The sequence below is a fragment of the Nicotiana tomentosiformis genome, chromosome 6 (assembly GCF_000390325.3).
Source record: "Nicotiana tomentosiformis chromosome 6, ASM39032v3, whole genome shotgun sequence".
Taxonomy (NCBI): domain Eukaryota; kingdom Viridiplantae; phylum Streptophyta; class Magnoliopsida; order Solanales; family Solanaceae; genus Nicotiana; species Nicotiana tomentosiformis.
In genome coordinates this window covers 59989958-60062046 of record NC_090817.1, presented here as the reverse complement: position 1 = coordinate 60062046, position 72089 = coordinate 59989958, and the positions used below count along the sequence as shown (strand labels likewise).

Here is a 72089-nt window from a genome sequence, read left to right as displayed (position 1 = left end):
CGACCTTGATTTGAGACAGTCTCGAGGTTAGTTAATAAGAACAGCCGAGGATGGAACAAGCAGTGATGAACAGTAAGTAAGACAAAGAAAGTAGCATATATGTATATTTTTATCAGTGAATCATGTGTCTTTACAAGCGAATGAGATCTCTCTTTATATAATAGAAGAATCCTAAATAAGGTACAACTCTAATAACGGAAGTAGATCCCATGATTGGCGTTAATAACCGCTTTGATTTGATCTGTTCTGGGATTTCCGCCCTGACTTTCGACCGGCCACTAATATCTCGTCATTCCGTTGTTACGCTTTACTCGAAGTCAATCATACTCGATCTCGATTACTGCTGGTTTCGATCTCAATGGACACTTCGATCTCTAGGTGTGATGTTCTATCTTTGAGTTCGAGCCCGATCTGTTATAAGATTACCCTCGAGGCAACTCCCCTGCCAACGAAATTGGGTATGCCCGATTTTTACCGTATACACTTACAATAATAATGCGCCTATATTAATTTGCATTCACTTAAACTATTTCATCGAATATTTATTGCCTTTCATCACATAGGTACTCAATAACTATATCACTACTAGAAATCCGGTAAAAACCGATCAAAAAAACGGACCAATGTTGGTCGGTAATGGCCAAAAACCGACCAAAACGTGACCATTTACGTGTGGACGGTATTTTTGTGCTCGGAAAGGAATACCGACCAAAGTTGGTCGGAAATTACCGACCAACTTTGGTCGGTCAATTAAATTCAAAAAAAAATATTGCAAAAAAAAAAAACCGACCAAAGTTGGTCGGTATTTTAATTATGTAAAAAAAAGATTCACCATCTGGGAATCGAACCGGGGTCTGTACTGTGGCAGGATACTATTCTACCACTAGACCATTGGTACATTTTGTTTTAAGACTGTCTTTTATTTGATTTATACTCTTTAATTGTATTTTCGCACGAAAATAACCGGCCAAAGTTGGTCGGTTTTATTAAAAAGTAAAATTACCGACCAAAGTTGGTCGGTTTTTTTAAATGATCCGCCGAATTAACCGACCAATTTTGGTCGGTTTTTTTAATATTAATTTTTATTTATATTAATTGAAAAACCGACCAAAGTTGGTCGGTTTCTTGAAACATAAATTTCGCGGGACTCAAAAATAGTTTCTCGCACTTTTGCGCCAAAGAAAACCGACCAAAGTTGGTCGGTTTTTGCCGAATTTCTAGTAGTGTATCTATCAAAACTTAGACCGATTAAAAAAATTAAACTATCTAATATATTTTTTTCGTGTGTACTGAAATGTGAATATTGATTTCTCATTATTTTTACTCACTTCATATTGATTAGTATGCCACACTCTTCCTTTATCTGAATTTTTTTTCACTATCATTATTATGCCCTACTTCACCATACACACTTCATGATTTGCATGTATTTTGTTGTTGGATCTATTAATCGAACGTAGTTATTAATGAAAAAAGTTACACAAAATTCATCAATTGAGTTCATAAAAAGCAAAAAGCTACTTTTACTATTCAGCCGATAGTCTTGGGTATTGTACAAGGATGATCCTATTATGAGTTATTAAACGATAAGTACTACTATAAATGTTTCCAAATTAAAGGATTCAACGAATTCCAACTGTGTGCGCGCTCAAGCACAAACGTGTCCAAACTTTGAAAAAATGATCACATCCCAAAGTATTGATTAACTGTGGCAAATATCTCAACTTAAGTTGAGGATAACTGAAGTACTATTTGATATCTGAAAAAAAAGCTTAGTAGGTATCAATAATAATAACTGAAGTATAATGCATGTTATCACTAAATTTATTAAAGTGGACCTGAGTCTTCATATCTAATTGTCCGTCCCAGCTGACCTCTTGGATGACGCAAAACTGTGCATTTTATGGGAAAATCAAAGTAAAACCACATGATATTATTCTTGTAATTCTGTTTAAACAGAACACTTAATCAATCTTAAGTGTCAATTTGAGTTTACTAAGTGATTACCTGAGATACTTGCATCTTAATTTGGGTTCAGATCAACCTGAGAGGGGCGACATCTGATGTGGTTAATAGCTATAACTAGTAATAATAGATTCGTTTCATTAATGCAACTGAGCTTAGTGATAATCGTACGTGTACCAATACTCTTAAAGTGGTCCTGGTTCTTCATACTAATTGTTTCATTCAAAATCATGTAATTAATATCCTCTCTTGCTCACATCTTTGATGACACAAAATTACTGACACGGAAAAGCAAATTAAATAAGGGGTGTGTTTGCTATAACGGAAAATGTGTTCCGTGAAAAATATTTTTCAAGAAAATATTTTTTTGGAAAACAATTAGTAATCTTACTCATTTTTCAGTATTTGATACGCAATTTAAGGAACATAACTTCTCAAGAGTATTCATAAATTATAATTTAGATACAATAAACATGAAACCATAAACTTTCGAACCAACAACCTTCCGAACCCACAAATTTCATAAACTCCTGAACCGCTAAACTTTCGAACCCATAAACTCTAAAATTTCTAAACTCGCAAACTTCCAAACACATAAACCTATGAACTCATAACTTTGGAACTATGTAAAATTTCGAACCTGTAAACTGAAAAATAAAAAAAGCAGAACTAAAAATATAAAAAATAAATATTATAATTTGCGGGTGGGGGGATTGGGGGTGGATGAGTGGTGCAAAAAAACGAAAAAAACAGAAAACAGAAAATTAAAAATACAAAAAAAATACTTTTTTTGTGGGGGAGTGGGGGTGGGTGGGTGGTGCAGAAAAACGGAAAAACAAAAAAATAAAAATACAAAAAAAAAAGTAAATATAATATGGGGGTTGGGGTGCGTGGACCAGAAAAACGAAAATACAAAAAATTGAAAATACAAAAAAAAAAAAAAAACTGTGTGTGGGGGTTGGGGGTGGTGTAGAAAAACGAAAAAAAAAATAAAAAATTAAAGTTTGGGGTTAGATGTGAGGGTAGTTGGAGTTTTTGAAAAATATTTTTATTTTTTTCAGAGAAGTCATTTTCTTCTAATTTCAGAAAAATGTGATATCTAGAAAAATATTTTCCAAACTATTTTGTTCAACCAAACAGTGAAAAATAGGAAAATATTTGTCATACCAAACACACCCAAGGTATGTTGCATTTTGTTAGAAAATGAAAGTAAAACCATGTGGTATCTTTCTGGTATCAAGTTCTAGCAATTCCGCAGAAACCGTCTGAACAGTTAAACTAATCATTCTTAAGTGCCAATTTGAGTTTACCAAATATTTGAATATTGGTTTGGGAAGAATTAATGAGGGGTCAGATCAAACTGCAGTGAACGATCTCTGAGGCGTTGATTAATGGCTATAACTACTAATAGTAAGATGGATTTAACTACACTATTATCAGTGTGTTTTACTGCCTTATTTCCTGATACTCCTCTTTTTATGGATGATTGCATGCATGTAGTTAAGTACTCCGTCCGTTCTAATTTATGTGAATCTGTTTGATTGGGCACAGAGTTTAAGAAAAAATGAAGACTTTTGGAATTTGTGGTCCTAAACATATCAAAAAGGAGCCCAGGATATTTGTGTGGTTATAAAAACTTCTCATTAAGGGTAAAATTGTAAGTTTAAGCAAAATTGTTTCCAAATTTAAAAAGAGTTTATACTTTTTTAAACGGACTAAAAAGAAAATATATTCACATAAACTGAAAAGGAGAGAATATTTTCTTAGATGACATGATAGTGCAAAAAAGATTTACCGTATAGAAGATAATGCCAATTGAGCTTAAGGATAATATCATGTACCACTGAACTGATTAGAGAGGTCCTCCTGGTTCTTCATTGTTGGTTCATGCAGATCGAAGACGATTACAGTTAATTAAATAATTAATCTTTCTTTAAGGGTCAATAATTGAGTCCAACAAGAGATTAATACTTGCGATTTGACTTGGAGATGAGGGATCAACTTGCACTGACCCCTCAGTTATTGAATACAGCTATAATTAGCAATAGTATATTTGTGTCATTAATGCTACTGCTACTAATCTTTCTATATTTGTCAATAATGGTAGTAGCAAATACTCTCTCCGTTCACTTTTACTTGGCATGTATACTAAAAATAGATTTTCATTTTTAGTTGTTACTTTACGCATATCAAGAAAAGATAAATTTATTTTTCCTGTTTTACCCACAGTATTTATTACTCATTTCAAATCATTTTCTCAAATCCAATAAAATATGCATCAATTAATATGGGTATCATGGTAAATTATGCACTTCATTTATTATTTCTTAAGTGGCGTAAAAAGTTAAAACGTGTGAAGTAAATGTGAACGGTGGGAGTATATGGTATGATATTACATAGAAAAGAAGACCAACTGTTGAATAGCTATAATCGTTGTTGTTAATGGTAAAAAAACAATCAAAGACGGGAACTCATATGCACCAACTTAAATATTGACGTTGACAAATAATTTATTTTTCTATTTGCATTTTCCTTGTCTAATATGCTAATCTTTCTATAATTATCATTGCGAATGGTATAATAAGAATAAATAAAAAGCTAAAAAGCAATCAAATGCTGGTTCCTCATATATGAACTAACTTAAAAAATTTACATTGACACCAAAAAAGGTTTCCTTTGGTTCCTCTGTTATTTTTCCTTCATTTGCATTTTCCTTCTCTAATCCTGCCATGCTATAGTTCCCCTCTCCTAAACTCTCATTTTTCCTTTTTGCTGATTGTTGATGTCTCTTTCCTACATTTTGTAGGTATTTAGCTCACATGATTACGTTTGATGAACTAAGCCCGAATCAATTTATTAGGAAATGACTTTTTGGACCAGAACAGGAAACAATTAGGCCAAGGGGCAAATATGCTGCTAGGTTACAGTCCAATAACGACTCTTTCTTGATCTTAATGCTATTTAGCAACGGGCTTTTTTCACTTTTAGCTAGCTCCAGAAACTACTTACATTTGATAGTCGAAATAATATATAAAATTTTATATATTTTTGTATATATACATACACACACATTGTTTTGGCTATTATTTTGAGAGCGGTGATAAATGATAAAAAATACATATTTTTGAGTATATTTGCATATTAATTCTTGTGTGAGTCGCGGGAGATTACGTGATTTTTGAAGTGAAATATGCTCATAATGTGTTTCTTATGTGTGGAACGAGTTTGGATGATAAATGATCAAAAAATGACAATTTGACACAAAAAGGAAGAGATGGAAAGAATTGGGAGCTCGTCCAATCTGTTACGCGGCGCCTTCCTGAAGTTCCTTGGAAGGGCGACGTAAGGCTAAGCAACCGATATCAGTGCGGTTGCTATGCGCCAACTGAGGTCCCCTCCGTACGCTAGACTAGATTGTCATTGCCGTATGGGAAAATCAATGTCGTGAGCAATTGAGCAGCGGAAAATGAGCAATTGATGATGAAAGCTGATGATTGTATTGATGATGATTAAAGCTATTACAAGATGCAATGCGGTGTCGGGGGGAGAGACACCAGTACAGAGAATTGTTTGAATGCTTGAATGTTTGAATGCTTTGGTCCCCTTAATAATGCTTAAAAATAATAAACCAAAGTTACATGAATTGACCTAAGAAAGCTATAGAGGCACACTGAAAATGAATGAAGTAAAACTACTCTATAATTACAATGAAAAGGACTTAGTCCTCTACAAGGTGGAAGCAAGTCCGATGGCAGCAACTTTGTCTTGAGCATCAGGGTCTGCGCGCGCATTGCTGTTAGCGCGCGCGACACTATTTGGATCTGCCAGCGGCTGGGCGCTGGTGCTTGGCATTGGATCTGCGCGCGGGGCACTGTCTGTGCGTGCGACGCTGTTGGCAACATGATGGTTTGTGCGCGTGGCATTTGTCGGTGCGCACGGCACTGATGGCATTCGCCAGCCGCTGGGCGCTGGCACTGATTATCGGTGTAGCGACAAAGGCGCATGCGCGCTTGTCACTTGGCGCTGCCGAGACCACGGGGCCGACCGTGGCACTAGGCATTGGGAGGCTTGCCGAGACGCCACGGGGAACGTCCAAGGGGTCATGGGTCGATGATGGAAAGTAGCCCATGACATCCCCCCCCCCTCCCACCTGAGTTGGCGACGTCCTCGGAGCCTTACCTGCCGGATGATGATGATTGGTCAGGCTCTTGTTGGCTGGGAGGTCTGTTCCCCTCGGTGTTGTGAGATGGCTTTCTGAATGATCTTCTATGTATTTCTGAAATGCTCGGAGGCGGCTGACATGGAAGACTGGATGGAATTTCCACCAGGCTGGTGTGTTCAGCTGGTATGTGGATTTTCCGATGCGCCTTTCAATGGAAAAGGGTCCGATGTATTTTTGCAATAGGCGAGGATCTTGGGTCCTCTTTGCAAACAAGTTCCGCTTCGGGGTTCTCACCATCACTTTGTCCCCTGCTTGATGTTGGGCAAAGTGAAGGTTTTGTTCGGCATACCTCATTCTCTTGGGCTTTGACAAGATAGCTCCGCACTATCTTCAAAGTTTGCTCCTATTCTGTCGAGAAACTGGCAGCTCGAGGAGATGTTGGCATGTTTGGTGCATTCACATTATGTGGGAGTAGCGGTTGCTGTCCGATAACAATTTCAAAAGCGCTTTTTTTGTATGGGCGCACTTTTGTAAATTGAAACACAGCTGAGCAGCATCCAGAAGCTTCACCCAATGTGTTTGTGACCCGGTTGCAAATTGCCAGAGATATTCCTCCAGCATGTCATTGAACCGGTCTGGCTGGCCATCTGCTTGTTGATGGAAGTTTGAGTTATGACTCAATTTGGATCCGCGGCAACTGAAGAGTTGGGTCCAAAATTCGCTAGTGAAGCGTGGGTCGCAGTCACTAATGATGTTGTTGGGCATGCCCCAATATTTGACAATGTGAGAGAAGAAGAGTCGAGATGTATCTTCTGCCGATATGTTCTGTGGGGTTGCGATGAAGGTAGCATACTTGGAAAATTGGTCTGCTACCACCATGATGGTTGCATGATTTCCGACCTTGGGTAATCCTGTGATGAAATTAAGAGAAATGCTTTCCCAAGGTCTCTGTGGGACAGGTAGCGGCTCCAAGAGTCCCGCTTGTGCTGAGTGATCCGACTTGTCCTTTTGGAATGCTTGACAAGTCTTCACATAATTAGGGGCGCCATGAGCTGTTGGACGCCGATGATGTGATGTTTGTTCGATGATGTTGTGGGCAGCCGGAACCGTAGGTTCAGGTCTGTTGGTTCCCTCCTTTAACTGCATGGCCATGATGTTTCCAGCAGCCATCTTCATGGGTATGCACGGTATGGTGCGGTGTTTGGCCCTGTTGTCTCCCATCATTAGAAGCATGTTGGCATATGGTACCGGGATGGTGTTGGTCTGTCTGAGGAATTCCAATCCCACTATCAGTTCGAAGTCATCGATGATAGCTATGCATAGGTCGAATATTCCCTTATATGGGCCAAGCTTCATTGGCACTTCTTTGTCTATTCCACTCATTGGCTGAGATGGAGAGTTGATAGCCTTGACACGACCCTTGCATTTTTGCACTGCTAGACCGAGGCATTGCACCTGAGTTGAGGCCAGGTAGTTGTGTCTAGCACCCGTGCCTATCAATGCCTGAATACGTCCGCCGTTTACTTTTATGTCAATGAACATTAAGGTCCTCTTTTGTGTTGTGGGAGGCCTCTTGTCCATCTTTCATTTCCCTTTCTTGACGATTGGGCATGCGTTCTTCTTGGGATTACCAGCACCGGTTCCTGCCAAGGTATCATGAATGGAGCCAACAAATGCGTTGAAGGCACCTACTTGTTCGGGGCCGTCTGAGTCGTCGGTATCTGACTCATTTTCAATAATCTGTTGAGCATTAATCTGTGTATTGGGACATTGATTGTTCCAATGTTTCCCGCCGCAATGACGACATTCTGAAGGAGGCTTTCTCCCCTGATTGTTGTTGACTGATGCAGCACTGGTACTGCTTGAGAAAGTAGCCTTGGATTTGGATGCACCTCGATCTCCTCCGTTTCTGTCAGGACCACCATTGCTAGGTTGGCTCTCGTTGTATCCCCCTCGGACAGGCGGCTTGGGCCTATCCTTCTGAGTTTCCAACTGATAATCCCCAAGGCACTCTGCAGCTTGAATGGCCTTGGGCAGGGTATCTACCCGTTGTCTTTGCATCTCCATACGAGCATGAGGTTTCAAACCTTCTATGAATGCGAATAGTTTGTCTTTGTCCCCCATATCCTGTATGTTTAGCATAAGTGGGAGAATTCTTGCACGTAGTCCCGCACCGACCTGGTGTGGCGGAGCTCACGCAACTTTCTCTGTGCCTTGTATTCCACGTTTTCGGGGAAAAACTGCAGGCGTATGGCTGCCTTCAGTTCTGCCCATGTGTTGAGAGTATCTTCACCGGCCCTGATGGCTTCGTATTTGACTCGCCACCACAGTTTTGCATTGCCTTGAAGATACATGGCAGCAGTTGCTACCTTTTTGGATTCTTCCAATTGTCCTACGACATCGAAGTATTGTTCGATATCGAAGATGAAGTTTTCAACTTTTTTAGCATCCCGGGCTCCGTTGTATGGCTTTGACTCCGTAATTTTCAGCTTTTGTGGCATGGGGGAAATGTTTATGGCACCCCTGATTTGGTTTTCGCCTCCTTTGAGCAGGCTTTGAAGGGCAACATTGACAACATTCAGTTGGCCTGTCAAGTTGTCTATGGTTTGCTGCATGATGGTCAGTCAGTCTGCCTCTAGTTCCCGATGGGCTAAATCCTCGACACGCTCCTGTTAGAGGTCCTCGAATTTGCCATGAATTTCGGTTGCCTCGACGGCTGCCATTTGCCGGTCTTCCTCAGAGTCGCGACTGATGTTTGCTGTGTCAACTTTGGCCTGTAGCATTCTGCGGTCCAGGTCGTCCAACCTTTGCACTAGGCTGGTTTTTAGATCAGGCAACGTATCCACGATGGGCCGTAATTCGTCAACCGTCTCTTGAAGGGTCGTGATGCGATCCCCATAATTCACCATGGTCAGAAATGGTGATGATGATGGCAATGAGTTCCCTCGTCCGATGTCGAGCCAAGGCTCTGATACCAACTGTTATACGGCACCTTCCTAAAGTTCCTTGGACGGGCAACGTAAGGCTAAGCAATCGATGTCAGTGCAGTTGCTATGCGCCAACTGAGGTCCCCTCCGTATGCTAGACTAGATTGTCAGTGCCGTACGGGAAAACCAATGTCGTGAGCAATTGAGCAGCGAAAAATGAGTAATTGATGATGAAAGCTGATGATTGTATTGATGATGATGAAAGCTATTATAAGATACAATGCGGTGTCGGGGGAGATACCAGTACAGAGAATTGTTTGAATGCTTGAATGTTTGAATGCTTTGGTCCCCCTTAATAATGCTTAAAAAAAATAAACCAAAGTTACATGAGTTGATCTAAGAAAGTTGTAAAGGCACACTGAAAATGAATGAAGTAAAACTACTCTATAATTACAATGAAAAGGACTTAGTCTTCTACAAGGTGGAAGCAAGTCTGATAGAAGCAACTTTGTCTTGAGCATCAGGGTCTGCGCGCCCATTGCTGTTGGCGCGCACGCCACTATTTGGATTTGTCAGCGGCTGGGCGCTGGTGCTTGGCATTGGATCTATGCGTGGGGCACTATCTGTGCATGCGGCGCTGTTGGCAACATGATGGTTTGTACATTGCATTGTCAGTGCGTGCGATATTGTCGGTGCGCGCGACACTGATGGCATTCACTCGCTGGGCACTGGCACTGATTATCGGTGGGGCGACAGAGGCACATGCGCGCTTGTCACTTGGCGCTGTCGAGACCATGGGACCGACCGTGGCGCTAGGCGTTGGGAGTCTTGCCGGGATGCCACAGGGCGCGTCCAAGGGGTCATGGGTCGATGATGGAAAGCAGCCCATGAAATTCTCGTGCGTGGCACGAAAACAGGCGCGAAAAAGGAGAAAATTGAAGGCACAAAACAACGAAGTGAAGCGAAGGCACGAATCGCTTCGCGAACTGGAAAATTGCAAAAGTTGAGTCCGCGTCCATGGGCGCGTGATGCGCGAAGCCAGACGCAGATTCCAACTCTCCTATCCGAGATTGGATTGTATTGGACGGTCCTCCACCCTACCTAGGTCATGTAAATATACACTAAACATGATTTTTACAGAATATTGGAGGAGGAGACAGTACTTTAGGGTTACACAATGCCTTTGGAGGCAAGAATACACTAGGAGCAAGGAGGAAGATTCAACCACGAGTTTTTCCTTTCTTCTTCCTGTTTTCTATTGTTGGTTATAAATTTTTGTATTGTATTTTTCCATACTACTATGAGTAGCTAATTTATTATTTAGGGTTTTGATGGAACCTTTTGGAGGATGAATTCTTGTTAAGTTTGAATATAATTTAGCCTTTAAATTTCTTTACTTGTTCAACTACGTGCTTATTCCTGTTGCTTGAATGGCCATCACTTGACTGTACCTATTTATTATGTATTTATTGGGAAATGGTACATATTTAGGTAGTTGTTGAACAACGTCACTCCTAACGTATATGAGAAATCAATATGACAGGTTTAAAGGTGGGTTTAGGAATAACAAAGCCTTGACGTGGTCATAGTGAGCGGTAAGATTGTGCCAGCTAGAGTAGTTTGGGAGAATATGTCTAGTAAATTATTGTAATTTCTTGGGAGAGAATTATGACTCCTGAAGTGCTCACGATCAGTAGATAATAATCAGGCGAAATTATAGGAGACGTAGCGGGAAGGATTCCGACAATTGGGAAAATCATAACTCTAGACCTCCTTAATCTTATCTCCAACCCTTAGTACCTTTAGTTGTTAATTTACTATTTTAATTTGTTAGTTAATTAGTTAGACATAAGAATCTTAATATTTATAACTTAGAAATTGTTTAAGCTTGTCTTCTTGGTGATAATGAACAATTGTAGCTAAACCTTAGTTTTCTGTGGGATTCGATTCCGAACTCTTAGACCGGATTATATTTGTAGCGATCGCTTATCCGTTTTAGGAATAGAGTTGGGCATGATCAAATTTTGGCACCGTTGCCGGGGAACTAACGGTGTAGCTATAGCTGTAAAGATTTCTTGGTGTCAAGTTTGAACTTTTATTTTGTTTGATTTTTATTTTGATTTTGTTTTTGTTTTTGATTTGTGAGACATGGCATCTTGGAATTATGAGAGTTTTGATGTTGGTAATTCTACTTCTGATCCTCCTTATGCATATTGTGGAGAAAATCGCCCATGACAAAATTATCAAAATATTTTCGAGAGAGAGTTATGTGCACCAACTCAATCTTATGTGTGGAATGTGTGTGATATGTGTGGTGGTCAAGATGGTCACTTTCATGGTTATGCTTATATTTCTTATCTTCCCCCCAACCACTTACTTTGACGGTTCTTTTTTTTCTTGTGAAAGAGATCAAGGATATGCTAAGGTGCCTTGTAGAATAAAATAATGAGAAACAACAACACATACAAAGGCAAGAGGCTACTATTCGCAACTTGGAGGTTCAAGTGAGTCAACTAGTTAAAGCATTTAATGCTCAACAAGCTAATATTATGGATAGTAGCCAAAAAGAGCGTGAATTAGATGCTTAAATTGAGGTGCAAATGGAGGAGGTTAGAGTAGAAGACCAATAATCTATCCAACTAGAATTTGAGAATGTTGATGTTGTAGAAGATACTAGAGTCCACCAAGGATATTGATGATACATATCTAGTAGACTCTAGTGTTATTGGTGTTGAAGATGTTGATAGTCCTAAAGTTTATATATTTGAGTGCACTGGTCCACAATCCAAGCATTTTTACACATTGTATTTGGATGATGATATGGAAATAGAGTCATCCGAGCCAATTGAGGAGTCAAGGAATGAGGAACAAGGTACCTACATTCTGAAATTTTCTTGCCAGAAAGTCAGGATTACATACCTCATGCAAATGCTAAGAAGAGCAGAATGCTACATTATTTGCTTGGGGCAGTTAGATTTGTTCGACCACCCTTGGAGCATAACCGAAAACTTAAAGCAAAACTTGGGGTTCAATTCATAAGCTCGAGTTGGAGGCAAAAAGTAATTCGCGTCGTACCGCAACGTTAAATCAAGCGCTTGTTGGGAGGCAACACAGCTTTACTATTTTTTTTATATTTTTAATTCTTTTTTAAATTTTTTTTGTAATGTCATTTTTTATTTCCTAGGAGCATAGAAAGCAAAGCCATTGGAAGAAAGCAAAAGCAAGTGAGATAGTTAGAACTAAGTGTGGGGTTTCTGCATAAAGAACCAAGTCTGGGAGAAGTCTGAGTACCCCAGAGCTGCTAATGCTTCGGCCTTTGGCCTACCAGAAAGTTTCTTTTACCCTCTTATATTTATGGGTGTGCATTTGGGACAATGCACAATTTTAAGTGTAGGGTGAAGAGACTATTTGGGTGATTTTCTATGCTATTTTAGTTGTGTTATTTTATGTGTATTGAAAAAAATCAAAAAAAAAGATAATTAGGTAGAAATAATTCCTCTTGGTTTTTCTTATGGCCACAGTTCTTTTTTAAGGGTTGAATTTTGAACCAGGTAGTAATTTTGTTTTTAGGTAGAATTTTTAAAAAGTTTTGGACTTTTCCCGACGATGGACTTCCTAGACAGTTTTCTTGAGGGTTTAAAGTCCAAAGAAAAAAAATTATTTTTTTTCTTTTTGAATTGATTATGGAATGGAGAGAACTTGAGTATCTATGCTTTTTGACATATTTTATATTGGGGATTAGGTTTGGAGCATTTTGAACTAAGTACTTTCTTCATGGTCTTTGTAATTACATGCCTTGAAAATATGTGTGGCTTTCTTTTGACACCGAGGCTCATCTTTGACTCTTGTTATTAATTTTCATGGCTTAAATTTTATGATGACTGTGCTAGTTATTTTAACTTCTTGAGAATCGGGTCTGAGCCATCATGTGCATGGTGTGAGGTGAGATTTTAGTGTACTTTGTGTCATCCTTTCTAGTCTAGAACTTGCCCCGTGTATGAGTTGAAGCGAAATGATTAAGTCTTGTAAGTTTGAGAAGTGATATAGGTGTTCTTTGGTTGACCATTTAGCCTATTTGCCTACCATTGCTATTATTATCCGTAGTTAACCCTTTTGAGTAAGTAGACCTTTTATTTGGCAATCACATTACAAGCCGAATTCCCTTTGTTCTTAATCATATCTTGTTGGACCTTTACCTCCGAAAGCACTTAAGTAGCTAGAAGAGTAAAGAAAGATATTGGGTAGCTTTTGAGTGGAACCATAGAAAGGCCGACAAGGTGCACGTGTGTTTAAAGAAAACAAAAGGGTACTAGCCGAAAATACTAAATTAAGGAGAGTGAAAAAAAAATGAATAACACCTCACGGATCTTTGTTTGGGTTTATATATTGATGTGCTTAACGAAGAAGTGCTTAAATGTGTATGGTTTCATAGGAAAATATTGAATTGGTCATAACAAGAAGGTGTTTGGAAGTGAAGTGTAGTGTATTAAAGTGCTTAGGAGGATTAGTCACTATTGTCTGAAATATATCCTACCCGTCCCTTAGCCTACATTATAACCTATAAAGTCCTACTTGATCCTAGACTTTGCAAGCTTAGATTAGTCAAGTCTTACATTACGGGCAAGCCTATGGTACGAGCTTAGGGGGCACGTGAGTTTCTTTGCGAGAGAGAGTGAATTCTTTCATTATTTGAGTCCTTAAATTATACTTGAACTCATATTTAAGTGTGCGGACTGATTACTCTCTTTGTTTTATTGGTGAGGGCACGTGTTTTAGAACAGATTGGTAAGGAACTCGTATCTTTAGTTGGCACAAGAAGGGAGTCACAAAGAGGAATATACTGGAGTCATCTTTTGAGGCTAGGATGTTAGAAAGAGTCAAACAAATATTTTAAATAGTCTTGGCATCATTTTAAACCTTGAGGAAAAGTATAAATAGTGCTTATGCTAGGTTCTGAGCATTGATATATATCATTATCATTGGTAGGATGCTTGGGTATGTTTTAAAATGTGTTACTTGCCGACATGCTTAATTTTAAGATGCTCGAGAACGAACAAGAGTTTAAGTATACAGTGTCACTTTCCCATTTAGCAACAGGGGCGGATGTAGCGTGAAAATTACGGGTTCAATTGAATCCATAACTTTACGAGTAAAATTTTACATGTAAAAATTTGTTAAAATTACAAAAATAATATATATTAACCCATAATTTTAAAAATATAATGGGATCAATACTAAAACCTTAAAAGTTAAACCCATAGAATTTAAATTCTGGATCCGTCTCTATTTAACAATCTCATTGCCATTTGCTCCAACAAGCATGAGAGTATGCTTGTGTATTAGTTTATATGGCCAAATCGAATATATATTTATTGAAAAATTGTTGAAATATATTAACACAAGATATTCTAAATCATCTTAGATGCATGAAGCAGCGACACTTATCATGTAAAGACTCGCTTTCGTTATGACTTCACCTTAGCCTACGGCCTGTCCTTCCATAAAGATTGTCAAATTTATTATATAAAGTTTAACTCTTCCATATAAACTTGAATGATTAAGTTGAGCCACCCACCATGGGTGCGTTAGCTTTAAATTAAATAAAAATAAATAAAAATTAATTAGGTTAGAAGTATATTTATTTACGAGTCAATTTGAATACAACTGCAAAATTAACAGGAGATTGACACAAAGGGACCTTTTGGGGATGGACTTTGAATTTTTGACTCCGGAATTGATAATATTGCCGGAATGGCCTCAATATGTATAGACACGCATTTAATAAATCAATCCGAACTAAAATACCCTACCGTTGAACGACAGAGATGGTGGCAAGAGTAAACAAAATCGGTGAACATTGCCATGCACAAGTTATGATACATTAGTAGAACTTCGTGTTATATTCAACCTAGTTATCCTGTTGCATAACAATAACACTATTAGGTTGTTATTGTCGTGCCCCGTTTTTTCAAGAAAGTATTCTCTTAAAAGAGAAGAGTTACCACCTAATAATTTTTAAGGTGTATTAGGGCACCTATTTACAAATAACTCTTATTTGATTGTCACTAAAGATCGGGTAAGAGTTTAAATTACCTTAAAAAGATGGTATTAGGCACTCTTCGAGATTCACAAATGTGAGCCTCTGTCGAGTTTTAAACTATGTGGGATAATGTGTTATTAATACTTTACATGGTAGGTCTCTTATTTAAGATTATTTATATAAATAACATCACTTGTGGTTTATTTCAATAATGAAAGATTTTTTTACTATTTTGGCAGGTTAAAAAAATAAATAGATCCCACTAAATCAGGAATTTATTTTATTCCCTTCTTTCTTATTAAATGTTTCTCTCTCATCTATATGGTAATGAAAATATGAAAAATTCAACTTTTTTGGAGTTTAATTTTTTTTTAATTGTTTGAACATTTAGATCTATAAGCATGTATGAAGTAATGTAACTTAAATTCAGTAAATATTTATAAAATGTACATTGTATAAACATATTTTTTTTTATTTAATAATTTTATATTGTATTACATTTGAATGTAACAGTTACAGATTCATCATATATTTCTATAATAAATTTAAAGATTTATGTTATTTGTTTAGTATAGATTTGTCATAATAAATTTAAGAATCCTTTATGCCATGATTTTCTCTTCCTTTTCACTATTTTCTCTCCCTTCCAGAAAATTCAATCACTAAATAAAATGAAAGGCTTTAAACGTGAAGCATTCATGAATCATTTTTATACTTTATATATAATAGAAATATTATATAATATTTAAATAACTACAATGTGCTCTAAATATATAATATTTATACAATAAATATGTGGTATATTTTATATTATAAAATTTAATATTCTGAATATACGTCGTATATATTTAGCATATTGAGAAAATGAATTATATACTATGTATATCCAAACAAAATAATACTTTATATTAATAATATCTAATTTGTACTTCATAATATACTTATTAAATAAATATTAATGTATTCTACAAATTATATAATATGTATAATATCTAAATATTATAAATATCAGTTATTCATCCAAGTATGCACTATTATACAAGCATTCATATTTATCAATAAAATATAGTTATACCACCATTTAAAACATTACCATAATTGAAATAGAGAGAAAGTACCAATAAAATCATAATTAATGACAATTTCATTATTAGATGGGAAACTGAAACCCTTTGATTTTTATTTAAGGAAATGAACACTTCATATGCGTGATTGTAGGTAAGGATTTAAAGCTTTTTGTTAGGAATATAATTATTTAGTTGCCTTGTATGTAAAATACCTATTGCTGCTACGTTTATAAAAAATTTTCTTAAATTTTGTTTATTTATGGTTTTTGCCCTTAATACTAAGTTCCAAATTGATTAATTAATTATAGGTGGTCAAGTATGCCAATCAATTAAAGATAAACCAAGTAGTCACTTAAGTTTAATCAAAGAGATAATCCAAGCATATAAAGAGTTATTCATAACAAATGATTATCACATAAAGGGAACTGTTTAATTACATTAAAGGGGACCTAAGTTTTTAAACCTAATGGATCAACTCCTGTGCAAAGTTTGGTATAACATTTATAGCCAAAACTGCAATGGCTATTCAAGACAATTTGTGTTTTATCTCCGCTACCCTCATTACTATCTTTAAGTTGTTACCTAAAGCGCACTAATTGATTTTGAATCGTATCTTAATTGATCTAGTCGTCCATTCCTATAGTCCAGGAGGTGTTGGACACTATCTAAAAGGGAGTCCGTCGCATTTTGCACCCCTAATGTGTATCTTGTTTTGTGATTTACATCCTGTCCTATTTTCTTTTACGATTTTAACCCTAACCTCTTTATTCCCTTGCAAAACAATAAAACCACTATTTATATAAATTTTTTATGAGGGCAAAATAGGAAGACGATACTTAGAACCAGATTTCTTTGTTCATGGTCACCTGTTACTTTTAGCGAAAAATGTTAATCCAAAATACTTCTCGCTCTAAATAATTAAGGAGATATTAATTTCTTTTTTACTTTCACCCTTACTGCTTAAATAAGGCATATAGTCATTGATTACCATTTTAAAAAGAGATAAAAGTAATGATTTAGTTAAAAACTTCTTATAATTGATGTTATTAAATAATTTTTTAATAAGTATGCCAAAACTTTAAGCGACAAATAAGAGAACGAGAAACACTAAGAATTGGTCTTAGTAGAAAAATAAAAGAGAAATATTCTCTTAACTTCATAATAAGTCGAGTTAATAAATTAAGTGGCAATCTTCGTATTCTTTTAAAAACCAAATAAACCAAAAATAAATTTAAGTTTTTTATTCGAAATTGATTACATATTTACTTTTTTCTCTATAAATACGTTCTCTCTTATATTAAATTATTGTTTATTTTTCACCCGTGTTTGATTCTTATATTGAACCCTGACTAATTATTTGTACTACGTAAAACTAATTAAAAATTTATTTTTTAAATAGATTTTTTCCCTTTTCTATAGGGCTATCTCTTAGGGGTCGTTTGGTATGATAGATAAGCAAAAATAATCATGGGATAAAAATTTAGTATCGCTTTATCCCTTGGTTGGTTATTAATCCTGAGATAAGTTATCTCAGAATTATATAAATGGTATCCTGGGATAAGTATCGCCTGAGATAAGTATCGTCTTCCTATTTTGCCCTCATGAAAAATTTATATAAATGGTGATTTTATTGTTTTGCAAGGGAATAAAGAGGTTAGGGTTGAAATCATAAAAAAAAAAATAGGACATGGTGCAAATCACAAAAAAAGATACACATTAGGGTGGAAAATGCGACGGACTCTCTAAAAGGAGGTTCTAGAATCAAAATAAAACTAAGTTTCTGTTCTTTGATTATCTAAGCGACAAATAGATAAACACATAAGGTCTAGACCAAATAGCACATAATAAGGACTCATGTAAACAGACGGATTCGTTGCAGGTAAACATGATTAGGAAGAGACAGTTTTAACAATGTTAATATTAGATTAATAGACGAATCATTTTTAAACATATAAAGGCGGTGTCTAGACGGTTGTTAAATTATCGAGTGATTATATGATCAAAACTTACATGCATTATATCTAACGAGTTTTATTTAATACTAACAATTGGGTAAACAGTATGCTGGACAGATCGTCTTAAGTTAATTAGGCGATAAAAAATACAAGTAATAAATTATTTAATTATGCTCATATAGACATGATTTCTAAGTGACATTTAAGTTGTGTCCTATAGACATGATTTCTAAGCGATAAGGCACATTAGCACGGTATGCGTAGGATAGAGGAAACTGGATAAATTAATTTAACTTGTTAGGCATATAAACGAATAGTTGAACCGAATTACTAAACTGTTTTCATGCCTTCTACACCGGTACTAAACAAGTAAAACATATTATTGCTTATTAAATCAGTATAACGATCCGATCGGTCGTTTTGAGCATTTGCATTCAGTTCGGTGGTTGAGGTCATGAGTAGCTTCATATGATGTATTATGACTTGTGTGTATGGTCGGTTTTGATTTTCAAGTGGTTCAGAATTGATTTGAAAGAATGATTCTCACTTTAGAAGCTTTAAGTTGGAAGAGTTAACCAAGTTTGACTTTTGTATATTTGACATCGGATCGGAGTTTTGATGGTTCCGTTAGGTCCGGATGGTGATTTTAGACTTAGGCGTATACCCGGATTCGTATTTGGATGTTTCTAGAAGGTTTTTGCTCTTTTTGGCAAAAGTTGGTAATTTGAAGGTTTGGAAAGTTCATAAGTTTGACGGGAATAACTTTGATAATATCGAGTTCAGATTGTAATTTCGGAAGTTGGAATATGTTCATTTTGTCATAATTTTGCTGCATCTATTCTCTATTTGCTAGCTCTGGGGTGTATTCATGCCGTTATGCATATCTTCTCTATATGCTACCTTACTTGATAAGGTGAGACATGGTACATACCTTCTCTTTATATGAACCCGTGTGACTTGACTTGTTTAATCATGTATATCTTCTGTACATGCAAGTTTGATGATTTAATGATATCAGACGCATATCTTTTCTATATGCCGGATTGTTAACTGGTACAAGACTTAGCACATTATCTCTTTATGCACCGATGTGATCTTATCTGTATTATATGATTGGATGGCACCAGTGTTGTGCTTGTGAAATACAGAAATTGAACAGGTTATTAGCAAGTATCATTAATAATTCTTGCCACTATTACCTCGTTAAGGTTAGTTATGATACTTGCTTATTAAATGGGGTCGGTTGTACTCATACCACACTTCAAATCTTTTTTCCTTGTTTTTGAGTAGCTGGTTTGCTGGTGCTAGTATCTCCTTCGCGATCGCGGAGTGAAAAGTGGTGTCAGGTGGGTTTTCTTCTACGCGTTTGCGATGAGGAGGACACGTTCGCAGTTGTGGAAGCTGAAGCTTCGTGTTCACGCAAAAAGGGTAGCGTTCGCGTAGCGTGTGATACAGGCGGGGGAGACAGGTCATTTTGCCTTCGCGTTCGTAGAAATGCCCCGCGTCCGCGTAGGCTTGGCAGCTAGTTGTCACAATCCAAAATCTACTATAGGTCGTGATGGTGCCTAACGCCGCCGTCAGGCAAGCTAGTGGCGATTTACCAATTTAATTACTCGTTTTAATATCTTGAAATTATAATTTTTCTTTAATTGAACAGTATAAAATAGAATTTACAGAGTGAATAAAATATTTACACGAACCTCAATAATGAATAACCCGAAGGAACCCCCAAAACCCAGTATCACAAGTACATGAGCATTACTAGAAAATATAATAAAATATAACATCTGTCTGGAATACAAGTTAGACAGGAAAATATAAATAACTCTGACGGAGACTCTGAAGGCTGCAGATCGTAACATGAGAATGCAACTCATGGTAAAGTCCCCGAAATGACCGCACCTCTGCACCCGAAGACCATCGGACATATATATACCTGCATAAAAAGTGTAGCAAGTATAGTATGAGTACGTAAATCAACGCGTACCCAGTAAATATCTAGCCTAACCCGAAGAAGTAGTGATGAGGGATCGACATCAATACTTACTAGTGGTCCAATAAGCCAAATACAGTAGAAGTAAACAGATGTGAATCAAAGAAAAATAAACGAAGTAACAAGTATAGTACGTGGTACAATCCTCCCTTCAGCAATAACTCAAACTCTCAGTTAATAGCCACATCCTCAATCAGAGTATGTATAATGGACCTTACCATATAGGTCGTCACAATTCAATTAGGAAAAACTCATAGATATGCTGGCTTCTTGCCAATTATTATGTACAATTCGTAAGAGTATTTTATAGAAATGCCAATGCGTACGGCCCAATCAATTATAACATTGCCAAACCATAGATACATCCATTTTATTGCCGAGGTGAACGGACCGGTCCCATAAGAATGTGGTACATAAATCTCGCCGTTGCGTACAACCCGATCAATCATAGTGTGCGCACTGTCGAGGGTCGAACGACACGAACCATAGATGTATCTATCCTGCCGTGGTAATAGGACCGATCCCATTAGAATAAGAAGTTTTGACGGGTCCTCGACCCCACTCACGAATAGTCGGGTGAGTTATAGAATTTTAGGGAACATTTCGATGAAAACACATAGCATGGGAGAATTTCGTAGGAGAGTACAATTAAATCCACGGCTTATCATGAAGCCCGTCAGATCTCTACAATAGCAGGCTTATCACTCTACGCAAGTCTAGTCTTAAATCGTAATATAAAATAAGGGAATTTATTAGGCAAGAGACAACTCAAATAGTACAGTTATAGCATGGCGGAAATCTAAGTCTATCCGGACATAATATGAATCTAGCTACGTACGGACTTTCATCACCTGGTGCGTACGTAGACCCCGTAACAAGTAACACATAACAAATACATCACCTAGGGGTGGTTTTCTCCTCACAGAGTTAAACAAGAGACTTACCTCACTTCGAAGTTTCATAACCAGCTCCAAGGCCTCTCTAACACCTCAAATCAAAGCCCGTCGATCCAAAACTATTCAAACAACGTGCAAACCAGTCAAAATATATTCTAATATCCATAATTAATCATTTAAACAATTTCCAACTCCGCTTGAGCAGTCTATAAAATCAACCCTCGGGCCCACGTACCCGGATTCCGAAAATTTTTGAAGATAAATCCTACCCATAACATTACTAACTCGAATATACAATTTATTCTTAATTCCATTTCCAAAACCGTGGTCAAAATCCAATTTTTTTATTTCTAGATTTTCTTACCAAAATCCCATAAAGTTTCCTAAATTTTCTTCCTTAAATCCACATATAAACCTTACATTTAGCTTACAATAAGTGGAAAATTACTTACCTTATGTTACATGATGAAATATCTTCAAAATCACCCAAGAACCGAGTTCCCAAAATCCAAAACGAAATGGGGAAAAGGACCAAGTTCGACACTTTAATAATCTGCCCTATTTCGCTTCTGCGAAGTCCCCGCCCAGTCGCACTCTCGCACATGTGGAACCAATTCCGCTTCTGCGCCATCGCAGGTGCGAGTCTCCCTTGCGCATATGCAAAGACAACTGCTTCTGCGCTGAAGATTTCCACCTCTGCGGGTCCACTTTTGCGGACCTTTCTCCGCTTCTGCGTATCTTCACTCTAGGCCCCATTTCGCTTCCGTGCTCATGCACCCGCATCTGGGTCCTGGGGTAGCGTTCGCGTAGGGTCTTCTGTGGAGCTGGTATTTTTGGCCTTCGTAATCGTGATAAAGATCCCGCGATCGCGATGCATAGGCCTGGGTAGTCTTAAATAAGTCTATTTCGAGGGTTTGGTTATTTCATCAAATTTTGAGATTGTGAGCTCAGATTTGGGCAATTGTTGCCGTGATTTTCACGATTTGGATTGGGTTTCGAGCCGTTCGGAGGTTGATTCATACGGGATGGCGCTTTTAGAGTACCGTTTTGGCTCTTTTGAGGTAAGTATCATATCTAAATTTGGTGATGCACTAATTTCCTGAGTTATTAGTGATAGCTATGTGTTATGGATGTCGCATATGTGGGGGTTTGAGCCCATTAGCATGCATAGGGTATTATTCATGCTCGAGATAGTGCTCAGGTTGTGATAGGCTTGAATTGATTACTGAGCTTCATGCTATTATGTTTTTTATGTTTGTACCCCCTTTGTGAACTAATTGAATCATGTTTGAATTTACATATAGGTTGATCTCTTGATTGAACCTGATAGTTTCTATTTTGTGATGAAGTTTCCTAATTTGAGCTATGGTAGTATACTTCACACATGCATACACCTTAGCATGTCATTTATATTAGTTCATGAGTATGTAATTTGACATTCATTGTTCAAGTACATGCTTTCTTGTATATATGCTTTCTGTGTAATATGGATTGGACTGATGGCATGTGAGTGGTCTGTGTGAGATAGTTACTATGAGCACGTGAGTTGTCCGTACTGGATTGTTATTATTGGCATGTGAGTTGTCCGTGCGGATTGTTACTGATTGCACATGAGTTGTCCATGCGTATACGAGTTATGATATTATTGGCACGTGATTTGTCCGTGCATCACGTGAGTTATCCGCGCGGTTGATATTATTGACACGCGAGTTGTCCGTGCAACACCTGCGTTGTCCGTGCTGTTGATATTATTGGCACGTGAGTTGTCCATGCAGCGTGTGGATAAGGATCCATCCCCAGGGGCATCCTCTCATGTTTCTCTCTTGATGGTGTACATACGGTATGGGGAAAGTTGATCACTGGTTTGGTTTGGTTATTGTATTTTTGAGAAAAACTGGCCAACGTTTGTTTTTGTTATTATATTTCTTCTCTACTTGCAATTTCCTTGGATATATACATGATTTTGCTGCATATCTTCTCTATTTGCTAGCTCTGAGGTGTATACATGCCTTTATGCATATCTTCTCTATATGCTACCTTACTTGATGAGGAGAGACAAGGTACATATCTTCTCTTTATGTGAACCCGTGTGACTTGACTTGTTTAATCATGCATATCTTCTCTATATGCAAGTTTGATGATTTAATGATATTGGACTCATATCTTCTCTATATGCCGGATTGTTAACTGATTCAGGACTTAGCACATTATCTCTTTGTGCACCGATGTGGTTTTATTTGTGTTGTATAATTGGATAACATCAGTGTTGTATACTTGTGAAATATAGGAATTGACCTGGTTATTAGCAAGTATCTTGCTACTATTACCTCGCCGATGTTAGTTATGATACTTGCTAAGTACATGAGATCGGTCGTACTCATGCTACACTTCTGCACATTGTATGCAGATCTTGGAGCTGCTGCTGCTGTGGATGACAAGAGATAGCATTGAAGATGTACCTACTTTCCGAATATAGCTACCACTTGTCCGTGGTAGTTTTATATTCATATTCTGTTTATGTATATTACAAACAAATAATGTATTTATTTTCATATCAACTTTGTAAATCTAAGTCTTAGTAGTTCATGATCTGTACTACCAATCCTTGAGTTATTGTATGGAAACTCAGCTATGTCATTTATTGATTATCTATGATCTTCATTAGAGTTGTGTTGACTGTTGCTTGGCTTACCTAGCGAGTTGGGGTTAGGTGTCACCACGACTAGGTGAATTTATAGGTCGTGATAATAGGCATGATTTCTAGGTGTAACAAATAGGCACTGTGAAAGAGACGCATAAAAAGGACAACATCCTATAGGCCTAATTTCTACCCATTGCACGATCCTATTCGCGTGCCGTCTAATAAACGATGAAATAAGCAATGCTCCCCGTCCCCAGATTTTACTCACATCCCCATAGTTAGTTACATGATTATTACATACCCAAGAATAAAGAAAACAAAACATACAGGCCTAAAATGAACAAATACATAGCCTAGAGAATTATAATCATGAGCCCAGGTAAGTATTTGGGCCTTCAGGATCTTCCCAAATGCGACCAACGCCCAACAGTCTAGCCTAGGATCCCACAGTAGCGGCATATGGCCCAATCAATCAAGCCCGAGTTCAGTTTGACCACTTATAATCACCCCTTCACACATTCTTAACGACTACCAGCCCAACGTACATGCAAATTCTTATAGACTAGTCTTTTATATGCACGATTATGAGATTGACACAAGTCTTAGCTAGAAGATGCACACAAAGCTCTATATGCATGATCTATAAAGTTAAGGAGTGCACACATTTCCTAATTTCACAGTGATCTCAGGTTCAATGCAGCAAAGGAAAGACACACATGAATTTACTAAGTCTAAACAGAAGGGAGCATGAAGTCGTATAGACATATGTACTAAATTTCACCAAACCAAACAGAGATGAAAGTGAAGTCCTATAGTCCTGCTATTTACCATGACAAGGAACATGCAGAAGAGGTTTCAAGGATATGTTTCTCAACTTAAGATAGCAAGGTAAGGCACATGTAGCATCATATTGAGTTTCCGGAAATAAACATAAAGCAAACCCCTATAAACATGATCTCTATTAACAAGTTAATACAGTCAGACATAAGATATCACTGGAGAGTCCTATATGCCTAGTACCTACTGAATTTAAATATTAGCTTGGAGAAAAGAATACAAGTTTAACAGAAAAGGTCCTATTGGCATGGACTCTAGAATGCATTGAAGGTTTGAATGAGAATGGTCAATCGAAGTGCAAATTTTAATCATAGCATTTAAAGAAGTCAGTCACATATGTAAGCTTCAATTATATAGAGTCTTTGGGTCATGATAAATAACAAGAATTAAGAGAAAGTCAAGTATGCAGGCTTCAATCACAAAGACATCTAGAGTTATAGTTTTGACGATATGGTACTACACAAGAATATTAACATCACAGAAGATTGAATTGCTTTGTTAAAGGATTAGGCTTAATAGTGAGGCATAAGCATAATTGATTGATCTTATGGGTATACTCTTCTAGGTTAATTTTAGGAAGACATGCAAACAGACATAGAAACTACTAGGGAATCACATTTAGAGTACGGACAAATAATACATGAGTCACATAAACAGGCATGGTATCAAAAGGGCACGCATAAAGTTATTCCTTGAACTATAAAGATATACGACTACAAAGAAGATGCGAAGAAGTCTAACATGTTTTAAAGGGGAAGAAATACATATGGTGTCACGATCCAAAATCCCGCCTTGGGCGTCATGATTACACCTAGTCTCTAAGACCAGGAAAGCCGATTACTCTTACAACAGTTACGCCAGTTAAACATGATATTATAAAGCAGAATTTAATATAAAATACCGAAATAAAGGTGATGCAAGTCTACGCGGCGATAATCACAACAATCCTCTCAAGACGAGGTAATACAGAGTCACAAACTCTACTGAATACATAACATAATTCAAAATACAATACTGTTCGGATAGAGATTTGACAGTAGTAATATAAGCAAAGGACTCCATGGGACTGCGGCAACCAAGCAGCTCTACCTTGAATCCTCGCGATCAAGAAGCTAACTTTGCTTGAATCCGTTATCTCCAATACCTAGATCTGCACAAAAATGTACAGAAGTGTAGTATGAGTACACCACGGTCGGTACCCAATAAGTATCAAGACTAACCTCGGTAGAGTAGTGACGAAGTACAAATCAAGACACCTACTAGTCATAATAATCTGTGCAGAATATCAGTATAAAGCTAATAACGGAAGCAAGAAACCATAACGGCAACCAGGGATACACATGTAGAAAAGTAGTAATGTAATCAGAACAACGTTAAGTACCGGTGAAACCAAATAAAAAAAATAAATGACAACCAAATATTCAAACCGCTCTAATACAAGTTTCACAACAAAAATTACTATGAGATACCTCCTTTCAAAATCACAAATCACGAGTCCCAAATCACCAATCATATGTTTGTGGCACTTCGTGCCCATATTATAAATCACAACCGTACGGATAACTCATCTGCCAATTCCTCAACCCGCCCGTCATAGTCACAGGCTCACTATCAAAATCCGCCTGGTGTGGTCACATGTCCAATATCACAATGGAAATAGATACACAAGAATACGTGTGCGAGATCAATAAATCTCAAGTTTCATACTTCTTAACCGATATAAATGTCATGCTACGGTGTATGTATGTGCCAGTGTACTATTACAATCCAAGTCAACATATATTGGAAACAACACAACAAGTCACGTAAGGTGCATGAAACACACAAGAAAAATTACACCATCACATGAATATCATCAACATCGTGCCCCCAGACAGTCACATATCATCCCTGACATAGCCACCCTTATTTCTCCCCATTGACAAATCATAATAACAATCTGTATTACTCCAGACAATGTATATCAATAGTCACATGTATCACTCCGCTTAGACAATAACACAATAGCCACCCGTATCACTCCGCCCAGACAATAACACATTAGCCACCCGTATCACTCCGCACAATCAACAACAGTGAGATGCCACCCTTATGCTCCGCATAGAAATAATTAATCCACACAATAAATTCACATGTGTCAGCATCACAACAACACAATATATCAACTCGTACCACAAGTGCCCATAGGCCACAACCTTTCCAAAACAACAATATCAATATCAACACAACACATAGCCCACGACTCAACCACAATGTGCATAAGAATCGCAATAACAACAAAATGAAATGGGAAAAATTACTCGACAATGAAAAATAGTCCATTAAACAACAACTTCAACTAAAATAGGTTAATGTCTTTCAATGACTTCACTTCAATTAATTGCTTAAGAATAAACTCAATAATGAAAGTATTTTCATGCAATTGCAACTCCAAATATTAGTGTATGGCACAAGCTAACAATGAAAGAGATGGTCATGAAATAGCAACTACGTCTAAATGCATGAGAATAAATTGTCAACGAGGGATATCATGTAACAACTTCAATTAAGAATAACTTAACAATAAAGAAGGTCACATTACAATAAAAGAGGTAACAACTTCAAATAGAGCATATAAGCGTAAACTTGATAAGTAAAAGATATAACATGTGCTAATAACTTCAAATAAAGCATGTGAGAGTAAACTTGACAATTAAAAAATATAACGTGCACTAATAACTTAAAATAAATGCATGAAAGAAGCCTAAGAGTCTAAACCAGTCAATTTTCATATATAATCCTGTGTACACACTCGTCATCTCATGTACACATCGTCCACGTAATTCAAATAATGCAATTAAGCTCATCCTACGGGGTAATTTTTTTCACATAAAGTTAGGCAAGATACTTACCTCAATGAAGCTAAATCAATACTCTAAAAAGACCTTTCCGTGTGAAACAACCTCCGGATGGCTCGAATCTATCCAAAATAACTTAATATCATAAATAAAAATCATAAAAAATAATTTCGGATAATAAAGCTTCGATCATTAATAAAAACCAAAAAGTCATCCCAAAAAGTCAACCCCGGGCTTGTCACACCTCATTTTTACGGGGAAAGAAGTTTTTCCACTTTAAGTGATATTATTGAAATGAAATTATTCATTTTACTTTTGAGAGTCGCCACTTAGAATAATTATTTACGGTGTCTCAAGTCATCATTTAATTTAAAATTCCAATTCAAGGAAACTGACTCTCTTTATGTTTGTGAAATACAGAAGATCGGGTAAGGAATTCTGTTAATCCGGGAGAAGGTATTAGGCACTCCCAGATTCCGTAGTTTTAGCATGGTCACTTTATAATCATAACTTGGCTTGATTATCTGTTAATTACGTATTTTAAAATCTATGTGCAATTTAACCTTTTACCGCATTTAAATTACTTGATGATGGCGTTATGAAATTATCTTGAAACGAACCACGTGTGTGTGAAACTGTTTTATTTAGTGTGCTAAAATTATATCACATGTACGTGTACACGATTAATAACACTTAACTAATTATTAAGATTCTTTGGCCAAAGTCGCGCGGACACATACCTTGATTTATTTTGGGATCATAATTATGTCACACGAACGTGTACATAATCACGATAATATATTAAAAGCATGCCTAAAGCATTCTACGAGTGTTCAAAATTGTTTAGTCTAAACTAATTTATTGTTAATATGAGGCATGATTATGGAAAAGCATTGTGAACTCAAAATGGGTGATTTTATTTATTTATGCCTAAACGTGTAAACAAACCCAATCTTAACACATAGCATTTATAGAAACAATAGATGATCACGTTTTCTTTAATTTAATAAATGGATAATATTATAGGCTTGATTTGCAAAGAAAACATGAGCTAAACTCAGCGTGAGTCCAGACCACGATACGGAATGGGCTCAACATGGATGGCCCAAACAAAGTTCGCATAGTTTCAAGAGATAAACCCCAAAGCATTTGTTATTTGGAACTGGGCCTAATACTGGCCCAGTATAATAAACTTGATTGAACAAATTTCAGTAGATCCACATCAGCTACATACCCTCAAACAATATGGGTTAAACGATAAGCAAACCCAATTAATTCTAAGAGGTTATAACCCAAATGTTCAGCTAATAACCTAACTGATTTTGCTAATTACAACAATTAGGGAAACTGAGTTATTACAGGCTTTTCAAATTAGCTTTACAAAGAATCAATAAATTAAAAAGTGATCTTCAAATTTTAAACTATGGGAATTAAAATAGAATCAACTATTATACACCCACTTTCACGCCTATGAAACTTTGAGTCAGGCCTGGTACTGGCCAAACTCCCAAACTTTAACATTAGCTAGTGTTTCATTTTCTATTTACAGATCTAAAAGTAATCATTGAAACTTCACATATGATATCAATTACACACCAATGACAATTTTAGCTTTAGGTTATTCATACAAGTCACGAGATCAAATCTCATACTCATCCTCTCAGTTGTTGCTTAGGTTTACAACATGCTTTAGACATTAGCTAGATCAAACAATTCAAATTCAATTCGAATTTTTAATTAGACATGAAAGAATATCTAAGGAACACATAATGAACAAATTGAGGCAGATATTATAACGTCATGACATCCACATTGGCAATTACATAATCTGAGACTGAAAAAAGTACCTGGATAGTGGATAAACAATATGCAATTAGCCCAATAAATGCGAGAGATAAAATGACAGAACTCAACTAAGTAGGACACAACATGCAACTTCAAATATGGACTAAAAACAGCTTGAAAACCCAAGAAAATAGTATAGAAGACCTCCTTGAATCAATCAATATCAGCTAATTATTTTTTAGTATGAAAATCAACCTAAACTTTTACTGTTTTTGTGTTTTTCCTCTAAGTTTTTAAAGCTGAAAATTTCAGATCTCAGAAAGGGAATTTTGAATTTCAAAACCTTTTTTCAGCTCTCTTTGGTGAGAGGTGCGTGAGTGAGAATATATGATAGTGAATATTAGAGTGAATGTGAGCAGTCTGTTATGTAGAATAAATTTCAGCATCTTTCAGTTTTGCTCCCTTTTCTTTTACCCCTCCTAATTTCTGCTATTTTTCTCCCTCACCGGGACCTTTTCAGTTTTTTATTACTAACAATTCCTTTTTACTCTCTTCTAGAAGCTTTTCCACCAATTAAGCTAAAAATTCCTTTAAGTTATTTCGTAATATTACCCTCTTATCCCTGTATTTATCTCTGACCAACAGGCTCATACCCAATCCCCCACTTGACGGGCCAGCCTGTTAAGAAATGGCAGGCCCAATTCTTATGCCCAAATGAACCAGAACAGATCAATCATCTACTGCAGACAAACAATCTCAGATGCAACTGCAACCTAATTAAACATAAAGTAATTGACCAAATATGCAACTAAACTAAAATCAAACAATTAATCACCAACTAATCCAAACTCTTAATTAACCTACTTGAACAGAAATTTCAATACGTGGTCATTAGGCAAAATTAGAGAAAATGGGAAAAGAAGTATACCAGTCAACATAAACAAATTCGGCGAGTGAGAAGATATCCAATGGTGAAAAGACTCCGGCAAGCAATAGAGGAGAGTGAATTCTGGCCGGTCAACGGGATTTGACCGACCTTCGGCGACCTCGAAGTGACCTAAAACTAACGTCAATCGATTTCTCTCGTCAAGAGCAATTGATCAGCATAAATTTCAAGTCAAAACGAATTGAAAAAGGCCGAAAAATCGAAAAGGGGACATATTAGGTTTTAATATTTTCCTAGATCTATTAATCGTGGAATTTGGGTGGGATTTGAGGGAAATGAATAGTGTATTTGGACTGAGGAAGGGCTGGGGATTGTAGGGTGACAATTTGGAGTAATTTGGAGTGGTGCCGCCATCGTGGGCAATATCCGGTGGGCAGTGGGCGACGGAGAACAGTGAGGGTGAGAGGAGGAGTCTGAGCGTGGTCTCTGGGGGTGGGGTAGGATGTTTAGGGAACTTTTATGGGAATAAAAGGCCAGTTCCTGGCCATTGGATATTGTTTGAGGGAAAGTGGAGATCAAGGGGGTCCTGAAGCGGCGTCGTTTTGATTAGTGAAGGGCTGGACCTGGTTGAAAAATGAATGGGCTGGTGTTTGAATGGGTTATGATCTGCACTAAGGGAATTGGGCCGCCTAAAATGTGACCCAATTCGAAATAACAAGCTGACAGCCCACTTCTCTTTTCTTCTTTATTTTAAAACCAAACCCACTTCTCTTTTCTTCTTTATTTTAAAACCAAAATCATTAATTCATTTTCCAATTTTGAACTAACCTGTAAAACTAAACTAGTTATTATTATTTTCTACTTACCAATTAGCTACTTAACTAATTAATATTAAAAATTGACAAAATAAAAAGAACTAGTAAATTAGACATAAAGAGGCTAAAAACATAACAACAATTACTAATGTACTATCTTCTACATATTTTTGTGATTTTTATATTTAAAAATGTCAGTACATGAAATTAAAAACTAGTAACGCAATAAAACCTAAAGTGCAATGAATGAAAGATAGAAACAAATATTTTTGGCAATTTTATGTTTTAAAGTCTTCCTAAATATGCAAATAAACGCAAAACCAAACCCAAATAAAATAGAGAAAATTTTCTAAGAGTCTATAAAACTATTTTGAATATTTTAGGAGTAGTTTTATATGTGGGGCAAAAATAACGTGCTCACAACTACCCCTCTTTGCTCGGAAACGTGAAGAGTTTTCAGGAAAAGACAAAGTGAGTAATCATGAATAATATTTTCTCGTTTGATACTCCATGGGAAGCATTTTAAAAAGTTTGACCGACCTTGCTACCGAGGTTGCTTACATATCCTTGGCTGTAAAGGAATCAAGTCAGTGTAGTTCTGGAAATTTGGTAACTGGGACTACCAAAGATCTGTGATTTCACCGCTGTTGCTGTTGTTATTACTTGCAGAACTCCTTATTACACCAAAATCAAAATCGAAAGAAACTAAACAAGCCCATCAGCTATGAGTTACAAGATTCCTATTTATAAGTCTTCTGAAACTTGATCTTGAGTCTTGACTAGTCCTTCATGCAGACTCTAATCTGAACCTTGATGCTTGCTAGCTGTAGGTGCTAGTTCATTCTTCTAGGGCTTCTTCAGATCAAAACGGGAAACGCAATGCTCGTGACTTCAATTATGTCTTGAGCAGTCCATATCTTTTCATCTACTTCTGCATTTTGGATTCACTTCTTTTTTTTCTTTTCTTTTCTTTATTATAGATTGAGACTTATTTTTTTGATCAGCTCAAACTCCGTACCTCAAGATAAAACCTGCTCAGACACCAAAACAAATAAACAAATGAAATGTTTCTACCTAGTTTTTACTAGGAAAATTTCGTAGGTTGTTGTAATAGAACTTCTAAACTACTTCATTATTGAAAGCAATAAAAGGTCAGAAATGGTGTACCTTGGGAAAAAAACATGATTCTTTGGGGATGATGTACCTTTATTATCAAAATGATGCCTCAACTACGGATTGGTGTACCTTATGTTGGGAGAATGCAACTAAGGAATGGTGTACCCAACATTAGCACAAATATTATGGAGTGGTGTACACTGCATTTAAGAGAAAATCAACTAGGGAGTGGTGTACCCTATGTTGGAAAATATAGCTAGGGATTGGTGTATTATATACTGTTAAAGAGACTAGAGAGTGGTATACCCTATAATAACAAAGATATCAGGGAGTAGTATACCCTATAATAATAAAGATATCGGTGAGTGGTGTACCCTGCATTTAATATCATTCAACTAGGGAGTGGTGTACCCTGCTTTTAAGCTCAATCAACTAGGGAGTGGTGTACCCTATGTTGGACAACACAGCTAGGGATTGGTGTACCCTATACTGGTAAATAGACTAGGGAATAGTGTACCCTTATGTCTAAAGATAATCATCAACTAGGGAGTGGTGTACCCTATGTTGGTAAAAAACTAGGGAATGGTGTACCCTATATTTGGAATGATATAAGGGAGTGGTGTGCCCTACATTTAAGATCAATCAACTAGGGAGTGGTGTATCTTATATTAACAAAGATATCAGGGAGTGGTGTACCCTGCGTTTAAGCTCAATCAACTAGGGAGTAGTGTACCCTATGTTGAAAAATACAACTAGGGATTGGTGTACCCTATATTGGAAATGATATAAGGGAGTGGTGTACATTACATTTAAGATCAATTAGTAATGATATAAGGGAGTGGTGTACATTGCATTTAAGATCAATTAGTAATGATATCAGGGAGTGGTATACCCTGTGTTTAAGCTTAATTAACTAGAGAGTGGTGTACCCTATATTAACAAAGATATCGGGGAGTGGTATACCCTACACTTAAGCTCAAATCAACTAGGGAATGGTGTACCCTATGTTGGAAACATAGCTAGGGATTGGTGTACCCTATACTGGTAAAGAAACTGGGGAATGGTATGCCCTATGTATAAAATATCATCAACTAGGGAGTGGTGTACCCCATGTTAGAAAAAATAGCTAGGGATTGGTGCACCCTATACCGGAAAGGATATCAGGGAGTAGTGTACCCTGTATATAAGATCAAGTAGTAATGATATCAGGGAGTGGTGTACTCTGCATTTAAGATCAATCAACTAGGGAGTGGTGTACCTTATGTTGGACAACACAGCTAGGGATCGATGTATTCTATACTGGAAAGGAGACTAGGGAATGGTGTACCCTATGTCTAAAGATAATCATCAACTAGGGAGTGGTGTACCCTATATTGGAAAACACAACTAGGGATTGGTATACCATATACTGGTAAGTAGACTAGGGAGTGGTATACCCTATGTCTAAAATATCATCAACTAGGGAATGGTGTACCCTACGATGGAAAACACAACTATTGGGGTACCCTATACTGGTAAGGAGACTAGGGAGTGGTGTATCCTATGTCTAGCAATGATATTAGGGAGTGGTGTACCCTGTATTTAAGCTCAATCAATAATGATATTAGGGAGTGATGCACCCTACATTTAAGATCAATCAACTAGGGAGTGGTGTACCCTATGTTGGAAAATGCAGCTAGGGATTGGTGTACCTTATATTACCATGATTTTGAATGTTTTTTTAAGAATGAGTAAAATGCGGGAAAGAATTTTGAAAAGACTTCCCTTTTTTGAGAATTTTGTTGTTGCAGAGCTGTTTTAGTATCCACATGATTTCCTTTTTGTGGCACTTGCTTCTTGTGAGATTGTTTTGCATTGCACCCATTTCCTGTTTTTCAACAAAGAACAATTTGTTAGTTCAAAATGGTGGTTGGTTTTGTGGCCTTGAGTATTTCAACCACTCGATCTCGGTCCATCCTATTTTAATGATGATTTCAACTGTAGCTGGTTGTTTCCTGAATACCAATTTGGCTTTCAAACTTTGCCATGATGATCAGTAGCGTGAGACTTAACCTTTTCAACTTTATTCTGGCTTTGTGTGAATTTCACCCTTGACTTCTTTTCTTCCAAAGTTTTTTAATTTTAGAGAATTGGGGAACTTTTGGCTTTTCAAACTTTGCCATGACCGTTAGTCGCGTGAGACATAACCTTTTTAACTTTACTTTGCCTTTGTGGGCACTTCACTTTTGATTTCTTTCTTCCAAAGTTTTCAATTTCATAGCATCGGGGAATCTTGGCTTTCCAAAATTTGCCATGACAATTAGTCACGTAAGACTAAACCTTTTCAACTTTACTTTGCCTTTGTGGGCACTTCAATCTGATTTCCTTCTTCCAAAGTTTTCAATTTTAGAGCGTCGGCCAATCATGGCTAGTCGGGATCGACTCAATGCCTTTTCCGAGGCTGAGTGCCTTTTGAATATATCAGCTCGCTTCAAACAAGGGCCCTGTAATTGTTCTTGCCGTCTCTTATTTGCCTTATTTTGGAACAAAGTTAGACTAAAAAGGATGCAAAGAAAAACAAACAATGAAATAGAGAATGAGTTTAAAATAAGAGGTGTCCCTTTCGGGGAACAGAAAGGTGGAATTATCTGGGAGTACAACGAACTTCAAGGAACATGACATGCCTTTTGGACTGGATGCTTGATCTATGTAAATCGTTTGACTCTTAGAAAATCATCACAACGTTTGCCTTGAAACCGAGAAACCTTGTCAAGGACTGTGTTGATGCCATGGCGGCATGGATCCTCTTTTCGATCAATAGTTCCCTTTGCGGGTTTTCACTAGCTGACCTCTCTTATTTCTCTTCTCGCCATCGCCCGACAGTGCCTGTGAGGGTTTTCACCAATATGACTCTCATTTTATTTCTCTCATTTGGTTGCATCAGATCCAAGTAACCGCATCCTATAATTCTTGAATATTCTCGCCGATTGATCAGAAGGACTTGAAAAGGATTTGGGTAAAAAGAATTTGGATTGAATTACAACTTTAGAACCTTTCGGGCGAAACCATTGCTGAACCATTATAACATTTGCCCCAGTTTTCACTTTTGGGGGAATATGGATTTTTGTTTTGATGTGACCGAATCCTAGAATGAGGCTGCCTATGTATCCTTTTCAGATTCAGGTCGAGCGTTGTTCAATTAACACAAACTCTTTTTTTTTTCCTTTTTTTTTCATTTTTTTTTTCTTTTTTTTTTTTTGATTTTCCAAATCTTTTTTTCTCGTATCTTTTTCTTTTCTTTCTTTTTACATGAAAGGTTCCAAAGAGTATGATCAAGGAAAGGGTAACTGACTCAAAGGGTTTGCAAAGGGTTGATAGTGTTTAGGTAGCAAGAAGAAAAGATGTCTTCATCCCAACCGGAGAATATTAATACTGCATAGAGGGTCAAACATAATACCTTTTGACTTCGTCTGCATTTGACAATTGTTTCAGGGACATTTCCTTCGGTATTTCCAAGTACAATGCTCCATTTGGTAATACTCTTGTGATAATGTATGGACCTTTTCAATTTGGGGCAAATTTTCCTTTAACTTCTTCCTGATGTGGAAGAATATGTTTCAAAAAGAGTTGCCCTACTTCAAACTATCTGGGTCACACTTTCTTACTGTAGTCGTGGGCCATTCTTTGTTGGTACATCTGCCCGTGACAAACTATGGCCAATTATTTTTCATCAATCAATGTGAGTTGTTCTAACCAGGTTTTGACCCCATTCTTCATCATCGATCTCGGCTTCGACAATGATCCAAAGAGAAGGAATTTCAAGTACCGCAAGTAGTACGGCTTCAGTGTCGTAAACCAACAAGCAAAGGGTGGCACCCATTGATATGTGCACGCTTCCATTTAGATTTATCTTAGTCTTACTGTTCTAATTCTCTTGTTTATTTCCTTAAAAGCCTTAATTTCTCATTGCATTCTACTTCTTGATTCATTATTTTGAGGTCTGACAGCATTTTAGGGTCTGGGCATGAAGTCTGCAAGCATGTCATATTATTAAAATTTGCATTTAACCGAACTAGAAAAAAAGTAAAAAAAAGTGACAAGAGTAAGAAAAGAGACATTCATGGAAGATGAAATACTGATTTCATTTATTTGAATTTTAAAAGATAGAAGGGGTTACATCAGAAAGTAAGACAATAAAGTAAAACATCAGGGTTACCCCTGATATAATTTGGACGTAGAAAGAACATCAAGACCGGCTACCGGACTCACGTCTGACATGGAACTTTTTAGATTTGGTGCCCATTTTTAGGTTTCTCTTCTCTTACGGCGATGGTTACTATGGCTTTCAGTGCCGGATCAAATTCCCTATCATCACAAATCATTCCAACGACTGGCCCATTATTGTGAGTAGGCAAAGGATTGTTGGTCACATTGGGAGCCTCTTCATCCCTAAGAACGATTCTTTTAGCGTTAATCAACTCTTCAACTGCCCTCTTGAGGGTCCAACAGTCCTTTGTATCGTGTCCCACTGCTACAGAGTGGTATTCACATCTAGCATCAGCTCGGTACAATAGGGACTCGGGGTTCGACCGATTCGGGGCCACTAGCTGCAACAGACCTAGCCTGATTAACTTTTGAAACAAACTTGAATACGATTCACCAATATGGGTGAATTGATTCCTTTTGGGAGGCTCTTTTGGGCAAGGATTGTATTAGGGAACCTTTCGTTAGGGATTATATGGATCTTGGTAGGGACATGCATTTTTGAGAGGTGGAGCTCGATTTTGTGTTTAATGTTATTGCCGCGTGTAAGGTTGTGCGTTCATCACCCCATAGTGAGGCGGTGCCATGGCATAAGTAGCATCTTGATGGGGGTAATAGTGTTGTGGGACCTTAGGAGGCATATATGATTGGTCGAATGACCTTTGGCCCCCCTCTAGCTCAAAGCCATCATGGCTCCCTCTCCTCTCCTATTTATGTTTGCCGAACCCTCCGAGCGGTTCTGAACGGCCTGTGATGTGGCTTTGAAGGCGGCCTGACTTAAGATTCGGCCTGTTTTTAAACCATTTTCAACCATCTCCCCATTTTTGATGGCCTCAGCGAATGCCTTTCCCATAGCCGACATCATATTTTGGAAGTAGTCTGACTCTTGGGCCTGCAGAAAGACCGTAACCATCTCCGCTTCATCCATTAGAGGCTTTATCCTCGTGGACTGCTCTCGCCACTTGACAACATATTCACAGAAACTTTCCATAGGTTTCTTTTTCAGATTGGACAACGAATTTCTATCAGGAGCAATGTCCACGTTGTACTGGAACTGGCAGACAACGTCTCAGGATAGTTCATCCTAGACATGCCAATGGACGATCTCTTGATCCATGTACTACTCGGAAGCTATCCCTGTAAGACTCTCTCCGAAATAAGATATTAATAACTCTTCTTTTCCACCAGCACCCCTTAGCTGGTTGCAATACCGTTTTAGATAAGCGATCGGGTCTCCGTGCCCGTCGTATTTTTTCAAACTTTGGTGTCTTGAAGCCAACCGACAAGTGGACATGAGGAAATATGCACATGTCAGAGTATGAGACACTCTTTTGGCCGCTTAGGCCCAGCATATTTTTTAGTGTTTGTTCCAAGGTTTTCATCTTCCGAGCTATTTCCTCCTGCTCGGGTTTCTTGATCATTCTTTTTTTGCTCAACAGGGAACTCATATTGTGGAGGTTGAGTAAATGAGTCCGGGGTGACATAGGTTATTTTTGGTTGAAATATTGGACATTGAAAGGTGAAAGTTGGAGGCTCAACATACGACCAAGATATTATTGGTTGTGCTGTGGTGAAGACTGGTGCTGTAGAGAACACTGCTGGCAGTGCCCTTGAAACCGGCACCTGGGGGAGAACAACAGAAGGCATTCCAGGACCATTAGTGGGCATAGACGAGTATCCATACGGGATGAACGGTTGGTCATAGGGACGATAGTAGCCCCGCTCGGTCTAGGGATTAACTCGAAAAATCTAGGGATAACACTCGGTGGTTCCTTCCCATTAGACTAAGCATCCAGAATTTCCAACACGCGGAGGCATAACATTCTGGCAGCTGAATAGCCGGTGCCGGGCTATCCTCGGGATTAGTAATCGGAAGGTTACTTTCAGAGACCATCGAAACATTTTCCTTTAACCTGGTGAAATATGGATGAGAAGCCAGAAATACCAATAAAATCTACCACCTAAAATAGAACCTGGCTTTGGGCACACACAACAAAATTGTTAGATCGAAGCATTTGGCAGATAGGAAATCGCATGTTGGGATGCAATACACCTAACAGTTAAACGCTTCTATCATGTGTTTGAACGGTTGCATTTTTCATCCCTACTTTATTATCTCCTTTCCACTATATACCTCTTTTTCTTTCATTTCCTTCTCTTTTTTTGGTTTTATCACTCTCTTTATTTTCTTTTTTGCTTTTGTCACTCATTGTTTTTCTCTTTTTTTTGTTTTGTTTTTTACTCCATTTATTTATGGCTATAATCGCATCCGATTGAGATTACTTACGTATCATGACGCCGCATGAATCAAACCATTATGTAGTTCAGGGACAAATGGCTCCTAATCAAAGAAAAATATTTTAGATTTTGAATCTTTTTTTCTTTTTCTTTTTTGAAAATTTGAAAGAAAGACTTGTGAAGATTCTTTTTCTTTTTCTTTTTCTTTTGTTTTGAATTTTTGGGAATGTCAAAAGTAGAAATAAAATATTTTTGTTTGGATTTCGACTCATTTTCTCTCTTTTGTTTTCTAGAAGAAAGAATTTATTTTCTTGGGATTTTGAATGTTGCCTCTAAATTTTCCGAGAGAAAAACGTCTAAGAAAATATTTTGGATTTCTGAGTTTTTTATTTAACTTCCGAAAGCGAATTTCTGAAGAAAAGCAAAAATATTTTTGGACTTCAATTTTCAATTTTTCATGAAATTTACGAAAGAAAGATTTCTAAATAAGAAAGATAATATTTTTGATTTTTAGTTTTTCTATTTGTTTTTGAATTTTTTGGGAGAAAATTTCTATAGAAGGGAAAACATATTTGTGTATTTTGATTTGTTTTTTTGTTTTTTCTGAGAAGGAAAATATTTCTGGGTTAGATTTTTGATTTGGGATTTTCTAAGAAGAGACTTATAAAGAAAGAATTAAAAGAAAATATTTTTTGAATTTATGAAAGTTGGGGCCTGATCCGATAAAGGTTGCCTATGTATCTCACATCTTGTGAGAATCAGACTTGCGTAGTTCGGTAAGGTTTCCTAAAACAGGGGGGGAATCGCATATTTGAAAAATTGGGCTCATTTTGCAACAACCTTCTAAAAATTCGGCAGAGTTTCAGGATATGTTTTTTAAAATATCAATATTTTCAGGAATCGGGTAAATTTTCTCTCTCCTATATTCTTTCTCCTGGGTTTTCTTGATTTGTTTCCCTATTTTAGTAGCAAGTCAACATGCAAACCAGATCGAACAAATGTACAAGTAGCACGCAAGATGCATCACGATGGTCTTATAATTTTGGGTATAACTGTCTTAGACGGACCCAACCCCTGTGTTGAGTCCCCTAAGTCAAATGTACGTGATGCAAAGAAACGTTCCTACTAGGGATCTGGCATGAGGCTATGTTATTCTAGGTCTAATTCCTAGGGGGAGATGTTTTAGACCTGGCTTACCCAAGCGGACAGCTCGAGCCGAGGTGGGAGCAGCGTACCGGGAGCGCGAAAGTCTACCCAACCTAGCTATTGAACCAATCCCATTCTAATTGGAAGGACCTCTAATAGAAAAGTGGGCCACACGCACGTGTGCACCATAAATTCAGAAGACTTGGAAGGGGGGCGTAAGAAGACAACTTAATACAGTTCAAATAGTATCAAAGCGGTAAATGAGAGACATTTAGCACATTAGGCCCACAAACACAGTAATATCATATAATCAATAAAACCAAGTAGATATCACATTACAAGCTTAAATTCTGAACCCTGAACCAGAAGTTCTGGGTTCTTGTCCCCAACAGAGTCGCCAGAGCTGTCACACCTTCTTTTTACGGCAAAACGCATTTTTTCACTTTAAGTGACATTATTGAAATGAGATTATTTATTTTAGTTTTGAGATTCGCCACTTGGAATAATTATTTACGGTGTTCCAAGTCACCATTTAATTTAAAATTGCAGTTCAAGAAAATTGACTCTGTTTAAGTCTGCGAAACACAGAAGACCGGGCAAGTAATTTTGTTAATCCGGAAGAAGGTGTTAGGCACTCCCAGATTCCGTGATTTTAGCACGATCGCTTTACACTCATAACTTGGCTTGATTAACTGCTAATTACGTATTTTAAAACCTATGTGCATTTTAACCTTTTACCGTATTTAATTTACTTGATTATGGCGTTATGAAATTATCTTGAAACGAACCACGTGTGTGTAAATCTATTTTATTTAGTGTGCTAAAATCATATCACGCGTACGTGTACACGATTAATAACACATAATTAATTATTAAGATTGTTTGGCCAAAGTCGGCGGACGCGTATCTTGATTTATTTTGGGATCATAATTATGTAACGCGAACGTGTACATAATCACGATAATAGATTAAAAGCGCGCCTAAAGCATTCTATGAGTGTTCAAAATTGTTTAGTCTAAACTAATTTATGATTAATGTGAGGCATGATTATGGAAAAGCATTGTGAACTCAAAAGGGGTGATTTTATTTATTTATTTATCCCTAAATGTGTAAACAAACCCAATCTTAACACATTGCATTTATAGAAACAAGAGATGACCACGTTTTCTTTAATTAATAAATAAATAATATTATTGGCTTGATTTGCAAAGAAAACATGAGCGTAATGCAGCGTGAGTCCAGATCGCGATAGGGAATGGGCTCAACATAGATGGCCCAAACAAAGTTCGCATAATTTCAAGAGATAAACCCCAAATCATTTGTTATTTCGAACTGGGCCTAATACTGGGCCCAGTATGACAAGCTTGATTGAATAAGTTTCAGTAGATCCACACCAGTTACATACCCTCAAACAATATGGGTTAAACGATTAGCAGGCCCAATTAATTCTAAGAGATCATAACCCAAATGTTCAGTTATTAACCTAACTGATTTTGCTAATTACAGCAATTAGGCGAACCGAGTTATTACAGGCTTTTCAAATTAGCTATACACAGAATCAATAAATTACAAAGCGATCTTCAAATTTTAAACTATGGGAATTAAAATAGAGTCAACTATTATACACATGGACACTTCACGCCTATAAAACTTTGAGTCAGGCCTGGTACAGGCCAAACTCCCAAACTTCAACATTAGCTAATGTTTCATCTTCTAGTTACAAATCTAATAGTAAATCGGTGAAACTCCACATACGATATCAAAACACACCAATGGCAATTTCAGCCCTAGATTATTCATACAAGTCACGAGATCAAATCTCATACTCATCCTCTCAGTAGTTACTTAGGTTTACAACATGCTTTAGACATTAGCTACATCAGACAATTCAAACTCAATTCGAATTTGTAATTAGACGTGAAGGAATATCTAAGGAACACATAAATGAATAAATTGAGGCAGATTTTATAACGTCATGGCATCCACATTGGCAAGTACATGATCTGAGACTGAAAGAAGTACCTGAATAGTAATAAACCAGGCTACAATTAGCCTAATAAAAGCGAGAGATAAAAGGACAGGACTCAACTAAGCAGAACACAACACAACTTCAAATATGGACTAAAAACTACATGAAAATCTAGGAAAATAGTATAGAAGACCTTCTTGAATCAATCAATAGCAGTTAATTATTTTTGAGTATGAAAATCAGCCTAAACTTTTATTGTTTTTGTGTTTTTCCTCTCAGTTTTTAAAGCTGGAAATTTCAAATCTCAGAAAGGGAATTTTGAATTTCAAAACCTGTTTTCATCTCTCTTTGGTAAGAAGTGCGTGAGTGAGAATGTATGAGAGTGAATGGGTGTGAATATCATAGTGAATGTGAGCAGTCTGTTATATAGAATAAATTTCAGCATCTTTTAGTTTGCTCCCTTTTCTTTTACCCCTCCTAATTTCTGCTATTTTTCTCCCTCACCCCCGACCTCTCCAGCTTTTTATTGCTAACAGGTCCTTTTTACTCTCTTCTAGAAGCTTCTCCACCGATTAAGCTAAAAATTACTTCAAGTAATTTTCTAATTTTATCTTTTTATCCTTATATTTACCTCTGACTAACAGGCTCATACCTAAACTCCCACTTAACAGGCCGGCCTGTTAAAAAATGGCAGGCCAATTCTTTTGCCCAAATGAACTAGAACAGATCAATAATCTACTGCAAACAAACAATCTCATATGCAATCAAAACTTAATTAATTATAAAGCAATTGACCAAATATGCAACTAAACTAAAATCAAACAACTAATCACCAATTAATCCAAACTATTAATTAAACCTACTTAAATATAAATGTCAATATGTGGTCATTAGACAAAATTAGAGAAAATGGGAAAAGTAGTATACCAGTCAACATAAACAAATCCGGTGAGTGAGTTGAAATCCAATGGTGAAAAGACTCCGGCGAGCAATGGAGAAGAGTGAATTCTGGCCGGTCAACGAGATTTGACCGATCTCTGGCGACCTGGAAGTGAGCTAAAACTAACGCCAATCAATTGCTCTCGTCAAGAGCAATCAATCAACGTAAGTTTCAAGTCAAAACGAATTAAAAAAGGCTGAGAAATTGAAAAAGGGACAAATTTGGTTTTAATATTTTCCTAGATCTACTAATCGTGGAATTTGGGTGGAATTTGAGAGAAACGAGTAGTGGATTTGGACAGATGAAGGGCTAGGGATTGTAGGGTGACAATTTGGGGTGGTTTGGAGTGGTGCCGCCGCCGTGGACGATTTTTGGCGGGCAGCTAGCGGTGGACAACAGTGAGGGTGAGGAGGAGTCTGAGCGGGGTCTCTTGGGGTAGGGTAGGCTATTTAGGATAAATTTATGGGAACAAAAGGCTAGTTCCAGGCCGTTGGATCTTGTTTGAGGGACGATGGAGATCAAAGGCGTCCTGAAGCGGTGTCATTTTGGTTAGTGAAGGACTGGACCGGGTTGAAAAATGAATGGGCTGGTGTTTGAATGGGTTATGGTCTGCATAAGGGAACTGGGTCGCCTAAATCGTGACCCATTTCGAAATAACAAGCTGACGGCCCACTTCGCTTTTTCTTCTTTACTAGATGGATATGGATCATACTTGCATGGGCCCAACATTCATATTTTTAAGCGATTAGGTTTTTGGTATTTTGTATATGATAAAGCTTGACAGTATTATAATTGCTGAAAATATAATTGAATCAAGACACAAAATCTTTGTATTACAAATAATTTATTTTATAATCAGTAGAGAATATCAACCAATGTAATAGATCTAGAATTAGAAAAAGAGGAAAAAACAAAGGCATTGTATGCGGCAGCGTTGTCATTAATGAAGTCTTGACAAACTAATGGTGTGGCATGCGTAGCTAAAACCATGATTCATCACTGTCTGCTAACATTTGTTGTTGATGTTATATAAAAATGGAAAGAGGTTGTACTGTTTCAGTATCTTGTTTCTCCTACTCAATAATTTCAGTGAATGAGAGACAAATATAGAAGGCTTTTAGGTTGAAATGCATCAAACTACGAATTCAGCCAAAGAAGACACAAAAAGATAGTGTTACACGAAATAACTAATAGAGGAACTTATTGATTCTATGTTATATAAGTAGAGGAGTTTGAATCTCAATATGTGTTAGTGTTATCATAATATGACTTTAGCGCAAAAGGCATACAGTATCGGATGTTAAACTCTTCCATCACTATAAACATGTCCATAAGATAGAAAAGTCTTGTCTAAGGCAGCACATCCTTGAAAAGTATATTACCTTTGCAATAATAACTTTTTCCTTCATTCAACCAAGCAGAATCCCAATATTTTAGTTTACCTTTTAACTTGTCACGACCCAAAAACCCACAATAAATCATGATGATGCCCAACGTAGCCATTGGACAAGCCAACGATGAACTTCCAATTTTTTAAACTATGCTTAATACTTTCAAAATCGTGAATCTTATTAGATAAAGAAATCAACGCTTTAGAATCATGGGAACTTACAATTTAAATAGAATAAGTAATAAAGGTGTGTCAATGCTAGGTAAAACCAAAACAATTTACAGAATATCCCAAAACCCGGTGTCACAAATGCATGAGCATTTACTAAGGAGTACAATAATAATACATTTGTCTGGAATATAAATAAGACAGGATAAAATAAATAGTGCGATAGAGACTCTGTGGACTGCGATGCATAGCCTGGAGTGCAGCTCATATAAAGTCTCCTCAACAGCTACGCCTATGCACCAAGATGATCACCAAATGAACCTGTCAGATCCTGCACATTTAGTGCAGAAGTGCAGCATGAGTACGTAAATCAACGCGTACCCAGTAAGTATCTAGCCTAACCTCGGAGAAGTAGTACGAGGGGTCGACATCGATACATACTAGTGGTCCAATAAATCAATATGGTAAATCATAAATAAATAAGAGTACAACAATAGTACTAAGGTAAATTTGTAGCTAACACAATCTTCCAAAATTTCTTTTAACGATATCAATTTCTCAATCTCGTATACTATCTCAACAACTCAAAAATATCAAGTGCCAATATCAAACGGATAATGAACTACCATATAAAGTGCAAGGCATCAGTGGAAGGAAAATCTCGTGAATATTCGGACAGCTAGCGATATAACACACGATTATGCCGAGGTCGTACGACCAGATCTCAGAAAGAATATGATACTGCCAAGGAAATCGGCCCAATTCCATCATAACGTGTACACTGCCGAGGGTCGAGCGGTAGGAACCATAGATGCATCTATTATACTGTCGAGGCGAATGGCCCGCTCCCATGAGAGTGTGGTACATAATCCTGCCGAGGCGTCCAACTCACTCCACAAGAAGGAAAGGAATTATCGAATTACGAGACACGAGCTTATGATACAGTATATGAACACAAGGTGAGTATAACCTTTACCGTTTCTCAAATAACTTGCCAAAAACTCAAGGTGATAAGCCTCGGCCTAATATATAAGTAATTTTTAAATCAAGTTCAATTATAATTTCAATTAGTTAAGCAAGCAGAATGAGTTCAAATAATTCAAATATTTCATAATAGGGTCCTAAGTCTACCCAGACATAAACATGCTTTAGCTACGTACGGACTCTCGTCACCTCGTACATACGCAACACCCACAACTAGTAGCACATAATAATTACATCACCTAGTGGGTAGTTTTCGCCTAACAAGGTTAGACATGAGACTTACCTCGCTCTGAAGTTCCATAACAGACTCCAACGCCTCTCTAACTCTTCAATTCAAAGCGAAACTAGTCAAACAATGTACAACTCAATCAAAATATACTCCAATCCTTATAATTAATCAATTTATAATAATTCCTAACTCCGCTCGAAAAGTCAATAAAGTCAACCCTCGGGCCCACGTGCGCGGATTATGAAATTTTTCAAAAATAAACTTTACCCATAACATTACGAACTCAAATATCTGACTTATTCCAAATTCCATGTCCAATTTCGTGGTAAAACTCCAAAAATACCAAATTCTAGGTTTTCTTCACAATCTCACAATTTCCACCAATTTCTATGTTCCAATCCATGTATAATTCATGTATTTAACTCACAATGAGAAGAAATCACTTACCTCCTAGCTGATGATGAAAATGGTGCTCCAAAATCGTTCCCAAAGTCGGCTCCCATAAAGAAATGGAGTGAAAATGAGCCAAACTCCCGTCTTTAAAAAGACACTGCCCAACACCTCCTTATTCGCGAACGCGGCCTTATTCTCGCGTTCGCAAAGAGCATTCTTGCCCCAACTCTAAAACTCCCCTACACGAACATGATGCATCGGTCGCGAACATGGTGACCAACCCCTCCGCCCTTTCGCAAACACGACACCAGACATGCGAACGTGTAGAACAAACCCCTGGTTCTACCTCCTGTCTGCCTGTCTACGCGATTGCATAGACCCATTCGCGATCGTGAAGCACTGCCACCTCCAAGGCTTTGCGAACGCACACCCCCAACCTCGAACGCGATGAACAAAATGGCCAAACGCCCCACAGACCTTCGCGAATGCGAAGAAGGATGCACCAGACCTCAACAAACAACAGTCCAAACATAGCGAAAAGACCTATAGCCCCTCTGAAACTCACCCGAGGCCCCAGGACCCCGTCCGATCACACCAACAAGTCCCAATACATGACGCAAACCTGCTCGAGGCCTCTAATCATAAGAAACAACATCAAAACTACGAATCGAAACCTTTCTTTAAACTTTAAAACTTCGACGAATGCGTCCGATTCATACTTAAACATTCCGAAATGACGCCAAACTTTACGTACAAGTCATAAATCATGATACGAACCTATTCCAAGGTCCGGAACCTCAAACGGACATCGATAACATCAAAATACACTTCAAACCAAACTTATGCAATTCTAAAACTTTCAAAATGCCAACTTTCCACAATATGCGCCGAAATGCTCCCGGACCGCGCGATACTTAACCCGAATATACGCCTAAGTCCGAAATCATCATAAGAACCTATTGGAACCTTCAAATCCCGATTCCAAGGTCATTTACTCAAAAAGTCAAACCTTAGTCAATTCTTCCAACTTAAAGCTTCCGAAATTAGAATTTTCCATCCGAATCAACTCTGAACTTCCCGAAATTCGATTATGACTACGCGTACAAGTCATAAAACATGAAGTGAAGCTACTCAAGGCCTCAAACCGCCGAGCAACACGCTAGAGCTAAAAATGATCGGTCGGGTTGTTATATTGTCCCCTACTTAAACATACGTTCGCCCTCGAACGTGCCAAGGACTGTCCCGGAATTGCCCCGAAATCACTGTTCAACACCGTGTGCACCTACCCATGCCACCACAACCCAGTTGAGCACATTAGCTCAAGCCAGACTGAAGATCTTCTCTTTTACCTTAGCCAACAAGCCTTAGTGCCAAATTCTAACATTCGAAATCCACCACGAGACCTGATTCCAACATACAAACACCGCATTAATCACCAGACACTATACCCAACATGATCATGCTCCTCCGCTAAAATCACACCATGCACCACATAAGTTACTGGACCATAATAACATCCTACGACCACAATAGCTGCAATTTCACAAACCCGGTGCCTGCAATACACCTTATAACACATATAAGCCCTGCTCAAACTCTCGCAATACTGCCACGACGGAAGAGATGTGTAGAAACTGATAACCACCTGACGAATCAACAAATCATGGAGTCTCTCTTCCTGACAAGAACCATTACCTCATTCTGAACTGAATAACGATATTTGCCCTTTAATATACCTTATATACATCTGATTGCACCGATTTTAGGTCCAATAATCCCGTCTTACCCAGTACAAGCTGCTCAGGCAATAAGCCACCTTAAACACTAACCAAGATCTCATATGACGCCATCAATGCGCCGACAAGCCACAACTTGAATATGACCCATAAAGAGGAACAAACTCTGGAAAAGAATTACCCAGCTCGCGTAACGAATAAAATGGTCGAACAGATGCTATGAACCTTTCTCAAAGGATGAGAAATGAAATACACAAGAATAGATATAGGGAACCGTACTCAACATCTCACCGTTGCGGCGTGTAACCTAATCCACACATGATACCATTGCGACGTGCAACCCGATCCAAACAACATACCCGTGGTGGCGTGCCACCCGATCCATACATAACAAAAAATAAGGAAATACCCATCAAACCATAATTCTTATACCTACAAAATACTCGAATATCGATCACAAGCACGCCAAGTGCAAAAATACAACCCTGGGGAGACGGATAGCGCCATACGCTACAAAACCCAGGCACGACTAAGGTGCGATAAATGACCTGCATCTCGATAGCCATCCTATTCATATAACACCACAAGCTACACGGGACCATAACACATGTGTGAATAATCAAGCCCTCTCACAACCCACACGGTAAAATAGAGTATTACATGGAATAGCTGACGTCGGGAATAACATCCAATGCTCGAAGACTCCTCCATAAGCAATGCTATGCTGAATGAACACATTTGGTCTAATGTAGAGCACACATTCACATTAGATCCATCAACGGACCCCAAGCCGATTTCGATCATCCTATACTGGGCCAACAACCTTTCAAGGATCCGCGATGGCCCTATTCATTACACACACGAGCAGCCATCCCAATCCGGAACAAACTCCCATAGTTCACAACCAAAGGAATAGAGCGCCTTCCAGGCATAAACTCTCACATTAACGATAGTACCATAATCTCCATGCTTGGTTTCAATCTTTAACAATCAAGTGACTAACATGTCACACTTATACAGATTTCCCCGTGTGATACACTCTCACGACCTTCCGCACCAGGTAGCAAGGTTTGCACCTCCATACCACTAACAATGCTAATGTTGTAAAGCAAATCAAGAATCTGCAAATTAGTACACAAAGCCTCTTACACAGGACACCGTTCTCAAGCGACACTAAAGAAATTACCAGCTTACTCTAAGCAACTAAATTCCTTCCTGCTCATCCGAGCTCGTGACATTCATGTCAACACCGTACTGAAACCTTGATTCTTAACTTCCAATTATCATGCCGCTCACTACACCTATCATGCCGCTACACGAGAGTACATGAATTTATCATAACCCCTGAACTTACTAGTAGAATAAACACTTCATTGGCTAGAAACATTTCACTTAACTCATTTTAGAGGAATGATGGCAACACGCAACCAAATTCCCATAACCGCAGAAAATACAAACCTCAAGTCGTGGTCTAAACCGCCATAACTCTTCCGAGATCCATTTACACAACAAGGCCATTTGAATCGAATACCTCCCAAATCAATCAAATTAGGGTGGATGTCAAGCCCGCACGTACAACCACAAACCACCCGTATAACTTAACACGCCGAAGGAACTGATCATTGCCACAATCATACTAATTCAACCCATTACTAACCGACCCCACTTCCCTCAATTTGCCCTTAACTTGACTTAGAAATAATAATAGCTCCATTCAAAAACATAACTAAACTCAACAACACGCATCTCGAGTGGCCCAATTCATGAGATCACTTCGTTTCAATACCCATGAACCATCTCATACCCTCATTATGAGCATAATAACATCTCCAACTGGTATACCCATTCTGAAAGACCTTTCGCAAATCCGAAATTATTTCTCCCACTTCTCTAATACTTCCCAGCAGACCCGATGATAACATAGAAAATTCCCCAAGTATTCTTCACACTTTGCTACAAGATCTCGGTCTTCAGTCACATAACAAACCCAGAACCTCGAGACCTCTTGGCCTCTTTATACACCCTCTCCTCACCTCGAATATGCTCTAAGGTCCTGGCTATTTCCATAACTTGCTGAAATGGAGTATCAGTCTCCAACTCCCGAGCCATGCTGAATCTAAGACAATAACTGAGCCCCTCGATAAATCTGTGGACCCACTCTCTAGCAGTAGAAACCAAAATAGGTGCATGACAGGATAACTCACTAAACCTGATGGCATACTTCGACACCGTCATAGTGCCCTGACGCAGCTGCTCGAACTCTGTGCGCCACGCATCCTGGAGAGTCTAGGGAACAAACTCCATAAGAAACATATCTGAAAATTGAGCCCAAGTGAGTGGCGCTGCATCGGCCGACCTATTCTCCTCATAAGCCTGTCACCACCTATATATCGCCCCTGACAGCTGAAATGTAGTAAAGGCTACTCCGCTCACCTCCACAATGCCCATGGTGCAAAACATACGGTGACACTTGTCCAGAAAACCCTGCGCGTCCTCAGTCACTGCGCTACTACAAGTAGGAGGGTGATACTTTTTTAACCTCTCAAGTCTCAATTGCTCCTCCTATGATTCCTATGGCTGAATCGCGATAACGGGCTGTGTTGGTACCAAACCCAGAGTATGACCAACATGATCCTGCTGCTCTGGAGTACGGGCGGTGGTAGTTTGCGTTCCTCCCCCAATCTATGAAGTAGCTAGTGCAGCTAAAATCAATCCCGCCTGAGTCAATGTGGAGAACATGCTTAGGAACTGCGCTAAAGACTCCTGAAGTCCAGGGATAGCAACAGGCGCCTACGGTGCCTGTTCCCCAACCAGAGCTACTTGTGGCTCCTCAGCTGCTGCTCTGGCAGGTGCTCTAGATGCGACACATGCCCCTCCTCGGCCTCTACCTCGGTCCTTACCTCTCGCGATTCTAGCAGAGGGTGCGGGTGTTTGCTCAGCTGATCCGGTAGTGTGTGTCCTCACCATCCGCGAGAGAATAGAAATACAAAGGCTCAAACTCCGAAACTAATAAATACACACAATAGGAGTGAAAGAAATGAAATTTTCCTAATAGTTCCGTAGCCTCTTGAAGATAAGTACAGACGTCTCCGGACCGATCCACAAGACACTACTAAACATGCTCGTGACTCCTAGAACCTATGAACCTAGGACTGTGATACCAACTTGTCATGACCCAAAATCCTGCCTTACACATCGTGATGGCACATAGTCTGTAAGACTAGGTAAGCCGATTACTTACAACAGTTACACCAGTTAAACATCATATTTTAAAGCATATCTTTATGTAAAATACCGAAATAAAGGTGATACAAGCCTACGCAGCGATAATCACAACAATCCTCCCAAGACTAGGTGATACAGAGTCACGAACTCTACTGAATACATAACATAACTCAAAATACAGTATTGTTCGGATAGAGATTTGATAGTAGCAATATAAGGAAAGAACTCCGAGGGACTGCGGCGACCAAGCAGCTCTACCTTGAATCATTGTGATCAAGAAGCTTATTTTGTCTGAGTCCGTTATCTCCAATACCCGGATCTGCATAAAAATATGCAGAAGTATAGTGTGAGTACACCACGGTCAGTACCTAGTAAGTATCAAGACTAACCTCAGTGGAGTAGTGATAAGGTACAAGTCAAGACACCAACCAGACATAATAATGTGTGCAGAATAGTAGTATAAAGCTAATAATGGAAGCAAGAAACCATAACGGAAATAAGGGATACACATGCGGAAAAGCAGTAATGTAATCAGAACAACACTATGTACTAGTAAAACCAAATAAGGAAAACAAATGACAACCAAATAATCAAACCGTTCTAACACAAGTTTCACAACAAAAATTACTCCGAGATACCTCAATCTCAAAATCAAAAGTCACGAGTTCCAAATCACCAATCATATGCTCGTGGCACCTCGTGCCCATATTATAAATCACAACCGCACGGACAACTCACGTGCCAATTCCTCAACCCACCCGGCATAGTAACAGGCTCACTATCAAAATCCGCCCAGCGTGGTCACATGTCGAATATCACAATGGAAGCAGATATACAAGAATATATGTGCGGGATCAATAAATGTGAAGTTTCATACTTCTGAACCGGTATAGATGTCATGCTATGGTGTATGCATGTGCGAGTGTACTATTACAATCAAAGTCAACAAATAATATCAAGGACATCGAGTAGCTCGTTGGAAACAACACAACAAGTCATGTAAGGTGCATGACACACAAAAGGAAAATCACACCATCATATGAATATCATCAACATCGTGCCCCTAGGCCGTCACATATCATCCCTGACATAGCCACCCTTATCTCTCCCCATTGACGTACTTATAATAGACACCCGTATCACTCCGCCCAGACAATGTATATCAATAGCCACCTGTATCACTCCGCCCAGACAATGTATATCAATAGCCACCCGTATCACTCCGCCCGAACAATAACACAATAGTCACACGTATCACTTCTCCCAGACAATATCACATTAGCCACACGTATCACTTCGCACAATCAACAACAGTGAGATGACACCCTTATGCTCCGCATAGCAACAACTAATCCACACAACAAATTCACATGTGTCAACATCACAGCAACACGATATATCACCGCATACCACATGTGCCCATAGGTCAAAACCTTTCTAAAATAATAATACCAATATCACCACAACACATATCCCATGGCTCAACCACAATGTGCACAAGAACCACAATAACAACAACTTGAAATGGGGAAAATAACTCGACAATGAATAATAGACCATTAAATAACAACTTCAACTAAAACAGGTTAATGTATTTCAATGACTTCACTTCAATTAATTGCTTAATAATAAACTCAATAATGAAGGTTTTTCCATGCAATGACAACTCCAAATTTTAGTGCATGACATAAGCTAACAATGAAAGAGATGGTCATGAAATAGCAACTACGTCTAAATGCATGAGAATAACTTGGTAACGAAGGGATATCATGTAACAACTTCAATTAAGAAAAACTTAATAATAAAGGAGGACACATTACAATAAAAGAGGTAACAACTTCAAATGAAGCATATAAGAGTAAACTTGACAAGTAAAAGATATAACATGTGCTAACAACTTCAAATAAAGCATGTGAGAGTAAGCTTGATAATCAAAATATATAACATGTGCTAATAACTTTAAATAAATACATGAAAGAAGCCTAAGAGTCTAAACCAGTCAATTCCACATATTGGTCCGTTTACACACTTGTCACCTCATGTACATTTCTTTCACATAATTCAAATAATGCAATTAAGTTCAATCCTAGGGGTTAGTTTCCCCCACACAAAGTTAGATAAGATACTTACCTTAAAGAAGCTAATTCAATACTCTAAAAAGACCTTCCAGTATGAAACAACCTCCGGACAGCTCGAATCTTGTCAAAGTAACTTAATATCATAAATAACAACCATAGGAAATAATTCCGGATAATAAAGTTTCGATCTTTAATGAAAACTAAAAAGTCAACCCCGAGCTCGCACCTCGAAACCTGACAAAATCAACAAAATCCGATCATGCATTTCGATACGAGTCTGATTATATCAAAATCACCCAATTGTGACCACAAATTAGCCTTCAAATCATCATTTTATATTCTAGGAATGTTTTACTAAAATGCCCAATTTCTCCAATTCAAATCACTCATTAATGTATAAAAACAAAGATGGAATCGTGAAATATAATCAAATCCGAGTCAAAAATACTTACCCAATCCAAATCGAGAAAATCCTCTCCAAACCCGCCCAAAACCGAGCTCTCTAACTCAAAATGTGATAAAATAATGAAACCCTCAATTTATAAAGCTTTTGCCTAGGGATTTCCGCATTTGCGGACATAAACACGCACCTGCGAGCCTGCATATGCGATAACAACTCAGATAAAACTTTGCACCTGCACAAAACTCTATCGCATCTGAGATACTGCAGAAGCGCATAAACAACCGCAGAAGCGGACTTCTCGCATCTGCGATCCATATACCGCAGATGCGACTATCGCACCTGCGATCCTTTACCCGCATGTAAAGCCCCAAACATGGGGAGGCGTGACCGGCACCCGGTGCTGTACTGACCTGAGCGAACCACTCTGTAACTCATGATCTTTCGACAAAAACTAGAACATACATAAGCCGACTTGGCTGAACTCATCTTTTCTGTAACTATCATGGGTAACAACCATAAATCGTACTGTATAACTATAAATGGGCAAATGTTGTATTAGCGAGCCTACTCAAAACATGAATACACACAGATCGTCAAGACCTCTGACATGTTGTACATATTAAACCTGTGTCTACACAGCCTCTAAGGGTATCTGACATCAAAATATGGTCAAGACACGACACTGACCTACCTATAAGTATATATATACATAGGACAGTCTGATAACCTCTAGACTCAGCTGTACTACGGCTGAAATGGATCTTTGCCAATCCTCAGCTGGATATCAACTCCATCTATGATAAGAGCCCATCAAACTGGATACTTGAACCTGCGGGCATGAATGCAGTGCCCCGACAATGGGACATTAGTACAAAGAAATGTGCTAAGTATGTAAGGCAGATAACATATGAATAACTTAATTGAAACTGAACTGACATGTATATATGATGTACTGAAGGAAATATGGAGGGTCAATGAGATCTGGGAATCATATTTACCTTATTCTAACCCGTGACATATCTAAGTATTGAATTATCCAACTTACCTTCCAAAGATGTAGACTGAAAAGTGAAGGCTCCGTTGGCCGAGAACATCTAATGTCGTATATACAACTAATTCGCATCATGATATACCTGAAATTCTTCCCATATGCTATCTGTACTAGAAACCATCATATTATGGAACTTCATCTATAACATTCTTCGAGCCATCATACCTTATATCTGAATACTTACCTCAGATAGATCAAACATCTCTAGGGCTACACAAAAACATAAAAGTGGCACTTATGCATTTCATAAGAGACTATCCGTAGGGCTCACTCATAAACATGAATAACAAGTGGCTCGTATGCGTAACATAGTAGACCGTCCGTACGGCTCATAATACTGGGGTCTGGCTATGCGTGCAAGTGAGACCGTCCATAACCAACCTTCATTATGCACCTACGCATTCATAAAACATCTGTAGGGCTTCACTGTACGCCTACGCGTTCATAGACCGTCCGTAGGGACCATGAATTATACATACTTATTTCATATCATTCATGCAAACATCATCTAATCATCAATAGATAAACTCTTATTCATAAACATATAAGTTCGTGAGTAACTCATTACAGTAACTAATCCTTAATCCTTATCCACTTGTTATGTCATCCTTCATATTCTATATTATTTAGTTGTAAAGAACGTGGTAACTATTTCAGAATCGCACTTTTATCCTTATTTCACATCATGACTCATTTCTTTGGATTACATGGTTCTGTCTACTTATAGCTATGTAATATGCTTAGCTTGTGAGGCTACTCGTTAAACATATACATATTCATTCATCAATATGCAACAAGAGTTGCGGGAGTTACGCTCTATCAACTATATTCTTATTTCTAAACTTATCATATTCTATAGTTTGCGACTCCTTAGGTAACGTATATCGTCTCTTAACATCACCCTCATATATAATCAACTTTACTTAACTTGAGAGCAACGTAACTACCTTCGTGGGTCTTTATCAGTTTTGTGAACACAAACGTGTAAGTATTGGAAGTCATGGAATTCTTTAGGTCAAATCATTCTTATATTTCTACAAACTATACATTATGCTACTTTGTTGAACTATTCGTGTATAACTATCCCGCATTATACATACACTATATTACTTATGATTCGTCAGACCATTCGTACGCAATGTTTAATTAACATCTAGACTGCTTGTTACATATAAAATACAAGGACCTTTCGGAAGGCTCTATTTACTCGTTAAGAATACATGAAACTACGACCAACATAATCCATTTCAACATTCACATGACTATACTCGTGAACAGACCTTAATCGTCGGAATAGTACGTATACAAAGTCTCGCCCCCTTGAATTCCTTATAAAGGAAACATAACTTACGGAATCATGCCAAATAAAATAAAGGAAGACCTTACATACCTCAAAATATCCAATCCTCAAGCTAACTTAACCTGCAGCTCCTGTGTCTACAAGCAATGAACAATACTTTCGTCACAATACGAATGCCATAACTTATCGCATTTGAATGACACACTTTTATTCTACGATAAAACGGACAACACCTCCCATGTTTATATGGCTTCCCACAAGTTACAACAACCAATAATATCCCAAACAACATCAAAAAATACTTATAATAAGCCTTTCAAAATAGTTTAACAATAGTTTTAAACCCCTTCCCCCTTCCAGAATTTATCAACTATAGTTTAAAACCCCTTCCCCCTTCCAGAATTTATCAACAATATTAACCTCCAATTATTCAATTATCCCCACTAATTTCAGCCACAATACAACTTTAAAATGACCCCATAACAGTCCGACAAGTTCAGCAACTCAAAACTGATTTTTCATATTACTAATACATGTTTCAGACTTGTTTCTTTTCTTTCAAATCGAGCAACTGTTACGACCCAATTCCTACTATGGGCCGTGATGGTGCCCAACATTACCGCTAGGTAAGCCAACAGTGAATTAAACCATGTTATTTCTCTTTTAATAAGTTTTAAAGCAATTAAATTATATTTAATAAGAAATTAAGGAGTGGAAAATTCAGTAAACGAAACGAAGATAACTGAGTGGCAATCATAGTGATAAGTGGTCCAAAATCATAAAGTCCACTAGTGGGTGTGCTAAGACCTAGTGTCACAAGTGCATGAGCAACTAGTAGAATATACAAAACTCTAACTACTGTCCAAAATAACGGCTCAGGAAGCAGCTCACCACTAGGCCTTGGGATATCTAGGATGCGCGCCGGTAGGACCGCTAGATGCACCTGCCTCAGATCCCGCACAATTAGTGCAGAAGTGTAGAGTGAGTACATAAACAACATGTACCCAGTAAGTATCTAGTCTAACCTCGAAGAAGTAGTGACAAGGGGTCGACATCGACAGTTACTATGGGCTAACAATAATAATACAGAAATTCTAAGTGAGCATGAGTTACGTAAATAATAATAACCACTCAATAACAAGCAGGAATGAATAATTCTTTCACATTTAGTAATATCCAAGTCAATTTCCTATCATTAATAATCAAAACCTCACAAGCCATAAAATAATATCAAGTATAATTGGGCTCTGAGTATTATTAAATACGATTTATGCCGAGGTCGTACGACCCGATCCAGAATAATGTATACACTGCCGAGAGTCGTGCGACACGAACCATAGATGCATCTATTCTACTGCCATGGCGTTCGACCCGCTCCACAAGAAGAGAGAATACTTTATGAACATCCAATTTAACAGTTATTACAATTCTAATACACAAAGAAGCACAATTTCTATTAGCGGTCAAGTAACCCGCCAAGAATCAAGTAAGTGAAATTCGGTCTTTTACAATCCTTTTATCAAGTTCCAACATAATTTAGGCAATTTAATAAACAAGTAGAGTGCAAACATTACAAGTATTTCATAATTTGGGTCGTAAACTACCCGGACATAAGCATAATTAGTAGCTACACATGGACTTTCATCACCTCGTGCGTACGTAGCCCCCACAATTTGAAGCAAATATTAATTTAAATCACCTATGGGGTAAATTCCCTCTTACAAGGTTAGGCAAGAGACTTACCTTATCTTAAAGCTCACTCTCCGGCCTCAAATTTACTCTAAAGCCTCAACTCGGTGCCGAACAATCCGAAACTATTCAAAGGTTGTATAAATTAATCAATACATGTTCAAAAGTTTGTATTCTAACTATTAGAGTGATTACCCAACCCCAATTGAAGGATTCCTAAAATTCACCCCCGGGTCCAAGTGCCCGGATTCCGGAAATGTTTCGAAGAAAGTTGTTACCCATAGCCTCACGAACTCAAATATATGGTTTTCACTCAATTCCATAACTATTTTCATGTTTAAATCCCATTTTTATCAAAACATAGGTTTTTTCATCTAAACCCACGATTTTCATAATTTTTACACATTACAATCTACCCATAATCTATGTTTTAAACTCATATTGTACAAAAATTACTTACCTCAAAGTGCTAGGTGAAAAACCCCCTTCCAAGAGCTCCAAAATCGCCCAAGAGATGAAAGAAAATGAGCCAAAATAGCCTAAGTCCCGCATTAAATGGACCATTCTGCCTTCAGCGATTTTTGCTTCTACGGAGGGGCAGCCGCTTCTGCGGCTCCACATCTGCGACAAAAACATCGCAGATGCAGCCCTTCCCCAATTGGCGTACTATCGCAAATACGGACCACTGGACCGCTTCTGCGATGCGAGTGTCGAACTTGCATCTTTAGTCGCTTCTGCGGTTGCTTCCATCGCACCTAAGGGTATCTGACATCAAAATGCGGGACTTGCATTTTGATGTCGCAGGTGCGTGCCATGTCCCGCATCTGCGGTTTATGGTCTGCCCATGCTGGGTCGCTTCTGTGGCTGCTGGCTTGCTTCTGCGAGCTCGTACCTGCGTCTGGCCCTCCGCAGGTGCGATTGCACCAGAAGTTGGGTGCTTTAGCTATGCACCCAAGGCTAAACAACCTCCGCGCATTGTCTGAATGGCGTTCGGGGCCCCGGAGATGCCGTCCAATCATACCAACAAGTTTGAAATCATAAAACGGACCGCTTGCACCCTCGGAACGCGGAAAACAACATTAAAACTAAGAATCGCAACCCAAAACTAATAGAATCAACTTATGAACTTTAAATTCTTTCAACTTACTTCGAACGCGCCGAAACATACTCAAACTACTCAGAATGACTTCAAATTTTGCGTGCAAGTCTTAAATCACCATACGGAACTATTCCCAGGATTGGAATCCCAAACAAACCTTGATAACACCAAATCCTTCTTCAAACAAAATTTAAAGGACTTTAAAACCTTCAATGTGCCAACTTCCAATATTAAGCGCCGGAATGCTCCCGGGTCATTCACAACTCAATCCGAACATATTGGAACAATAAAACCCCGGTTCTGAGGTCGTTTACTAAAAATGTTGGCTCAAGTCAAACTTAGCCCTTTTTAACCAACCTTAAGGAACTACGTGTTCTGATTTCAATCCGAACCCTTCCAAATCCCAAAATAACCATCCCCGCAAGTCATAACATAGTAAAAGAACATACATGGAGTCTTATTTAGGGGAACGGGGATCTAGAAAGCAAAACGACCGATCGGGTCGTTACATTTTCCACCTCTTAAACAAACGTTCGTCCTCGAACGGGTCTAGAATCATACCTGGAGTGCTGAATAAGTGTGGATATCTGCTCCGCTAAAATCTTCTTGGACCTCAGCTGGCAAACCTGCCTATCAACAATGGCAACTGGCTCCTCTTCATAACACAGGCTCTCATCTAGCTGGATCGTGCTGTAGTCTAACACATGCGACCCGTCGACATGATACCTCCGAAGCATAGACACGTGAAAAAATGGATGAATTCCCGATAGACTGGGAGGCAAAGCAAGATCATAAGAAACCTCCCCAACTCGTCTCAACACCTCAAATGGGCCTATAAATCTTGGGCTCAACTTGCTCTTTTTCCCGAACCTCATGATTCCCTTCATCGGCGAGACTTTCAAGAGAAACTTCTCGCCCACCATAAATGATAAATCATGCGCCTTCTGATCTGTGTAACTCTTCTGTCTGGACTGTGCTGTGCGAAGTCGCTCCTGGATCAAAATTTACCTTTTCCAAGGCATCCTTCACACAATCAGTACCATATAACTTAGCCTCGCCGAGCTCAAACCATCCGATGGGAGAACGACATCGCCGACCATATAAAGCCTCAAATGGGGCTATCTCGATGCTGGACTTATAACGGTTGTTGTAAACAAACTCGGCTAATGGCAAGAATCGATCCCACTGCCCTCCGAAGACAATCACAAATGCTCTGAGCATATCCTCCAAGATCTGAACTGTCCGCTCTGACTACCCGTCGGTCTATGGATGAAAGGCTGTGCTGAGCTCCACCTGGGTCCCCAACTCACTCTGTACTGCCCTCCAGATATGCGAATGAAACTGATGGCCTCTATCTGATATGATGGAAACAAGCACACCATGCAACCGAACAATCTCCTGAATGTAAATCTGAGCCAACCTCTCTGAAGAATACATGGTAACAACCGGAATGAAGTATGCTAACTTGGTCAACCTGTCAATAATGACCCAAACTGCATCAAATATACGCAAGGTTCGCAGCAACCCAACTACGAAGTCCATAGTAATGCACTCCCATTTCTACTCAGGTATAGTCATCTGCGGGAGTAGGCCACCTGACCTCTGATGCTCATACTTAACCTGCTGACAGTTTAGCCATCTTGCTACATACTCAACTATGTCCTTCTTCATTCGCCACCACCAATAATGCTACCTCAGGTCGCGATACATCTTCGCAGCACCTGGATGAATAGAATACCTAGAACTGTGTCCCTCCTTTAGGATCTTCTCCCTCAAGCCATCAGCATTAGGAACACATATGTGACCCTAGAGTCGCAGAACACCATCCTCACCGAGAGTAACCTCCTTGGCACCACCCTGTAGTACCGTCTCTCTGAGAACCAACAATTGCGGATCATCTAACTGGCGAGCCTTGATCTGCTCGAATAGTGAAGACTAAGCAACGACGCATGCAAGAACTTGGCTGAGCTCCTGAAATATCCAACCTCACAAGTCTGTTAGCCAAGGATTGAATGTCCAAAGCTAGTGGCCTCTCCTCTACTGAAATGAATGTCAAACTACCCATACTCTCCACCTTTCTGATCAAGTCATCCGCAACTACATTCGCCTTGCCCGGATGATAAATGATGGTAGTATCATAATCCTTTAGTAACTCAAGCCACCTGCGCTGCCTCAAATTGAGATCCCTCTACTTGAAACAATGCTGCAAGCTGCGATGATTGGTGTAAACCTCACAGGACACCCCATAAAGATAATGCCTCAAGATCTTAAGAGCAAGAACAATCGCAGCCAACTCCAAATCATGCACAAGGTAATTCTTCTCGCGGGGCTTCAGCTGACGTGAAGCATATGCAATAACTCGACCCTCCTACATCAATACATAACCCAAACCAACATGCGATGTGTCGCAATACACAGTATGTATCCCTGATCCAGAAGGCAACACTAATACTAGTGCTAAAGTCAATATGGTCTTGAGCTTCTGAAAGCTCGCCTTTCAATCATCGGACCATCGAAACGAATTACCCTTCTGGTTCAATCTAGTCAAAGGTGCTGCAATAGATGAGAAGCTCTCAACAAACCCACTATAATAACCTGCGAACCCCAGGAAGCTCCTGATTTCAGTCGGTGTTGTAGGACGAGGCCAACTCTGAACTGCCTCGATCTTCTTCGGGTCTACCTTAATACCCTCGCCTGATACAACATGCTCCAAGAATGCCACAGAATATAACCAGAACTCACACTTGGAGAACTTAGCACCGCTCTCAAATGCTGCTCGTGCTTCTCCATGCTACGCGAGTAGATCAAAATGTAATCAATGAAGACAATGACAAACGAATTAATATATGGCCTGAACACCCGGTTCATCAAGTCCATAAACACCACCAGGGTGTTGGTCAAGCCGAAGGACATCACTAGAAACTCATAATGGCCATATCTAGTCCAGAAAGCCGTCTTCGAAACATATGAATCCCTAATCCTCAACTGATGGTATCCCGATCTCAAGTCGATCTTAGAGAACACCCTATCACCCTGAACTGTTCAAACAAATCATCAATACGCGGCAACGGGTACTTTTTTTAATGGTAACTTTGTTCAACTGGCGGTAATTAATGCACATCCGCATAGTCCCATCTTTCTAATTCACAAATAACACTGTTGTACCCCAAGGCGATACGCTCGGTATGGCAAACCCCTTTGCTAGAACCTCCTCAAGCTGTTCCTTCAACTCTTTTGGAGCCATGCGGTATGGTGGGATAGAGATAGGCTGGGTACCTGGAGCCAAATCAATGCAAAAATCGATATCACAATCTGGTGGCATACCTGGAAGATCAGAAGAAAACACATCGGAGAACTCCCGAACTACATGAACTGAATCAATCGCCGAAGTCTCTACAATAGTATCCCGAACATAAGCTAGATAAGCCAAACAACCCTTTTCGACCATGTGTCGAGCCTTTAGAAAAGAGATAACCCGACTAGATGTACTGACAGACGAACCCTTCCATTCCAATCTAGGAAACTCTGGCATCGCTAAGGTAACAATCTTGGCATGGCAATCAAGGATGGTGTGATATGGAGACAATCAATCCATGCCCAGGATGACCTCAAAGTCAGCCATATCGCACAATAGAAGATATTCTCGGGTCTCATAAACACAGAAAGTAACAATGCAGGACCGATAGATCCGATCCACCACTACAAAATCGCCCACTAGTATGGACACATAAACAGGAGTACCCAAGGACTAACGAGGAACTCCCAGGAAATGAGCAAACAGAGATGAAACATATAAATATGTAGACCCTGTATCAAATAGTACTGAAGCATCCCTACCGCAGACAGAAATAATATATGTGATCACGACATTTGAGGCCACTGCATCTGGTCTGGCCAGAAAAGCATAGAACCTAGCTGGAGCACCACCTGACTGGCCTCCACCTCTAGGACGACTCATACCCACCTGCCCTCCGCCTCTGGGCAGTCGAACGACTGGTGGGACAGCTGGTGCTGGCATCATAGGTTGCTGACCCTGCTGCATTACCTTGCCCCAAAGTCTGGGGTAGAGCTTTCGCACATGACTGAGATCCCCGCACTCGAAACAACCTCTCGGTACGGTACACTGCTGACCTGAAGTCTGACCTTGATGGCCTGAATACCCACTGGAGGAACCCTGAATAGCTGGTGGATGATAGGAACTCTCTGGCATGGTACTGAAATAAGGTCACGCCGGAGCATCCCGAGGAGGCGGCGGTGCTGGATAGGTGGGCCTGCTAGATTGACCACTCACAAACTGACCTCTGCCCCCAGCCGAGGCATCTCTGAACTTTCCAAAATATCAAAACCGCTTATCCCTCGTAACCTGCTCGCAGCTACGCTGACGTACTCCCTCGGTCCTCCGAGCTATCTCCACAACTATCTCGTAAGTAGTCCCCATCTCAATCTCTCGGGCCATAGTGGTCTGGATACCTGAATGAAAACCCGCAACAAACCTCCGCACTCTCTTTGCATCAGTAGGAAGTATCATAAGTGCATGGCAAGACAACTCAGAGAATCTCGCCTCATAGTCGGTCACTGATATCTGACCCTGCTGGAGCTGCTCGAACTGAAACCATAACTCTTCCCTCTGAGAGAGTGGAATATAACTATCCCAAATTATACGGGTGAACCGGTTCCAAGTCATGGGAGGAGAATCTGCCGGTCTACCAAAAAGATATGATTTCCACCACCTACGGGGCCTGCCCTCCAGCTAGAAAGTAGTAAAATCCACCCCATAGGACTCCAATATCCTCATGTTATGCAGCCTGTCCCTGCACCGATATATAAAGTCATGGGGGTCCTCATGCCGCTCACCCCAAAATACAAAAGGATGTAGCCTAGTCCATCTATCCAATAGCTTTTGCGCATTGCCGGCCGCAGCTAGTCTGGGCTCAAGTATAACTGCCACAACTGGCTGAGCTCCACCCATGGGTAGTGCGCCCGAGGTCTGATACACGGTAGCTGCATGCCCTGGAGCCTGAGCGGTAGGGGTCTGTGCTCCCCCTCCCGCTTGAGATATCGCTGGGTCTGCTAGAAATAAACCAGCCTGAATCATAGTATCCATGAACCGCAGCATATGGCCCATGACATCCTGGAATCCCGGTGCGGACATGAAATCTACTGGGGCTAGCTCTACTATAGGCACCTCGTCCTGCTCCTCAATAATAAGATTCTCTACTAGATCCACTGGTGGCATGACTGGTACAACTCTGGGATGCCCTCGTCCTCTACCACGAGCTAGAGTCCTCCCTCAGCCTCTGCCTCGGCCTTTAGCTACAGGGGGAGCAGCTCCTCCGTGGTATGGAACATCCGCTGCGCGCGTTCTCACCATATGTGAGAGAATAAGAGAAAGATACTTAATACCACATTAATTGCATGATAGGAGATGAAGAAATTGCAGTTTCCTAACACCCTATAGCCTCTCGAAGATAAGTACGAACGTCTCCACACCGATCCGCAAGACTCTATTAGGCCTGCTCATAACTTGTGAGACCTACGTGAACCTAGTACTCTGATACCATGTTGTCACGACCCAATTCCTACTATGGGCCGTGATGGTGCCCAACGTTACCACTAGGCAATCCAACAGTGAATTAAACCAGGTTATTTTTCTTTTAACAAGTTTTCAAGTAATTAAATTCTATTTAATAAGAAATTAAGGAGTAGAAAATTCAATAAATGAAACGAAGACAACTGAGTGGCAATCATAGTGATATAAGTGCTCCAAAACCATAAAGTCCACTAGTGGGTGTGCCGAGACCTGGTGTCACAAGTGTATGAGCAACTAGTAGAATATACAAAAGTCTAACTACTGTCCGAAATTAAGTAGACAGAATATAAAATACAAAAGAGAGACTCTAGGGGCTGCAGAACGGCCCAGGAAGCAGCTCACCACTATGCCTCGGGATATCTGGGATGTGCGCCGGTATGTCTGCTAGATGCACCTACCTCAGATCCCGCACGATTAGTGCAGAAGTATAGCATGAGTACATAAACAACATGTACCCAGTAAGTATCTAGTCTAACCTCGAAGAAGTAGTGACGAGGAGTCGACATTGACACTTACTATGGTCTAACAATAATAATACAGAAATTCTAAGTGAGCATGAGTTACGTAAATAATAATAACAACTCAATGAGAAGTAGGAATGAATAATTCTTTCACATTTAGTAATATCCGATTCAATTTCCTTTCATTAATAATCAAAACCTCACAAGCAATAAAATAATATCAAGTATAATTAGGCTCTGAGTGTTATTAAGCACGATTTATGCCGAGGTCGTACGGCCCGATCCAGAATAACGTGTACACTGCCGAGGGTTATGTGGCACGAGCCATAGATGCATCTATTCTACTGCCGAGGCATTCGACCCGCTGCACAAGAAGAGAGGATACTTTATGAACATCCGATTTAACAGTTATTACGATGCTAATATACAAAGAAACACAATTTCTATTAGCAGTCAATTAACCCACCAAAACTCAAATAAGTGAAATTCGGTCCTTTACAATCCTTTTATTAAGTTCCAACATAATTTAGGCAATTTAATTAACAAGTAGAGTGCAAACATTACAAGTATTTCATGATTGGGTCCTAAACTACCCGGACATAAGCATAACTAGTAGTTATGCACAGACTCTCGTCATCTCGTGCGTATGTAGCCCCCACAATTTGAAGCAAATATTAATTTAAATCACCTATGGGGTTAATTCCCTCTTACAAGGTTAGACAAGAGACTTATATTATCTCAGAACTCGCTTTTCGGCCTCAAATTTACTCTAAAGCCTCAACTCGGTGCCGAACAATCCGAAACTATTCAAAGGTTGTATAAATTAATCAATACATGTTCAAAAGTTCGTATTCTAACTATTAGGGTGATTACCCAACCCCAATTGAAGGATTTATAAAATTCACTTACGGGCCCACGTGTCTGGATTCCGGAAAGTTTCAAAGAAAATTGTTACCCATAGCCTCACGAACTCAAATATATGATTTTCACTCAATTCCATAATCATTTTCATGGTTAAATCCGATTTTTATCAAAACCTAGGTTTTTTCATCTAAACTCATGATTTTTACAATTTTTACATGTTAAAATCTACCCATATTCTATGTTTTAAACTCATATTGTATAGAAATTACTTACCTCAAAGTGCTAGGTGAAAACCCCCCTTCCAAGAGCTCCAAAATTGCCCAAGAGATGAAAGAAAATTAACCAAAATAGCCTAAGTCCCGCATTAAATGGACTATTTTGCCTTCAGCAATTTTCGCTTCTGCGGCTTCGCATCTGCGGAAAAATCATCGCACATGCGGCCCTTCCCTAGTTGGCCTACTTCCACATTTGCGGACCACTGGCCCTCTTTTGCGGGACCGCTTCTACAACTCGAGTTTTGCACCTGCATCTTTGGCCGCTTTTGCGGTTGCTTAAATCTCACCTGTGTGGTCGTAGGTGCGCGCCATGTCCCACATCTGCAGTTTTTGGGTTGCCCATGCTGGTGTGATTGCACCAGAAGCTGGGTGCTTCAGCTATGTACTCAAGGCTAAACGACCTCCACGCATCGTCCGAATGACGTCCGGGGCCCCGTCCAAATATACCAACAAGTTTGAAATCATAAAACAGACTTGCTCGCACCCTCGAAACGCGGAAAACAACATTAAAACTAAGAATGGCAAGCCAAAACCAATAGAATCAAATGAACTTCAAATTTTGCGTGCAAGTCTTATATAACCATACACGAACTATTCCCAAGCTTGGAATCCCAAATAGACCTCGATAACACCAAATCCTACTTCAAACCAAATTTAAAGGACTTTAAAACCTTCAATGTGCCAACTTTCAATATTAAGCGCCGAAACACTCCCGGGTAATCTAAAACCCGATCCGAACTTATGCCCAAGTCCAAAATCATCATACAAACCTATTGGAATCTTCAAATCTCGGTTCCGAGGTTGTTTACTAAAAATGTTGACTCATGTCAAACTTAGCCCTTTTAACCAACCTTAAGGAACCAAGTGTTCCGATTTCAGCCTGAACCATTTCAAATCTCAAACTAACCATCCCCGAAAGTCATAAAACAATAAAAGCACATACAAAGAGTCTTATTTAGGGGAATGGGGATCTAGAAAGCAAAACGACCGATCGGGTCATTATAGCAACACAACCAACAATACATAATTAAGCCTCTTCTCATATAAAATAGCCATGAATTCAACTTAAAATTAAGTTCACAACCAACCAACAGTGATGCCACAACAAACAACATACTACTCTTTTGAAGCTCGCAAGTTCTAGTCTTTACGATCGAGCTACAACTCGTAGAAGCTTAGATAAGGGAAAGAGAAGCATAAAAGCATCAATCTTCCACAGAAATCACTTAGACATGGATATATCAAGATAAACTATGATTTCAAGCTCTAAATATCAAGTAGAGATATCAAATACTAATTAGCACGAGGAAGATACAACTCTATGCATGCATGTTAAAACACACATGCCAAATCAACAATACCTCGGTTTAATCATCAAGTAAACACAATATCAACACATTCATAGTGCATGGCACAAGTACCACTCAATCATACTCTTATTACTCTCGCGGTGCCTGACACAATACCCCTGAATCATACTCTAAGCACTCTCGAGGTGTTTGGAACAATTCCCCTGAATCATTACACAAAAAAAAAAACATGTACGGGTGCATGCCATAACTCTCTCACTAAGCACATCTCGTGTGCTTCCACTCATAGAGCCCAAAGTAACATAGGTTATCACTTGATTTTGAAGGGGCGGATCCTAGCCCAGGCGCTGATCAAATCAAAGTCAATGATCAATATCAATCCGCTAAATATGGCTCTATGGCCTAGAATCAATTGTCAATCTCCTCAAGTCTCAATATGCCACCGTCTCACAATATCATAATCAAAAAACCACACAAAATATTTATCAACGTGCCACAACTATGCTCAAACTCGTGTCACACATAAGAACACCAACAACATGTGAGATAACATATAAAATATGCATAGAGATCGAGATATAACATGCAAATATAATATCATGACTGAAAAATATGACTACGACTAAGAAAAATAGCTTAACATAGCAGATATAGCCCTATCATTTCTTAAACAGATAAGCAAGAATCATAGACATGATTTCTAGCATGAATAATAGCTCACGTAGGCATACAAGTGGAGTAAATATGGTATCAAAGAGGCATGATAGCAAAATAAGGCATATAATAGCCTAAGCAGAAATAACCACAATGCACGCTTATACGCTCGTCACCTTGCATATCCGCCACCCCCAACATATAACAAGAATCATAGGCAATGAGAAAAATCTCAATCCAAGCCTTGGCAAGATACTTACCTCGAACGAGTGAGAATCAATACGTAAAGAATCCCTTGATTCTCAAATCGGCCTCTGGACGGATCAAACTAGTCAAATGACACCCTACGGTACCTAATAATGCTGAAGGAAATGATTTCGGAGCATAAAGGCTCGATCTTTAATCAATTACATAAAGTAAAATCAAAATTCAACCCGAGATCGCTTGTTGGAACCCGAAAAAGTTACACATCTCAACTACTCATTCGAATACGAGTCCAAATATATAAGTTTCATCCAAAAGCGATTCCATAATCGGGTTGAAATCTCAATTGTTCACTTTCCAAAATCTAGTGCAAAACCCCCAAATATTTTTCTTAGATTCATCAATCAAATGCCAAAATTGAAGATAGAATTATGAATAGTAATCAAATCCGAGTTAGAAATACTTACCCAATCCACGCGGATGAAAATCGTCTCAAAAATTTCCTCAATCCGAACTCCCAATCTCAAAATAGTAATAATAAGCCAAACTCTCGAATTATATCTTTTTTCTAGTGAATCCTGCATTTGTAGACAATTTGATAGCTTCTGCGAAGTCGGTTCTGCGACATATCTCTCGCATCAACGAGATTCACCTGAGTCCGCCTCCCTACGATTCTGCGTGCATCTGTTCTCACACCTACGCACCTGTTCTTTCACAGATGCGCCAATACCTCGCACCTGTAGACTTCCTGATGAAAATGAAGAATCTATGTTAAATTTTATTAATTTTTGCCAAGATCATGTTTTAGAGCTCAAGTCCAAAGAAGATATAAATTTCATCCATACAACTTGTAGAAGCTTAGATAAGGGAAAGAGAAGCATAAAAGCCTCAATTGTTCCACAGAAATCACTTAGACATGGATATATCAGGATAAACTATGATTTCAAGCTCTAAACATCAAGTAGAGATATCAAATACTAATTGGCATGAGGAAGATATAACTCTATGCATGCATGTTAAAACACACATGCCAAATCATCAATATCACAGTTTAATCATCAAGTAAACACAATCTCAACACATTCATAGTGCATGGCACAAGTACCACTTAATCATACTCTTATTACTCTCACGGTGCCTGACACAATACCCCTGAATCATACTCTTAGCACTCTCGCGGTGTTTGGCAAAATGCCCCCGAATCATTAAACAAAAAAAAAACATGTACGGGTGCATTCCATAACTCTCTCACTAAGCACATCTCGTGTGCTTCCACTCATAGAGCCCAAAGTAACATAGGTTATCACTTGATTCTGAAGGGGCGGATCCTAGCCCAAGCGCTGATCAAATCAAAGTTAATGATCAATATCACTCAGCCCAATGTGACTCCATAACGCAAGTGTTACCTAACTATCAATATCAACATGGCTCTATGGCCGAAGATCAGTCATCAATCCGCTCAATATGGCTCTATGGCCTAGAATCAATTGTCAATCTCCTCAAGTCTCAATATGCCACCGTCTCACAATATCATAATCAAAATACCGCACAAAATATTTATCAACATGCCACAACTATGCTCAAACTCGTGTCACACACAAGAACACCAACAACACGTGAGATAACATATAAAATATGCATAGAGATCGAGATATAACATGCAAATATAATATCATGACTGAAAAATATGACTACGACTAAGAAAAATAGCTTAACATAGCAGATATAGCCCTATCATTTCTTAAACAGATAAGCAAGAATCCTAGACATGATTTCTAGCATGAATAATAGCTCACGTAGGCATACAAGTGGAGGAAATATGGTATCAAAGAGGCATGATAGCAAAATAAGGCATATAATAGCCTAAGCGGAAATAACCACAATGCACGCTTATACGCTCGTCACCTTGCATATGCATCACCCCAACATATAAACATGAATCATAGCCAACGGGAAAAATATCAATCCAAGCCTAGGCAAGATACTTACCTCGAACGAGTGAGAATCAATATGGAAAGAATCCCTTGATTCTCAAATCGGCCTCTGGACGGATCAAACTAGTAAAATGACACCCTATGGTACCAAATAATGCTGAAGGAAATGATTTCGGAGCATGAAGTCTCAATCTTTAATCTATTATACAAAGTCAAATCAAAAGTCAACCCGAGCTCGCTTCTTGGAACCCAAAAAAGTTACACATCTCAGCTACTCATTCGAATACGAGTCCAAATATACACGTTTCATCCAAAAGCGACTCCATAATCGGGCTCAAGTCTCAATTGTTCACTTTCCAAAATCTAGTGCAAAACCCCCAAATATTTTTCTTAGATTCATCAATCAAATGCCAAAATCAAAGATAGAATCATGAATAGTAATCAAATCCGAGTTAGAAACACTTACCAAATCCACGCGGATGAAAATCGTCTCAAAAATCGCCTCAATCTGAACTCCCAATCTCAAAATAGTAATAATAAGCCAAACCTTCGAATTATATCATTTTTCTAGTGAATTCTACATTGGTAGATAATTTGATAGCTTTTTCGAAGTCAGTTCTCCGACATATCTCTTGCATCAACGAGATTCGCCTGCCTATGATTCTGCGTGCTTCTGTTGTCACACCTGCACACCTGTTCTTTCGCAGATGCGCCAATACCTCGCACCTGCAGACTTCCTAATGAAAATGAAGAATCTATGTTAAATTTTATTAATTTTGGCCAAGATCATGTTTTAGAGCTCAAGTCCAAACGTATGGACTTAATTTCAAGAAGCGCAAGAAGTCCAATAAGCTCAAGATTGATTTCAAGAAGCCAAGATTCATTCCTTCATAAAATATAATTTATTTTATTCCTTTTAGAATAAGGATTTTCTTTTAGTAGGATTCTAGTTTCTTTTCCTTGTAGAATAGGGATTTTACTTTCCTTGTCTTTAGTAATTTTATTTCCTTATTAGAATAGGAATTGTAGTCATCAAAAAAGAGAACCTAGGCCTATATAAAGGGTTCTCATGCCTAATAGAAGGGGAATTCACGTTTTTAGGCTTGCCCTAGTTTTACAATAGAGTGTTTTCTCTATTTTGTCTTCTTATCCTTATTTTTGGTTCAAAGTAAGGCAGTGATAGTCTTTATCTTATTTTTAATTGCGTGTTTTATTTATGTATCACGTTAATTGATTCCATGTGGTGACTTTAGGAACTTGTTTAGTTCTTGATTTTTCAAGAACACGTTTCTTAATCTAAAATCGTTCTTTTGATATCATAAAATCATAACTTTCATTGAGCTGGTGTAACATCAATATTTGCTTGTATTGAATGAGTAAATAGTTTTTCTTATAGTTCAGATCGTTATCTTTCACCTCGTTTTTGATTAATTAGATTCCGAGTCCTAAAACTTGAGATACGTTGTATCTTGAAATCGACCCACAAACCACATTTTTATTTCAAGATCTTGATCGTACTCGGTTGATTGTTTGTTAACTCCAAAAATCACATTAATTTGGTATCAGAGCTATAACCCACAGGTCCTAAGGTTTAGAATTCATCATGTCTAAGATTCAACCAAGAGGAAGATTCTTGGTTCAAGAAGATGAAGAAACAAGACAACATGAATCTCTTTTCCACACTAGATGTACCTCCCATTAGGGGTATCAATGGATATTTAAAAATTGACTAAACCGATCGAACCGTACAGTACCGAACTGATATTTAGGTTTCTTTTGATAAAATCGTAGGTTTTTATATAAATCTATAACCGTACCGATAATTAGGGTAGGTTTATTATTTTATGAAAATAAACAGAAAAATACAAACCGTACGGAATAAATTTACAATATGAAAAATATATATTTATATTAAGTTTAGAAATAATAAAGCATTAAATGTTTTCTTGGGCCTTGAAATTATGAAACAATTACGAGCCAACAAGTAATTAAACTAAACAACCTAATTCCTAAACCTATTATGCTACTCCTATTGAAACTAAATTATTTCTAGCATATTCACTAGGAAGACACAAGGTATTTATGTAGTGATTATGAGTAGTAAACTACAATGTATTGAATATGTTTCCTTTTATATGATTTAGATTTATCTTTTTGAATATTTAATGTTCTATAAACTTAATTCTTGAGTCCCAACTTTATTAATATCTTTCCACTCATGTGATTTATATTTTTATTGTATTTGCTTAGTTTCTTTTACGTTGTTGTAGAATAGTTGATGGATCTATACTCTAGCCATCTTTCATATTTTCTTAATTCATCACTTTTTAAACTGTAAAAATGTCTAGAGAGTTTTTTTAAGACCTATAAAAGAACGTATGTTATTGCATTCTACTGCTACTAGTGACTTTTACATGACATTAAAAAAAATTATCGAAAATTAACCGAACTGTACCGATACCGAAGAAAAACAGACATGATTGGGACAATCTGAAAAGTTTAATTTTGGTTATACATAATAAAATAATTAAAAAATTAGTATGGTACAATTTTTATAAAATAACTGCCGAACCGAACCATTGACACCCCTACATC

The 72089-nt window shown here is 38.5% G+C and overlaps 2 long non-coding RNA genes across 2 annotated transcripts; both read right to left on the bottom strand.

The window, feature by feature from the left end:
* Positions 1 to 25351: 25351 nt before the first annotated feature.
* Positions 25352 to 30518, bottom strand: LOC108945077 (uncharacterized). The gene is made up of 3 exons (XR_001969207.3): positions 30034 to 30518; positions 27375 to 27442; positions 25352 to 25633 (listed from the first exon to the last, which is right to left on the bottom strand). It is a non-coding gene; the product is annotated as an uncharacterized lncRNA (long non-coding RNA).
* Positions 30519 to 41127: 10609 nt separating this feature from the next.
* On the bottom strand, positions 41128 to 42973 carry LOC104095866 (uncharacterized). Its single transcript, XR_686197.4, has 2 exons — positions 42445 to 42973; positions 41128 to 41570 (listed from the first exon to the last, which is right to left on the bottom strand). It is a non-coding gene; the product is annotated as an uncharacterized lncRNA (long non-coding RNA).
* Between the last annotated feature and the right edge of the window lie 29116 nt (positions 42974 to 72089).